The sequence below is a fragment of the Protopterus annectens genome, chromosome 5.part0 (genome assembly GCF_019279795.1).
Source record: "Protopterus annectens isolate FY-2018-M chromosome 5.part0, PAN1.0, whole genome shotgun sequence".
NCBI lineage: Eukaryota > Metazoa > Chordata > Ceratodontiformes > Protopteridae > Protopterus > Protopterus annectens.
In genome coordinates, this window is record NC_056735.1 from 129722357 (window position 1) to 129794445 (window position 72089).

Sequence of the window (72089 nt, forward strand, 5' to 3'; positions counted from 1 at the left end):
AGGGTATTACAGTCCTAAAAATAAGAAACATTTTCAAATAGTCATCTTATAAACTTAAAAAATTGCTATAATAAAAGGTTGTGTTACTATATATTTATTGCTAGAATAAAAAGTTGTTTTACTATGTATTTTCTGAAGACTATGAAGTCTGAAATTCAAATGCCTGTCAATTTTACTTCTGATGGAACAAAAACAATTTTCAGCAGAGGCCCAGGGAGAAATACTGTAGACACGTCTTTGTAAGATGGCAGGACACCACAGCAAATCCACACAAACACAGAGATAAGATGCAGACTCCACAAAGAAGGCACCCCAGCCAAGAATCAAACCACAAATCCTGTAGCTATGAGGTAACAATACTGCCACTGCACCATCAAATATGTAAGAAATTAAACATTCAGAAACCTGAAGTCTGAAATTCAAATGCCTGTCAATTTTATTTAACATTTCTTAATCAGGACAGTCTGACTTGGAACAAAAAAACAATTTTCAGCAGAGGCCCAGGAAGAAATAATGCAGACATGTCTTTGTAACATGGGAGGACACAAAAGCAAACCTACACAAATACAGGGAGAAGATAGAGACCCCACAAAGAAGGAACCCCAGCCAAGAATCAAACCTGAGAACCTGCAGCTGTGAGGCAACAATGCTACCAGTGCACCATCAAATAAAAGCAAACCCACACAAACACAGGGAGAAGATAACAGACCCCACAAAGAAGGAATCCCAGCCAAGAATCAAACCTGAGAACCTGCAGCTGTGAGGCAACAATGCTACTACTACACCATCAAATATCAAGCATTGCAATATTTACAAACCGCAGATATTATGAGGAACAGATCAGATCAAATATGAGGCAAAAATCTGCAATTTTTTTACAAATGGTGGTGGGTAGGGAACTCAAGTCTTTAACACCTACATACAGGGTTCAAGCCTGAGGTATTCCCTACCACACCACGAGCACCTGGGGCATTTTCACACACACACACACACACACACACACACACACACACACACACACACACACACACACACACACACACATAAAATGTAGATTCACCAACTGCATGCCCTTTCGGAGGAAACCAATTGCCTCTAGATGCCCAGATACAGGTTGTTTCTGTCAACCATATCAACAACTCTGGCAAATTAATTTGTTAAAACAAAATTTGATCATTCTTAATTCTTTCCCTAGCTTCAGGTATAACAATAGCCTTAGCAACTCTGATGTCTTCTCTCCTGGAAGGAAACTGCTCTGGGCTGGATGCACTATCTTAAGTAACTCTGACAAGCATTTCAGCAAGTATGGGTATTGCTATGGCTGCAAATAATGTCCATCTGCAGCCATCAAGGAAAAGGGCCTGTGGTTTATATGTCATCTTGTTCTTGTTTCTGACAAAACTACTAACTACTGGCGTATTCAAAGTTGCAGCAAACAAGCCTCTTTTCTAGACTTAAGTATTTCTTTCAATACACTTGGAATAACTAGGAACACTGGTTTTCAATTTGGACTGTGTGAGAAATTAAAAAATAATAAATATATGTCTGCTTACATTAATAACATTTTTAGCTTGCATCATTAAAACATGTTCTATGCACAGAAGACTCAATTTTCAATATACACTGGTGCAGAAGAAACTTAAAATGAAATCATCAGTTCCTGGATTTCTTTTCATGAAAACATAACTTCATTTTTCGGAAACAAAAAATCAGCTGCCTCTGGTACTGCCTTTCTATCACCACAGCAGACTTGTTATCATGTGTGAACACTGTTATCTTTGTCTCTAACTCCAGGGAGATATCCTGCACAAATACTTTAAACAGGAGTAATTCCAACACTGAACCTACTGGCACCCTACTAGTTTACAACTTTTTCTACAGAATTATAACTCGCGACCTCTTAGTGCAAGAAATCTGGACAAAGCCTGACAAAACAGGGAGACAAAGGCCCAAAAATAGGGACATATTTTAAATATTGCTCTTATAAAACTTAGAAAGTTGCTAGAAAAATAGGATTTGTTTTAACATACGTTTTCTGAAGGATTTGAAGCCAGAAACTCAAATGTATGTCATTGCGTAGTGACTTAAAGCCTCAAACCATCAGTGATTTGCCAGAAAATCACAAATTTTATGAGAAACAGACCAAAAGTATGAGCCAAAAATCTGGACATTCTGCAAAAATCTGAACAATTGAGATGTACGTGCAGACTGATCTTCCTTCGCATTTGCAATCCCTACTTCTGTATACTCAATCACTTCCTGGCCATCTGTATATGCATTATGGGAATCTCCCCACCATTTAAATGTCCCCACAACCTACTTCTAAGTTACAGCATTGACAGCTTTACCAAGAACCTTACTAAAATCTAAATAAGCCACAAGATCAGGATTTTTCCTGTGTAGTTAATTTAGCATTTCACTGTACAATACTATGTGCAGCTCTTCACCCTGCCTGGCGTAAGACACTGGCAAAATCATGGGTTCATGTTACAAGGAAAAAGGCAAATATAAGGTGGACTTCTTTTCAGTAAAGTTATCTGAAACTCTTCTGCACCAAACCTTCTCATCTATTCAAAGCTTACATATACTGGCTGAAGGCCTGACAAGGAAAAAATATTGCATGAAAATTAAACCCCACAGAAATTTAAATACCTAAAAGGATCAAAGACTTACAGCCCATATGACAATATACTTACCGCTAATGTGTTTGTGTCAAGCACCACAGTGTTATCTAACAATTAGCTTAGCTATTGGGTGAGTTATCCTACAGTATAGGGCAGAAAATAGTTCAAATAAGTGGTAAGACACGGCTCAAATAGCCAAAACTTTTTTTAATATGATACAAAAAAGAATTATAGCACACTGAACTGTTGTAATTATTCAGAACAAACTTATCGTCAATACGGTCATTAGAAAAATATAGAACTATACGCAGCAACACTTTTACTGCTTTAATTTGCATCTGCATGCTGTGGTCTGGAAAAAAAAGGACATTCACCAAGATGAGACCAGTGTCCTGTCATATTTTCCTGCTCTGCACAAACTAGAAATATTCAGAGGCATTGCACCCCTCCTCCTCTTAAGGCGCAGAGTGCCGTTTGGCTAGCAAAGAGTACAGTCACTTGTTAACATTGCTATACTTCACCTAGTATTGCCTACCGACCAGTGCACTTTAATGTAAGCATGTCTACTAAACACTGATGACCCCTGATGTTTTGCATCAACACCATATCACTCACCAAAACAGAGGCAGAAGAGGATGCGACGAACACCCGGATTCCCATTCTTACAGCATTAAACGGAGTCTGTAAACATCAACGTCCCCTGTCACTCTCACACAGTTAATGAACTGGAGAAATGTAATGCAGACTCCTGGACTCTGTAGATGCTTAAGCACTTCCAAACCTTGCACCAGGTGCAGAGTTGTCTTATGTAACTGGACAGCACCTGGATTAATAGTCCACCAAGAATCCTTTATCGGGTAGATTGCTTTTTATCTTTCCCATATTGATATATGCCTTCTCTGTTCATCTCTTTCCCTGCTCTCCTTTCTGTCTCTTTTTTTCTTTCACATTATTGTACACCGCTGACTACCATGCTATATCGCTGCCACACCGTTACTATACTAGCTTTCTAAATTAAACTTTTACTGAATAAAAACACACACACACACCACTATCTATTCAAATAAAAAAACACACACACACCACTATCTATTCAAATAAAAATACACACACCACTATCTATTCAAATAAAAACACACACACACACACCACTATCTATTCAAATAAAAACACACACACACACACCACTATCTATTCAAATAAAAACACACACCACTATCTATTCAAATAAAAACATACACCACTATCTATTCAAATAAAAAAGCATACATTCATATAGTAAAAAGCACCATACTTTCAAACACACTTACCTGTCTCAGCTGTCCATTCTCCAACGTACATCCAAACGCCCGCGCAATAATCCAAGACCTGCGAGATTCCCAAGATCCAAACCCCTTCCCGACGAGACTGCAGCAATTCCTGACTGCTAGTGTTGCAGTCCGGCCCCGACGCATCTTCCCAGCGAGTCTGTGCACTTTAAAAGTGCACAGACGTCTCCCTCATGTTTCCCTATCGGGACTGCCAGACTGCCTGGAGCATGCGCATAGACGTGCAGTAGTCTGGTCTACTGCTCATGCGCGAAGTCCGCGAATTTTAAAAAAACTTTTTTTTCTTTTTTCTTTTTTTTTTTTTAATTTGTTTTTAGTTCTTTTTGTTGAGGGGGCTGCAGTCCGGCAGTCCAATAGCACGGGCCGCCCCTGCTTATTTTAAAAAATGTATTTAACTCTCTTGTCCTGCACAGCTGATTTGTCTGATGAAGTCTACCAACTGGCAAGGTAGACGAAAAGCACTTCACCTTCATTTGGAATAAAGCTTTGTGGTTTATTCATTTGTGCACTGGAGCCGTGGGAAAAGGAGTTGTGGATGGATGGATTATAGATGTACATATCATGTTGCTCAAAAATTTTCTATGCAATATTTTTACCATATAATATAAGCACTAGACACTGAGTTTATGACTCTTCTCAGGCAATGCCACAGTGCAATAAATTAGTGCCACAAACACCTGCAATCTTTTGTGTCACTATTATAATAATGAGCTACTCCTAAACCTTATGTTTTGGGGTTAGCTTAATTTATTTTAAAGACTGGAGTTTATAAAAAAATAGAAATTTAATTTTAAATGAACATTTCACCTCTAAAATACTTGCACAACAGAAATTCAATAAGGGAGAATTAACTATTTGCAGAGCAAGCATTCTATTTATTTGCAACAAAAACAATGGAAGAACACTTATTATCTGCTTGCAGACCTCTAATGCCCTTATCCACAAAGTATTAGCAGTGGAAGGTGAAATCCTGAGGTGTTTAAGAAATGCAAGAAGCAAATTACCCAAATAACAAATATCTGCCAAAGTCATCAAATGATCGCATACTGCTCAGATATCACTAAAACAGGGGATAGTGAGTGAGTAAACACAAACAGAAAACTTAGAAAACACAAAGGATCCGGAGCAGCCAGCTTCCGCAAAAAAGCAAGCATAGCCACAGAACAGCAGGAGTCTTTTATTATGTTAAGCGCTTTTCATCTGCTTAAGAAGCAGACTTCTTCAGACATAAGAGAAAATGCACCAACAAGCTTTATATATTCAAAAAAAAGTCACTAATTCATTAATTAATCAATCAATTAATTAAAACATTAAAAATTCAAACATTTAAAATTAAAGAGAACTTACTTCAGTGAATTTACCATAGCTTAACCCCACTAAGTTCACCTATTAATACATTTACACTATCATATTAAAATCCAAAGCCAGTACTATCAATTGGTTATTATTACAAGATTTTAAATAATTAAAATAACAAGTCTTACACCAAGTTATTTCATCTTAATAAAAATGAATAGCTTTAAATATGTATAGTTATAAAATAATATATTATGACCGTTGAAGTATAAATGTAAATATAAATATAGTGAATGCCACTGAAATGTCTGTAGTAGTTAATGTCTGAAAGACAACAATACATAAAGGTAAAAATATACAAGTTAAATGTGGAATTAGAATGTGAAGTATAAACTGAATACATTCATACCCCTGAAGGAATTATGAATATATAAATATATACACATAAAAAAATTAATATGTGAAGTATACAGTAAACAAGAGTAAATATAACTTCACCAATTAAACTTGTCACTTCACAAATATAAGTTAAACATATTAACTGTGTTTATTATTTAATTCCCTACCTCATAAGGCTCCTTAATTTTAATATACAACTAATAGAACAACTATCGTTCAGTCCTGGGTATGAGTAAGCGTTTAATAAATATTGTAATAATAACCAATTGATAGTACTGGCTTCGGATTTTAATATGATAGTGTAAATGTATTAATAGGTAAGCTTAGTGGGGTTAAGCTATGGTAAATTCATTGAAGTAAGTTCTCTTTAATTTTAAATGTTTGAATTTTTAATGTTTTAATTAATTGATTGATTAATTAATGAATTAGTGATGTTTTTTTTGAATATATAATGCTTGTTGGTGCATTTTCTGTTATGTCTGAAGAAGTCTGCTTCTTAAGCAGATGAAAAGCGCTTAACATAATAAAAGACTCCTGCTGTTCTGTGGCTATACTTGCTTTTTTGCAGAAGCTGGCTGCTCCGGATTCTTTGTGTTTTCTAAGTTTGCTGTTTGTGTTTACCAATAGTTTATGGCGTCGGGATCAGTGAGCAGTGCTAGCGGTTTTTCACCTAACACTACGCCAGTTTTACTGAGGAGCTGCGATAGTGCTGTGGTTACAGCACCAGCTGTTAATACTATGCCAGAGCAGGACTCTTTTTTTGATTCTTTTTTCCAAAGAATGGACTCGCTTTGTGCGAGACTTGATCGTTTGGACTCTCAACAACAGGATATGAGGAATCTGTTATTACCGCTGTCAGGCAACACAGGACGGAGTGTAGCCAACCCCACGGCAGCGACTTTATTACAAGGATCTGAGATAAATGAACCAGCGTTCCAGTCTGATGTTCCTATTGTGCGAGAATTACCGACAAATACAAACTTTTCTCCAAATGACTGTCCGACGCCAGTGTTAAATCCTAATCAAAACGACCATTCAGAACCAGGTTTGAGCAATTACCTTACTAACAACGTTCAACTGACAAGAGCCCCTAACACGGATACTCAAGGCGGACAAACATGTCGGAATACAGACATTCGAGAAGGTGTTTCCAATGGGTTTCCTACACTTGGTAATTGGATTTCTGAAGGGTTTTCATTTTCAAGGCATGGTAATTTAGCAAGCCGCGAGCGGATGCCTCATCATACAGATGGACTAGAGGTAAACAGTGCCACTGATATTGTCTCCAAACTTAAATTATTTGATAAACTATTGGTTAAAATTAAAAAGCTGCAACTGGAGATTTCTTATTTTAAAGAATGCCTTTCATGTAAAGTGATACCTAAGGGATTAAGGCATTCCCAGTACCCTACTGGGTTGGTCCCTAACTCAGACTTTCATAAAGAATTAATAGTGTTATTTGACAAGCAAGGCTCGGACCTATTAGAACTTATGATTAAACACTATAACATATGGGTGAACGAGTTAACAAAGGAAGTAACTGTGTAGGATTCTGACATTAAACAACATGATGAATTTGCCAGATATAAATTCGAGTATAGTCATAGCTTTAATAGTATCAATCAATATCTGAATAAACTAACATGTAATAAAATTAAGAAGTTAGATAGTGATTGCAAAGCTTATGAGCAAGGGATAGCCTACCCACCCCCTGCAACATCCCAAATATGGCAACCTTTTAATCCTGCACATGGTCGCACTATTGATAACAATGGTGTTACTACTAATCATACTAATAACACTAACAATTTACCTGTTGCCACTGGTTCAACTGAGTTGGACTTGACTGACGTCAAGTCACAACCCAAACCAGTAATTAGAAGAAGTGAGAGACTGCAGAATCGTAGAGCACAGTACGTTAATGGAGGCCAGTCTACTACTACAGGTCACCAACAGGTTTTTCAGGATGATAATCGTTTGGGAGCGATCCCCAAACAACGGAACAAATCTTATCAGAACCAAGGGAATTTTCCAAGATTCAAACAACGCAGACCCTGATTGAAGCCTCTGTCAGCATTGCCAATATTTCTCCTACAAGTTATAAAGAGTGTAATGCTGACTTTGTTAATGGTGACACGACGGACATTGAGTTTATGCACACGAACTACTATTTTAATAGCAGTGATGTTATTAATGATTCTAATCTTGATTTTGGAAACAGTAGTGGGGTTACTGGTTTAGATTGTTCTTTTGTATCTTCAAAACCGGTAATAACAATGAACAGCACTGGTGATTTTAATATTTATAACTTCTCTGCAGTACCAATATCTAGTGAGTTAGCTGATTTTTTGTCTAAAGGGTATACTTATGTACCTCAGCACAAATTTGACCTAGTAGGTACTATATTGGACATTAAATTATATACCCGTAAACTCAACTTTAATTTGATGTTAGGAAGCAACTCTAATAATCTCAATAACAACACACTTAGGGTACCTAGTACGTTTAATCCCCCACTACATCCTACAATTCAGTTTTTTGAGAATATGTGTGAATTAGACTTAAGACAGAGGTGTACACCATTATATAATACTAACCAGGTTAATACTTCCAATCAAGAACTGGAATTAATCGACTTTGTCAAGTCTCACAATTTACGTATTTGTAAACCTGATAAGGGGGGTGGGGTTGTGGTGTTTGATAAAGTAGATTATTTTGACCGAATGCTAAGGTTGTTAGATAGCGATTCCTATGAACTAAGTTCAAGATCAGAGATAAAGAAGGCTTATTCTATCATAAAAAATAGTCTTGATGATATGTATATTGAAGGCCGACTTCAACAAGATCAGTATAACTATCTAACTACAGTATATCCAAATTACCCATGCATATTTGGGATCCCTAAAATACATAAGGGATTGGAAAATCCACCTATGCGTCCCTTAGTGGATGGACGTGGATCCCCTACGTATACATGTGTGAAGTTAGTAGACTCTATTTTACAAAAATATTTAGAACAAGAGGACCAAATATGCAAGGATTCGTGGTCATTTTTGGCTAAAATAGGAGAGTTGAACTTTGATAATAAATGTAATTTCCTAACAGTCGATGTCAAAGACCTATACACTTGTATCCCCATAAATTTAGCTATTGATTGGGTGGGTATAACCTTGAAGAGGAACAACGCGACTGTAACCGAAATTTCAATGGTCATCGAATTGTTGGAATTGATATTATACAACAACTACTTCATGTTAGGTGATAATTTTTACCTTCAAAAAGTCGGGGTGGCCATGGGCTCGCCCTGTGGAGCTAGTATAGCTAATATGGTTATGGCCCACTGGGAAAGAGAGCATGTCTTTAACAACGGTATATTGACGGAAAAGATAAAGTATTACACCCGTTATTTGGACGACATTTTCATATTGCTTGAAGGCGAAGAACCTGAAAGCACGATGATTTTGGACTCCTTTAACACCTCTACAGACTTTTTAATTTTCACTTTGTCCTTTAGTAGTACTGCTATTACCTACTTGGACATTTGGTTGGTTAAAAACTACGATCTAAAAGCATATATGGCGAGTATACATAGGAAAGCTACACACTCTAATTCTTTCTTACACTATAGTAGTTGTCATCCGAACTACCAGAAAAGATCAGTAGTTAAGGAACAACTCGTAAGAGCAGCCCGAATTGTCAGCTTAGATGTTGATTTTCACAGTGAGTGTAAACTATTAACCAATATGTTTTTACATAGAGGTTACCCACCTCAATTACTTGACAACTTGGTTAAAGAAGTGAGTAACAAAAGACTTAGAGGTTTTTACCAACCTATACTGAAGACAGTTGCCTATGGAGAGATTAGTAGCAGTTTTGCCTCTGACTTAGGATCAACTAGTCAAGGTTCCACATTGAGTACCAATCCCAGACTGATTTTAACATATCATATTAATAGTTATTACCTTATTGATATTATCAAGAAAAATGGGGAGATATTCAAAAATAATTCTATAGTGTATAGTAAGGTAGGTTGCTGACCAGAAATAACCTTTAGGAGAGGTAAAAACATGAAAACACTACTTGAATGCTCAGTTAGTAATTCCACATGGACACCAGGCATGTATAAATGCCAAAATTGCAACTATTGCAAGTACATTCATGAGTCTAACAGATTTTCTATAAATAATATGTGTTTTGAAATGCGATGTAGGGCTAACTGTAACACCCGTATGGTTGTATACCTAGCTCAATGTCAGAAATGTCGAGGGTTCTATGTTGGTAAGACCGAGCGTAAGCTACGTGAACGCGTATATGAACACCAATATGCAATAAAAAAGAAAAAACAAGAAAATGCATTAGCCAAACACATTATTACTTTCAGTGACCATTTTTTCAAATTTATAGTTATTGATCAGGTACTAGAAAATAAGAGAGGTGCTCCTTCACATTTATTACTCGAAGAATTAGAACTCAAATGGCAGATCAGATTAAACGCTTACTCATACCCAGGACTGAACAATAGTTGTTCTATTAGTTGTATATTAAAATTAAGGAGCCTTATGAGGTAGGGCATTAAATAATAAACACAGTTAATATGTTTAACTTATATTTGTGAAGTGACAAGTTTAATTGGTGAAGTTATATTTACTCTTGTTTACTGCATACTTCACATATTAATTTTTATATGTGTATATATTTATATATTCGTAATCCCTTCAGGGGTATGAATGCATTCAGTTTACACTTCACATTCTAATTCCACATTTAACTGGTATATTTTTACCTTTATGTATTGCTGTCTTTCAGACATCAACTACTACAGACATTTCAGTGGCATTCACTATATTTATATTTACATTTATACTTCAACGGTCATAATATATTATTTTATAACTATACATATTTAAAGCTATTCATTTTTATTAAGATGAAATAACTTGGCATAAGACTTGCTATTTTAATTATTTAAAATCTTGTAATAATAACCAATTGATAGTACTGGCTTCGGATTTTAATATGATAGTGTAAATGTATTAATAGGTGAGCTTAGTGGGGTTAAGCTATGGTAAATTCATTGAAGTAAGTTCTCTTTAATTTTAAATGTTTGAATTTTTAATGTTTTAATTAATTGATTGATTAATTAATGAATTAGTGACGTTTTTTTTGAATATATAAAGCTTGCTGGTGCATTTTCTGTTATGTCTGAAGAAGTCTGCTTCTTAAGCAGACGAAAAGCGTTTAACATAATAAAAGACTCCTGCTGTTCTGTGGCTATACTTGCTTTTTTGCGGAAGATAGTGAGTGAGTGTTACCAGAGAAAAAAAAGAAGAAGGAAGAAAAATTATCCTGTGGTCAGGAATCTAGCTGATGCTGTAATGTTTAAACTGCCATTCCACTGTTTAAATATTTTAACTTTGTGACCCTGTGTCTGTGATCAAGTCATTATCAGCAAGTCACAAAAGGATACGTACAAAAATATCTGATAGGTTAACACCACAGCATTGTAAATTTCCCTATGTGTTATACTTCCTAATAACAGAAGAAGATATGTAGAAAAAGATAACTGATCTGTATTAATAAAAAGGAAAGTGAAATACATTTATTGAATCTGACACCAAACATATCAATGATCATGGCAAACTGCCACTCTGAAGACAATTAACAGATTAATGACTATGTTATTAAAGATGAGTGACAATAATGTTTAATCTGTTTGGCTGGGATGGAAACTGCTCACATTAACAGGCATCGATGCTAAGCTATTCAAATCCTATAAAACCACAGACTCATTAAAGTTCTCAGAGAATGCAAATAATGTTCATAAGATAGAACTTCAATCATAGGAAAAATGATGAAGAGGAAAACGCTGACAGAATAATGACAACCTAAAGCAAATTTACAGACTTTTGGAATATATTAAAATGTATAGTCGAAGTTCATATCAGAAATAAATCTAAACGATGAAATGCATTATTCACCTCATATTAATAAATGACCTAAATGAAACTATGTTAGTTCTGTATCAAAGCAACAATTGTATAATGTAGTTAATGAGAGTGTGCGTGACTGTGTGTGTGTGTGTGTGTGTGTGTGTGTGTGTGTGTGTGTGTGTGTGTGTGTGTGTGTGTGTGTGTGGAGGGGGTATCTATACGTTCTGTATGTAAGTAAATAACATGCATGTGCATGCAAATACACATATATGCATACACATATGAATAAACAAACAAATTAAGACTTGGAGGAGCAGTATAACTTTTGCTTCCTCTAGTACATTTTTTGTAACATGATACAAATATAGCAAGGATGTACATGATTGTATAAAATAGATATAGACTGCAGTGATGCCAGTGTGCTGGGAAGGTGGGAAGGCACAGGCACATTTTACTTAGAAATAGCTATATTCCACTTGGTATTATTCTTACCATTTGCCCCTCTGATTGTGATGGAACCAGATGCTCCTACTACTCCTATCATGTGCCATGTGTTTCAATGGTATGTGAATCAATATTTGTGTGACTACAAATTTGTTATTTTTTTGTGTTATGGAGTAGGTTGTAGATAGAGTTGTAGTTGGTGTGTGTGCACTCTTTTTTCTGTGTGTGTGTGTGTGTGTGTGTGTGTGTGTGTGTGTGTGTGTGTGTGTGTGTGTGTGTGTGTATGCATGTGTGTATGCGTGTGTGTGTGTGTGTGTGTGTGTGTGTGTGTGTGTGTGTGTGTGTGTGTGTGTGTGTGTGTGTGTGTAGAAGGATTTTGGGAGCATTTGAATTATTACTAGTGTTTATTTATCACTGTCATTACTCTTCAATGTTGGTAAAGTTAGTAGTGAGAGAGGTATGTGAAGGTGTGAGGAGAGGATCATGTGTATCACAGGGTATGTGAAGGTGTGACAGAGAGAACCATGTTTATGACAGGTATGTGAAGGTGCGATGGAGAGGATTATGTGTATGGCAGGTATGTGAAGGTGTGAAGGACAGGATCATGTGTATGACAGGTAGGTGAAGGAGAGGATCATGTTTATGACAGGTATGTGAAGGGAGGATAAATGAATGCAGTGTGCTGTTCATGTGTAATACCACACAATTCTTTTTTTTTCCAAATATATTTATATTGAATTTTTCAAACTTTTCAAACATACAAAGGAAAAACTGTAAGTCATTACAGGAAGCAGTAAAGTATAGGTATATATGTAACAGTACAAAAACTACGTATTTATAAAACAGCAGTTATCTTACAGAGAAACTTACATCTTAGAGACCTATATAAGCAGTAAAGACCCCCAATAACCTATTACAGTCAAAGTCTAGAGATACAAATGGAAAGTGGCTTGGAAGGAAGAATATATGACTGTCTTAAGAAGAAAGAAAAGCGGTAAGGAGGGTATAACCATAAAAACAACTATTTACATCATGTACTTCTATTTATACCATATTTACACCATGGATGCCAGAGGATAACAAAATAATATAACAAAATATTTTGTAAAATCAAAAGTTACCGTGTGATGGTAACAATGTCTAATGGTTATAGGGCCAGATATGATACTGATGGAGGATTTCCTGGAATGTAATGTTAGTGACCCACATTTTGGAAGATTATTTAGTTTGGATTAGGTCAAAAAGTCTACACCAGTAATTCTGAAAATATTCTTTTTTCTTTTTGTTACTATTGCATAACTTATGTGCAGATATATATTTGATTGCCATTAATATAAAGTTTTCCCAAGTTATTGTTGAGGGATTGACCCAATTCTTGGCTATAAAATATTTGAGAAGGGCGCAGGCTATAACACAGATGTGGTGATGGATACCCTTAAGAGATTTAGGAATTATATTTAAAATCATGGTTTGCCAAGAGAATGTGTTTTTTTCATAACCCATTTCTTCCATCTGAGTTCTCAGAGAACACCATAGTTTGTAAATATTCTTACAGCTCCAAAAGATGTGAAGTATATCTACATGTGGGAGGGAACATAACGGACAGGTTAGGTTTTTATTGCATCCAAATTTCAGTAAGACTGCTGGGGTATAGTAGGAATTGTTGTTTATCATAAACTGGGAGTAAATTAGGTTTTTAAAGGGGGTTAGATTCAGGGTATTATTGATTGCTTTGCACTTAGACTCCGTAGAAATTTCTCCTTGTATACCGTCCCGATATTTGGAAAATAGTAGTGAATAATCGTACTTAATGCTTGACACAACCTTATAGGTATTCGAAATAATTTTGTTCCATAGGGAAAGTGATTTAATGATAGATTGTGATACTGTAATGTCTTGATCCTACACTCTATAGTTAGATAATTTTTGTTTTATAAGTGGGCTAATTTGTCTTAAGATAGGATCATATTTGTTAGGAGCACCAAATAAAGTTTTAACCTCGGCAACATTTTTAGAGTTATAAAAGTGCCAAACTATGGCTTTCTTAACAATAGGGAAGTTTGTTAGATCGATCATTTTATTATTGATTTTTAAGTTAGGGTTTAGGTGAATAGGCTGGAGAAAAGGAATAGTATTGTTCAATTTTAAGGAGGTCATCAGAGTTTGAAAGATGCAAATTATGTACTTTAGTGTAGGCAAGATCTTGAACTTGTAGTCACCATCAGGTGCTAAAAAAGGGACAGCATATGGATTGAGTTTTAATGAATATATATAGTTGCACCAGATTTTGATCCAGGTTGGGTACCAAGATTCAGCAGAGGGATCATAACAGGCTATTTGAATTAGACGGCTAGCATTAATGATGTGGTAATATAAATTAAATTCCAGGAGACTTAAACCACCTTTGTTCTTTGGGGTAATTAGATTCCTGTATGATATTCTGGTTGATTTAGGGAACCATAAAAACTTTGAGATTGTGGTTTCGATTTTTTTGAAAAAAATATTTGGAACATTTAAGAAGATGGAGTTAAGATGAAAAAGGATTCTAGGCAAAATATTAATTTTAATGATAGCAGATTTTAATAGCAAAGAAAGATTGATGTTTTTCCATCTAGTTAGATCATTATTTATCTGATACCGGACTCTATATAGGTTTGCTTTTATTAGTTCTTGGTGAGGGTGTGTGAAATTTATTCCTAGGTATTTAAGTATATATTTGAGAGGAATGTCAGACAGGGGGAAGTAATTTTCTAAATGGTTTGCAGGGTTTAATGGAAAAATAGATGATTTTGCAGGGTTTAATTTATAATTAGCAGCCTCAGCAAAAATATTAATAGAATTTCGAATTTTATGAAGATCGGTGCTGGGAAGCTCAAAACAGATGTTTAGGTCATCTGCAAATGCAGAATAATTTATATCAATGTTGAAGACTTTTAGGATATGGTGATAAGTCTTTTGTTTAACCCATAGAAGGAAAGGTTCCAGATATAAACTGAAAAGATAAGGTGAGAGTGGGCAGCCCTGCCTAGTGCCATTGGTAATTTTAATGGGGCGTGATAGAGTTTTATTTATATACAGGGAAGTAGAGGCATTGTTATAAAGCATCTTAATAGTGTTGATAATAAGATCAGGAAAGTTAAAAAATTTCATGGTTAGTTAAAGGAAGTTTAGATCAATGTTATCAAAGGATTTGGTAGCATCTAGGGTGGGTGCATAACATGGGTGGTTATCACTTTTTAGAAACATTAATGTGTTCAAGGTAAGAGTATTGTCACACAGCTGCCTCTGTTTCATAAATCCCAGCTGTTCAGAAGAAATGACTGTAGCTATAACTTTCGGAATTCTATTAGTAACAATGGTAGATAAGATTTTGATGTCAACATTAATAAGAGCGATGGGCCTATAGCAGAGAGGGTTGGACTTGTCAGAGTTTGGTTTTGGGATGAATATTGTTTTCGAATTGTTCAGATACTTATCAGTCATCCCTTTTGAGATGATATAATTATACATGGCAAGGAGAGTTTTAGAAAGGTGACGACTAAAAGTTTTATAAAATTCTCCTGTAAAACCATCAGGACCTGGCGTCTTATTTGGTTTAAGTTTTTTAATAGCTAGCATTATTTATTTCAGTGTTATGGGGCTGTTTAGAAGGGTGTTTTGTGCGAAGGATAATTTTGGAACAGATAATTCATTTAGGAATTTTTTGTGCATTTCTTTTGGGGTCTGGTTTTGGGGATTATAGATTTCAGTGAAGATATTTACAAAAGAGTTAACAATATCTTCATTACTGTATAAGTTTTTCCCTTTGTATTTTATTTCATTAATATAGTTTGGTCCCTCATTGATGTTTCTGAGTCCAGCTAATGTTCTGGAGGGGGTTTGGGCCCATTCCGAATATCTGTGAAGGTGTTTGAGTTCTACCAAGGATTGATGTTGTAAGTGAAATGAGTAATTTTTTTTTTGTATCTCATGTCATTTCTTTTCCAGTTCAGGAGAAAATTCCTTTTGTAGTTGTGCATCAGTCATCTTTTGCTCATTGTTGAGGTTATTGATGTACAATTTCTCTTTTTTTATATAATAAGATGATTTTTGTATGAGTATTCCTCTGATGACCGCTTTGGCCATAGCCCAATGGATATCTAAGGGGATGGTGGATAAACAGGATTCTGCATCAAATTGTTTCATATAATCATTAATTTCCTGCAGAACATCTTCTTTTTTAAGAATGTTACTGTTTAGTGACCAAGTGGGACTACTACCATTGCAATTCAGGTGGTGAGTGGGATTAATACAAAGGGAGACATTGGAGTGGTCGTATATACATCTAGCCTCAAGGGCAAAGTTTGTAATTTTGTTTGAAAAGATATCAGAGACCAAAAAATAATCAATTCTGGACCAGACTTTGTGTGAAGCTGAATAAAATGTGAACTTATTTAGCTCTCTGTCATGGTCAAATATTAAAAAAGGGTCAACTAAGTTGAAGCTCTTTATCAAATCCTGAATAGATGTAGTTACTTGCGAGGGCTGTTTCCTGTTTTTATTTGCACTGTCATTCAAGGGGTCCATGAGTGCATTCCAATCACCACCAATAATGAAAAGATGATTGGAAATTGAAGTAGTAGATTATGTATTTCATAGAAGAATAAGTGCTGGTTTGTACAAGGGCTATATCGGTTTAAGAAAAGTAAAGGGGATTTTACCTGAGGGTATGAGCAGGAAAATAAACACCATCTACCATTTGGGTCAAATTTAGTATTTAGCACTTCACCAGGAAAGGATTTTTTAATTATTATTACAGTGCCTTTTGATGCAAGACTATTCCCTGCTGATATCACAAGTTTAATACAATTTCTTTTTTTAATATTAGCCCATTGAACATTTGTCATATGGGTCTCCTGTAAAAAGACGATGTTAGATTTATCCTGAAAAATCAGGTGCATAACTAGTTTCTTTTTTTGGTTTCTTGAAGGCCATTTACATTCCAGGAAGTCACACTAATCACCATAATTAGATTCAAAACATAGATATATGTTAGGATAAACTAAGAATAAAGCCCTACTAGGGATGGTGCAATTAGTAAACACATTTGTTATATATGGCAGAAAGTGTAATGTGGTAATAAATCGTATTCTGGCATCCATGCTCCTTACCATAACCCCCATGCCTAACCACCTGTCTCCCTGAGTCATTTCTGAGAAAGTTCTAGATAGATACAAGTGATCTGTTTTTAAATATTTTCCCTTATGAAGAATAATACAAGAACAGAGCAGGGAGACATATAAACTAACATCAATAGTCCAAGTGCCAACAAACATTGGACAACGACACCACCATACCACTCCCAAAAATGTTAAGGAATATTGAAAAACATATGTACATAGAATGGACAGTTAAAGGCAAAGTGACGTTCAAGTCAGGAGTTAAAAGAGATAATAAAACAATACCATCATAAGAACATAATACATACAGCATTTTTTAAAATTATTGACTTCAAAAATTTCCATGTAAATAGGCAAGTGAGGTTGGAGTAATATAGACAATAAAAGTTACTAAGTAATTGAAACTGACACACTTTATAACCAAAGCTAGTAATAACCATTACAGCAGATAGTAACACAGGTTCTATTTATAACTGGCATAGCAGTAACTACCATAATATCCTAATAAATACATTTTTACCTATCTAGATATCTAACTGGGTTTGCTACATATGCATTACACACAGAATTACATAACAATAGGATTAAAGAAGGAAAGACAAAAACAAAAGCATTGGTTGATGCCTAAGCAGTTAATTGGATTTTCACTAAATGCTGTTCACAATAAACTACATAACTTACATATCATCACTAACCAACAAAAAACACAGTTTAGCCAGCCTTTTTTGTAAGAAAGCAAGTTTTAGCAAGCCGGCTAATTAAACCAAGCATAAGCATACAACATATCGAGCTCACTATCTCTGTAGATCTACCTTCATTAAGAGAGAGAACAAGACACCCATATCCTGCACTTCCAGTAACGAATTGGAACATCATGATTCATGAATTATGATTGAATCATGGTGAAAGTAGTCAAAATGCTAATTTGCATTACCATGCAACAACAGATACTAAACAGGCAATTGTCTTTAGCTGTCTTTAAATAGATAAGCTCTAACTGAGCATACTGCTCTAAAGGGAGGTTAATGAAGGTGGTAATCATAACAGGAAAAAATTACAGGTTAAATATATACGTACCTTTTGACAATTGCATAGGCTTTTCATTTTACTCACAGAGTGTGAGTTTATATCACTCAAACACACAACTAAATACTAAATAGAAAACTAAATGTCAACACATAAAATATTGTTTTTGAAAAACTGAAAGGCACAGAAAAGCATGTATGAAGTATGGCATTGTAATTTTGAAACATGACCAGCAGATGGCAGCTACTATACAGTTTGTTATGAAAGACTTTTGACAAACTGATGTACTTGAATTGCTAGAAAAAAATCTATATTGTAATATATTCATTACTTAAACAAAAGATATGACTGCTAAATTACCCTGACCAGCGTCCTTTATTGTTACCCCCATCCTGAAGTGTCCAGCTAGTGTTGTTTTAGATCTATTTCTTCTTCCCTAGGCTCTAATTCATGATATTAGCATTCCCAGGAATGCACTGCTTCTTCTTCTATTGCGACCTTCGACCTCGTGATGTCATCGGCCGGTCTTCCTATTGCATTCTGGGTGATGGAATGTTGTAACGGCCCTGGGGCTTAGGGAACCCTCGTGGAGCTCTAAATAAGGCCTCAACAGGCCACAGGAAGCCTTGTGCACTGATACAAATGGGCCATCATATTACTGAAGACCTAGAAAGGAAAATAAAAACAAAAAAAAAATGCCAGGACATCCAGATGATGGTAAAAATAAGCTGGGAAGATGACAGGGTAAGTTAGAATCAGTTAACAGTGTTAGAAAGCCAGCAGAGATAGGTTTTTGTAGGTGTATTCATCTTGGTTATACTATTTGTTAGTCTTAACAGTAATTCATAGATTTTTAAGCATATACTGTATTATCTTGATTATATTATTTTACTAGCTTTAACAGTATAGCTAGTTAAGCCAGTAGTTCCTTGAAAGCTTGCATAAATACTTTTTTTTTGCTTCATCTGCAGAGTGTATTAGGAACTTCTGATCCCCATAGCTGAAGGAGAGGATGGCTGGGTATCTCATCTGAAAGCGTAATTTTTTTTTTATTAACAAAGCACAAAAAGGAGCTAGAGCTTGTCTTTGAGCCTTAATGGGTTGGGGTAAATCCTGTGCTATTGTAATCCTGTAACCTGTCCATGAAATGTTACTTTTCTTTTTTGCAGCCATGAGGAGTGTGGTAACATGTGCAGCATTTAGTAGCCTTGCATAAATTTGCCTAGGAACACCTTCATCTTGTGATATTCGTAATGCTCTATGAGCTCTTTCAATAATAATTTCTTTAGCTAAGATTTTATTTTCAATAATGTGTTCAGAAATCTCAGTTAGTATGACTGGTACTTGGACTTGGTCAAACTTTTCAGGAATGCCACGTATTAGAATGTTGTTTGTTCTACTGCGTGCTTCTAAGTCTATTATTTTTTGCTGTAAGTCACTAATAATTTTGTCATTTGTATTTACTTTGGTTTGTAAATCTTGTATTTGCTTTGAATTCTCCTCAGTCTTCTTGTCAATAAGATTAATTCTGGATATAATTTGGTCTAGATTAAAACCAAATGAATTTAATTTGTCTGAGAATAATTTGAAATCGTCATGCAAGGGCTGTAATGCTGTTTTAAGGTAATCTATTGAAAGAACGGTCTCACCTTTAGATTTAGCAGCTCCTTTATTTGAATCCTGTGTTGATTTATTTATTCTCTGCCTCTTAGCTGTTACATCCTTTTCAGGTGATATTAGAGAAGAAAGTTTGGTTTTAGAAGTTATAGCATCCATGGATTCTTGTTGGTTAGCCATCACTGGGTGGATTAAAGTGTAGGTTTAGACCACAAGGGAGTGACTTAAAGAATTATCCTTTAACTTTTCTTGTTTAGAACTCAGAGCTCAGTCCTTCAGAGAATAGGATGCCACCATGCGGCTGCGGCCTTCAGCCAGTCACTAGAGGTAAGCCCTTGCAGAAAAAATTATAACATTTTACTTTTTAGAGCAAAATATTGCTATAGCTCTTTTCCATGAAGTGTAGTTTAGAAGAAATACTCCTTTCCTGTTCAATTCGGTGGCAGATGCAGGTTTTTTTTTGAGCGGATAGATTTGGTTGATACAGGAGCAGCAGAAAGTGTGTGTTCAGTGCTTGGTGGCCATCTTGAACCAATACCACACAATTCTATCTATTAAGTTTGATGTTTATGAACATGAATGCACGCATTAAAAAATAAACAAAGATATTAATACATTTTAAATCCCACAATCACAAACCTACACTAATTGTAAAAGTAAAGCAAATGCTTTTCTTTTATATGATTATTAAGAAAGTACTTCTGGATATTGGAGACACGCAGTCACTGGCATAATATACAATTTAGAGAAACCTTTTTTTCTCATAAGTAATACCATCCATCTAAATGAAGTCTATGAAGTTACTTGAAGTTTTTTTTTAATTTTCAGAAGAAGTTTTGTTTGGAATTTTCACTTTTGAAATATAAATGATTTGCGTTGTTCTCACTGAGGCAACACTTTAGTAATGCTAGAGTTTTGGGGTATGGATGGTACAATAGCTGGCCAATCACTGTGTGTCCACACTAGTTTGCTGCAGAGCATTTTCTTTAATTAGACCTTTAAACAAGAAGGTTATCCAGTTCTCAGTGGATCTCTCCATAAAAAGAAAGAAGGGAAAGTGGATATGTACAAATGATTTCAGACATGACAACAAAAATGGCAGCATGAATTTATCTCAGCAGAAGATCGTGGGCAGCATAGGGAAATCTTGCTAAGCAAGCATTAGTATTTCATGAATCTTTCTATGAGTTCTTCCTGTCAAGAAGTCATGCAACTACAGTTATCTACAATATCTGGAATGCTCCAGAACATTAGGCATCTGTCAATCTGACTTATATTGTGCAGCAACTTTGATCAAAACTCATGTTGCCCTGTTTTATCTACTAGGTCTTTCAACCACTGCCTGAATGCATTATATCACTTGCTATCACAACCCTCCTGTGGGGCATAGACTGAGATTACAAATACTGCCCTATCCTTACAGTGGAGTCTGATTGCCATGAGTCTATCACTAATTCTGATTTCATCCCTCATTGTCTTCTGAAGCCTCTCCCTCAAGACAATTCCCACATGATTTCTAGTCTGTCCTTCTTCTGAGTATTGACTCTACATTTCAAGGCAAGTGACTTTGCTGCACTGCCCTTCCATCTCATTTACTGGACACAGAGAATTCCCAGCCTCTTTCTTACTATCATGTCATCTACTTCAAAGCTCAATCATATACTGAGTGCAGCAATCCTTAAACTGATTGGTCTTATAACCAGCATTCCCTCAACAGAGCTATCCCTGGCAACCCAAGATGGGAATGAGGTTCTTTCCAACCAGTGATTTATTCACCCAGGGCTGCTGGGCTTTATAATTTGCACACATGGGCTATTAGAGGCATATAGACCCCTTTCACCATGAGCCTGGCTTCCTAAAACACATCAGGTTTACAACCCACTTATCACAGGCATATACCCATTTTGGTGTCATCAGTCAAAACAACCACTTACAACCAATTTTTGCACCACTGAATGTCTATCCCTAACATGGTGCACAGTGTGTGATTCATGTACACTCCAATTAATGCATAAAACAATTGGTCCCAACAATGGCTCTTCCCCCAAAAGGCATCATTAAGACAGAGTCTAAGCTGCTGCTCCATTCTTTGGTGAGTTTTATGAGGAAACACTCAGCATGTTTTTGGGAGATAGGAGTAACCCCACATGGACACAGAGAACATGCAAATTTCATGCATGCATTGATCAGAAGTTAAGACTGAACCCTGTACTTATGCTGGGAGGAAAAAGCCTTAACCATTATGCCAAGTCTGCTTTTGGATTACATGCACATTGATCATCTTAAACAGTTTCATGCAATATCTGTGGACCTTTAAGGCTATTAATGTATAGCTTTATTTGTTACAGTAACCCTGATTTCAGCAGTGTTGCATTGCTGAAATCCTGTATGTTTACTATGACTTTTGGAATGGTTTGACTGACTTACTTAACTATCTCTCATGTTCATCTGTAAACACTCTGACATAGTAAGATAATAACACAGCTAAAGAGAAAACAACAACAAAAAAAAACCAAATGCACTTGTATGTTATTATTATAATGTAGAGAAATGTGTTTTTTGTCATCTTTTATCATAAACCTATATTCTTGGAACATGTGTGCAAACACATAGCACATGTAGATTATAAACATTCTTTCCACAGAATTGCCCAACTGCTCAAGTATGCCTCTGAGGAACAAAAAAAGTGCAGGCTTTTCTTGCTATATTTAATAAGGTCCTTACAGAATGGTTTTCAGAGTCATTGTAGTTATTAATGACACAGATAATAAACTATATAGAAGGAAGTGTATTTGAGAAGTGTCAGAAGATGACATTAATACAAATTGTTTCTTCAGCCATTGTAACTAATGAAACTAATTTACACTATGAAAAACATATGAAACTAGTTTATAGAATGAAAAAGATTTCCATTTTTAATACACATCCATTATTGCATATACTTAAAAAAGCTTTTAGGACCATCAGCACTAGGAATACACTTTTACCACTTTATCAGTGTTGAACTACTTTCATTAAAATACAAGTTACCCTCAGCATATTCACAAAACACAATGCAGTTTATACAAAATTCAAACTGATGACCAGGTTTTAATTACAAACTGTCTGTTGCTGAAATCAACATTATTTGACAACCTAAAAAACAATCACAAATGGAAAGACACAACTCCTCCATGACAGAAATAGCTAAAAAGAAAGATTAGAAAATCTGAAAGACATGTCAACATATGTGCAAATTATTCCATCGCTGCCAAAATAGATCACTGCCATGTAAAATTTGCATGATGCTGAACAACATAACTTGTCACTAAATTTATTACCAGTGCTTGTTGTAGCTCCAGCCCTGACACACTTGTCAAATCGGCCTCATCAACTCTTCTCTGAAATTTTAGTGCCTTTAATGTTCACATTTTAGATGGGGATATCCTCAGGCTTGTTATGTTTGTTAGAATAAAACAATGTAATGTAATGCAATGCAATGTACTGAACAATTGCTATTCAGGCGTAAGGGAACCACTTCATATTTAATTAAATACAACAGCTTTCAAAGCAAGTATAGGTGCAAAATTTCCTAAATATCTAGTCCTGCAAAAACTGAAAGAAAGTGCAGTGAACATCTTCGTCCTAATAATAATGATCTGTGGAAACTTAAGAGAATTGATAATAAACTACAGTAAAAAAGAAGTTAAATAAAAATTATAAATGGTCAAAATTAACACATGACCCCAATCCAAATAAATGACTATTTACACTGAAAGGTTGAAAGTAGTCACCAAACTAAATCGGTAAATGTGGATACAGCATTTTAAGATGCTCACAAATGTTGGGTTGGGAAGTTCATGTGTATAGGTGTGATAGTGCTGGCAAGTTATAGCAAGATTCTAGACTTCAGTATTACAAATTGCTGGATGAATGCTTAAAATATATGTTAATGGACAAATACACTTATTTTACTTAAATAAACTAAACTTTTATTTACATTTATTGTTACAGTATGAAGTAAGACAACATGATTTAAACAGTAGATCAAAAGCTTGACAAAACATCCAAAGATGAATTATGTTGTCTGGAAACAAGGGCTGTTGAAAAAAAAAAGAATAAGCCACAAAATGACAAAGGACTTCCTCAAAGCATATTGAGTACCCAAATCCCTGAATATCCAAATTGTAGTATCCACAGATACAACAAAAGGAAGACACTCAATATTCCCAATAGTTGGGAAATTGGTGGTTTATTGCACACCTGAGTGATAGTAAGGTTGATATAAGGTGGGGTGGGGGACAGTGGATAATCTTTCCCAGGGGTGGATCATGCTATCGGACTGCAGGACTGCAACCCCCTAGCTGTAAAAAGAAAGAAAAAAGAATTTTACAAAATAGCATAGCTGCGAGTCTGACCGACTCACTGTTAAAGTCCCAGAACTGCATATACATGCTCAGTGACTAAATTCTGTAAATCCAGACTGCTGTTAAACCAGTCCAGATTAAGAAGAGAAGACATCAGTGTACAGATGCCCAGAGGTCTATATGGTTTGTAACCACAGAAAGTGGAAGGGGATCAGACTGCCACATCTGCAGTCACATACATTACATGGATGTCTGCTGACTGGTTCTCTCTTGGCAAAGTTCATTATTTTGAATAAACAAAGCTGATGGTGTGTGTGTGTGTGTGTGTGTGTGTGTGTGTGTGTGTGTGTGTGTGTGTGTGTGTGTGTGTGTGTGTGTGTGTGTGTGTGTGTATGTGTGTGTGTGTGTGTGTGTGTGTGTGTGTGTGAGCATGTGTAATTCCCCAGTCAAATATACCTGGTGGCTAGAGTTACTTAAACCCTGTACCTTGGGTACAGGTAGCAAGAGTCAGAATTCCCTACCCACCACCACTTGTGAAAACTGTCCAGATTTTTGCTTCATATTTTTGTTCTGTTCTGTTGCTCATAAAATCTGTGGTTTTCTGGATTTTTGTAATCAGTGAAGGATTGAATTATCTAAATAATGACAGACATTTGAATTTCAGACTTCATGTTCTTCAGAAAATACATGGTAACACAAAACCTTTTATTCTAGCAATTTTCTAAGTTTATAAGATCAATATGTGAAATGTGACCCTATTTTTGGAGCTGTATTCCCTCTTTACTGGCTTTGTCCAGGTTTTTTGTGCTAAGAGGTTGAAAGCTATGATGAGAACTGAATTCACTGAATATGTTTGGGGGTTGTACTCCCCCATTATTGGCTTTGTCCAGGTGTTTTGTGCTAAGAGGATGAGAGCTATGGTGAGAACTGGATTCACAAAATGATAGCCATTTAAGTTTCAGTCTTCCTGTCTTTAAAGAAACAGCTGATTTGGCATAGTGGTATGTTGCTTTGACTGTAGTGCACAGGGTCCTGGATTCAAGACATGGCAGTGAAACTCATGGTGGTAACACATTTTATTCTAGCAACTTTCCAAGATTATACAAGCAATGTTTAAAATGTGTCCCTGGTTTTTGGGCTTTTGTCCTCTCCCCAATAAATTTTGGCTTTTTCCAGATTTCTTGTGCTGCAAAGTCGAGAGATACAGTTGAGTGTCGAGTGGATTTTACATGGAGCTGAGAGCTTCAGGGGAAGAGAGGTTTAGTGTTGCTTATGCAGAGTCTGCTTTCATTGTTAATAGCATAACAGGTTGAATACTTGCTTTTGATGCAGAAGGCTGTGGGTTCTACTCCCACAGTATGTAGCTGCATTGCTGATACTGTACTGTGTTATACTTTTAAAGGGGGTGGATGCTGCAGTCCTTAGAATGTCCGCTTTGCTGGAGATACCTAGTAACAATGAACCTGTTATCAATTTGCCATCCATTCCCTATTGCAATATTACTAGCTTATCATTTTGTTAATGTAACATAGGCAATTTATTCCTCAAGAGCAACAGGCACTTTATTTGTAGATGAAACAATGAAATATAAAGTTGTTTGCTAGCAGCAACCTCTTCATTAGTTACAGATCTCTTCAATGTGGAATTATTTAGATGACTTTTACTTCTGCAGAGATTGTGCTTATTTACTGATACTGGTGGATTGTAGACGTTTGAGTAGACTTTTATGATGGAAATGTTCTGAATTGGGCAGTTATGTCATTATTGGTGCATAAGTTTTGTTTCATTGTTTACTGGAAAAAATGTTCAAAGCAATAAATTTAAAATGCTGTCTAACAACTGTACTGTATTACACAAGGACTATAATTTAATACAATCAGGAAGGTGTATCAAAGAACGCATGTATGTTTTATGTGCAGGGGGCCTATGATTTGAAAACAGCCCAAAGTTAATCTTTACCTGCCACTGGCCAGATATATTTTCTTTGAATGTGGGTTTCAATGCTGTTTCAATAAATGTTAATTTCAAGGGCAGAGAAGTTTTAATGCTAAGTCTATTTTCATTGTGAGACTGCATTGCTTTGTTTAGCAGATATCTGTTAGTGTTTGTGCTGTAAAATGTAAAATAAAACCTTTAAATGAAATCCAAATCATCGTAGAAGTAAAGCAGTATGCACATTACAATGTTTAAGGCAAATTGGGTGAAATAGCCAAGTAATGGGACATTGGAATGGTTGCAGGGGGGAAGCCCCATTCGACCATGATTTTGTGAGGGGGGAAGGGTAGCAAACTTAAAGTCAGCCCCGACTGAACTATACCTCTCAACTGTCCAGATTTTTGCAGAATGAATAGATTTTTGCTTTTTATTTTTGCTTTGTTCCTCATAAAATGTGTAGTTTTCTGGCAAATCATTTAGGAATGAAGTCACAAAATAATGACAGACATTGAGTTTCAGACTTCATACCCAAGCAAGACCTGTTATTCTTTCAACTGTCTACATTTATACAAGAGCAATTTTAGTACTGTTTGTTTGTTCCTGCAATATATTTGGCCTTGTCCAGATTTCCTGCATTACGAGGTTGAGAGGTACGTGCAAATAAATCATTTTATAGAATTAGGTATATCCAAACCTCTCAACTGTCCCCAGTTTTGGCTCAAAATGTTGCTCTCCCCAAATAATCCCTCTGCAAAATGGTAATTTTGGAAGAAAATGTGGAGGGTTTACAATTAATAAATAACTGTAATGATCAGTTATAGATTACTTTTATTTCAGAAATGCATGTAGATTCTCTTATTTTATCAGTTGCTCAACTTAACAGTACTAATATTAAAAAAGTGCCCCTTTTTTGACAGGTTCCCAGCTTTATTGTTTGGCTATTTTATATTTTTGCATCGCATTTTTGGTCCGTTTTTTATTAAATTGTGGTTTTTCTGGAAAATTAGTGGCAAATCATTAAAGATTGAAGTTAGAAAATAATGACAGACATTTGAGTTTCAGATTTCATACCCTTCAGAAAATTCATACTAATGCAAGGCCTGCTATTCTATTACCTTTCTAAGTTTATAATAGCAGTATTTAACAAATTGTCCTTATTTTTGGGCTTTTGTCCCACTTCTATTTATGACTTTGTCCAGATTTCTTGCTCTGAAGTTGAGAGGTATGGCAAATGTGTCAGGGCCATCACCATCAGCCATTTCAGATTGTGACATACTTATTGTACCCCACCCCCCATGTAGTGACTCTGGATGTGTCCAAGCAAGACAAGGAGCAGTTATGCAGTGTAAGTATGCAGAGTATCCCCCCATCCAAGGTAGACACAAGTACTACAGTGGCTTTTCATCTGTCCTTGATTTTGCAGAATGTTCTGGTTTTCTGTCATATTTTTATACTGTTGATTTATGCTTCTTATTATTCAGAAAATGCATGTTGCTGCAGTGCTTGTTGCTCTGTGTTTAAGTAGCAATGCTTTAATGGCCATCGGGTAAGCTTGTCTGAGACTGTAAGATGCAAGTAAGCTTTAATAAGCATACTGGTAAAGAATTATTAACATTGAAGGCCTTTTTGTTGTTGCCATGCAGAGAATATTTACATAACTAGATAACGTATAAGCCTAAGGTATTATAGGTTCACAGGTTCATTGATAGGTACTAGGCTATCTTCTCAAATCATTTATAAGCCTAGCCGGAATGTGTTGGCTTTTGCAGCCCACTTAGATTAGTTCCCTGTGCCTCTGTCCAGCAGAGCCACTGACGTGATCCTGGGGTAAACTTTCTGCTTCCCATCCACTCCTCAAGGTTTCTCTTGAAGAGTGTTAGTGAGGAGCTCTGCCTAATGTAGATTGGAATCTTGTTCCAGAGCATGGGAAGTCTCTGGGACAGGAATCTATCCCTGTAGCGCGTCCTATTTATTGTTGTGGTGAGGTTTAGATCCCTAGAGTGTGTGGCTCGAGGGGATATGGTTTTCTTTAGGTGGAGCATGTCCATCAATTCTGGGTTGGACATGGCCTTGTATGTCCGGCAGAGATCACCTCTGAGTAGGCGGTATGCAACCGAGTACAACTGGAGTTTCTGCAGTCGAGTTGCATAGGGCATCTGTTTGAGGCCAGTGATCCTCTTGGTGAGGTACTTCTGTGGTCTTTCCAGCTGTTGCAGGTGTCTTCTAAGGTACATCCTAAATGGGGCATTGTACTCTATGATGGGTCTGATGATTGATGCATAGAGGGGCACAATGACCTCTTTTGATCTGGATGCAAACCCTTTTGTGATTAGGTGGGCCACATAGAAGGGTTTTCTAACCACGTTGGCAATGTGATTATCAAAGGAGAGATTACTATCTACATGGGTCCCCAGATCCCTTATTACCTCTTCTGTATTTAGAGGGCTACCACCTATGTGGTAGTTTGTGGCTACTTTGTTTTTTCCAAAGGGGATGACTATGCACTTTTTGACATTTAGCTTGAGGCCACGGTATTGACACCAGGCATCTGTCTCAGTGAAACCCTTTTGGTGGAAGTCTGTGTCAACCGGAGAGTCAATTATAGCCCCTAGTTTGCAGTTGTCTGTGAACTTGGTCAGCCATAGTCCTCCTGTGCTTGCCTGTACCTCTGAGAAGTATATGCCGAACAGGAAGGGTCCTAGGACTTAGCCCTGGGGAACATCACTTGTAACCAGTTTAGAGTCAGACCTAGCTCCCACAACTCTTACCATGTGGGTTCTGTCTGTGAGCCAGTTGGCAACCCATCTCGTGACATAGGGGTTTCTGTTCAGGCTGGTGAGCTTGTCTATAATACCAGAATGGGGAATGGTTTCAAAGACCTTTGCGAGTTCTAGGTAGGCTGTGTGGACCACCTTTCCCTTGTCAATAGCCTTGGTAACTGTCTCAAAGAATTCCACCAGGATTAGGAGGCATGATCTGCCCTTAACAAATCTGAATTGGCTAGGGTCCAGTGTTTGGAGGTTCCCAATGTCTCTGTTAATGAGATCCATAATGATACACTCAATAGCCTTGCAGACCAAGCTAGTCAGGTTTATAGGGTGATAGTTCACATGTTTTTTTGTGGCTCCACCTTTGTGGAGCAGAATAATCATTGCTGTATGCCACTCTACAGGCATGTAGCCTGTAGAGAGGCTGAGTTTGAATAGTGTGTTTAGGTGAGGGGTTAGTTCATCTTTGAGCTCATGTAGGACACAGCCTAGGACACTGTCCAGTCCCATTAATGCTGTGTTTTTGGCTTTTGAGAGGGCTGTTTTAACCTGAGTGTCTGTGATTTCAGGGGCAGTATATTCTTCTGATATGGTTATGGGCCCTTTTGTAGGTGAGAGGGGGGTGAAGTTTGCACTGAACCTGTCTGCCAGGATGTTGGTGATATCAGTCGGTTCAGTGTATTTTATGCCATTCTGCACTAACTCTGAGCAGATCTGAGAATTACCACTTAGATTCATGACATAGCTAAAGAATGCCTTGTGGTTATCTTTGGAGTCCTTGGCAATTTTTCTTTCAAAGCTAGCCTTGGATGATTTTATGAGGGATCATAGTTTCTTGCTGATACTGTTCAGGGATGTCTTCCCTTCTTGGGGTTTTACTCATTTCTGTACTAGTTTCCTCCTTCTATTGTATAGCTTGTTTATGGCAGAGGTCCACCAGACTGATTTCCTTTTCTTGGAGGAGTGAGTTTTGGTTTTGCTTGGGATAGCACGATCCATGCATTCTTGTAGGTGCCCATAGAATGTATTAGTAAAGGATTTTGCAGCTTGGGCAGCATTATCCTTTAGCATGGGGGATTTGAAACTTTCCACCTCGGTCTTAAGTAACATGAAGTTTGCTTTTGAAAAGTTTTTCACAGTGACTTCTTTGACCGGGGGTGGGGGCAGAATGTGGATATCCAGAGTGATATGGTCAGATCTAATCAGCAAGGGGATGACCTCTGGTGTGGAACACCGGTCGCCCATGTTGGTGATGACCAGGTCCAATATGTTGTCACCTCTGGTGGGGGTGTTGACCAGTTGATTCAGGGCATTTGAGTTTATAAATTCTAGGATATGTTGGGCAAGAGAGTTAGTACTTGAGTAGTTCTCCCAGTTAATGCTTGGGTAATTGAAATCTCCCAATATCTGGGTATTTGGTAGGACCTTTATGTTTCCCAGTGTTTCCAGAAATGTGGAATGGTGGTCCTGGGACATGGTGGATGATATGTAGCAAGCTACAATTTGAATTGCAGTTCTGTCCATTGTTAGTTGCACATGAATGATCTCTGAAGCATCATGCTAAACTAAACTGGAGGTGAGGGCATCCTTGATGAATATGGATACACCCATGCCTTTTATATTTCGGTCCGGGTTTTGTGTCCAAAATGTATGGTATGAGTTGTAGCCTGGTAGTGCTGGGGTGCTCTCTGGAGCCTTGAACCAGGTATTGAAATGCATATGACAGTATTTGTAATAAAGCACAGGATTGCAGTATTTTCAGAAGCTCATTATATTTGTTGGAGACTTGCAGCCATCTTTGCAGGCTTTATCTGAAGTCTAAACAGAATGCCAATCTATCATGTGTGGTCCATAACCTGTGCAGTAATCCTTTAAGCAATTTATCTTGAGCTTGTTTCTTGTTTGCTGTTCATTTTTTACTTTGATCATGTTTTCCCCATGAAACAAGTAGATAGTTGTTGTGAGGCAGCAGGTCTTTTTTGGATAAGAAACATTTTTACAAGTGGGTGTATCACAGAGATTGCTACCTTCAGCTTGTTACTTGGTACTTTTATAAAGCTGAATATAAATTATAATTAGAACTGCAGTGCAAGGAGAAGTGGTTTGAGTTGAGTGCTACTTGTTTTTTATACTTGATTTTGAGTGGCATTTCAGTTATGCATTTAAATAGTAATTTATTTTTTTTATGCCTCTCAACCTTTTTGTTTTCATCTAGATATTAAGTAAGCTGTCATTTAGCTAATGTATTGAAATGTTTTTTTTTTCTACTCCACTTCATTTTGTCTTGATTGGACTCTCATAATGATGGCTTGGCACCCAGGGCAGCATATTTAATTCAAGTCCCAGTTTTTATGGTTTTGAGCATATTTTTGCCCCTTTCTAATTGGCCACACCCCTTCCTGTTGGCCCGCCCATTCAGCTGTCTCCTGCAGCCCCCCTTTGATTTGATAATGCAGCGGTGCAAAGGTAGTGTTGTTGCCTCACAGCAAGAGGTTCTCCAGTTCAATTCTCAGCTGGGGTGCCTTCTGTGTGGAGTCTGCATGTCCTCCCTGCGTTTATGTGGGTTTCCTCTGGGTGCTCCTGTTTCCTCCCACATTTCAAAGACATGCATATGGAGTACTTCTCCCTGGGCCTCTGCTGAAAACTGACTTTGTTCCAAGTTGGACTTTCCAGGTAAACAAATGTTAGATAAATTATTTAAAAAAGCTGATATAATGTAGTCGTTAGAGTTGTAGCTTTGCAGGCAGGTGCTCATGATTCCAGTCCCACGACAGGCAACTTTTGCCTAACAGACAAAGCTATGTCAAACCCAGAGCTGTTGGACATGCTACACTTAAAGAAATCCCAATCTCTCCGAACCACATGCTCCAAGGATCTAAACCTTGTCACCACAATAAACAGAACATCCTGGAGGGATAGATTCCTGTCCCAGAGACTTCCCATACTCTGGGACAAACTACCCATTCATGTCAAGCAAAGCTCCTCATTGGCCCTCTTTAAGAAAAATCTTGATGACTGGATGGGAAATAGAAAATTCACCCTGGGATCACTTCTGCAGCACTGCTTGACAGGGGCACAAGAAAATAATTTTCTTGGGAGGGGAAAGCCTTTTTGGCTAGGCTTATATAGGCCCCAGGGCCAATAGCCTAGTACCTATCTATCAACCTATGAACCTATAAGTCACCAGCCACCACTGATCTTTCCCAAAGGTACAGTGACCTCAAAGTTGAAAAGCATGCAGTGAGAAATACTCACTGTATCAGATTTAGTGGGCACCAAATCCTCCTTAAAAAAATAAGTGAAATGAAGCAAATGCCAGTCACCAGAGATGACAGTGGCATTACTGTCTATACAGAATGTTTTAACTACTAGAGCCTCTACTTTGCTCAAAGCTGAGCGTTGCACATCAAATTCCCTGTCTTATGGACTTGATCAATATTTAAATTTTCTTCACTCCTTCCTAGTAGATCAGTAGCCATGGATATTCACTTCCTGACTCTCTCTCTGGCCAGTCTGGATGAGATGGGCATTCTGAGGCATTGTAACAATTCCCTCATGTACCCTGACAACCCACTTATTCTTAATAAAACAGATAGTGTATTGGAGAGGTACTGGAAGTAACATACATACAAACAAAATGAATCCTATAGAGGTTGTCAGTGACACCAGCACCACATCTACTGCACAGGGTAAATGCCGTACACATGAAGCTACTTATACCAAGGCACGTAGATGAAACCTTGCTAAATCACTAAGACCACCTGCACAGCACAATCAAAATAAGTGTCCTCAGCCATCATGTAAGCATGTTAAAACATCACCCACAACTGCACAAAGTAACACTTTATCCTATGCTTCTACTGCTAAGCCCAGCAAGCAGCCAAATTTACTGGTGAATGGTGATTCTATAGTGAGGCACACTGATGTCCCCCTTGCTAAACTGGTAAGGAGATAGTCAAAATTAGCTGCCTTTCTAGGAATAGTATCCATCAAGTTACACAGGCACTAAGGTCATTGATCCACAGGTATCAGTATGACTCTGTCATAGTCCATGGCCTGACACGTACCTCCCTTGACTATATGAAGCCAGACATGATTGAGCTCCCTGATTATGTGTCTCAGGCAGGTATGTGCCTAGCACTGAGCCGCATACTACCTTCTCTAAGGATGATGCAACTTAACAAACAGAAAATGTCTGATTTTTAACAAATGGCTTAGCTTCTGGTGTCATTCCATAGGGGTACAATATTTGATGGCCTGGGAGGACATGATTGACAGACCATGCTGCTTTGTCAGGGATGGTCTGCACTTCTGCCTTCTTGGCTTTTGGATATTGGTAAAGACCTTTTCCACTCCCATAGTGCCTTTTCTATTCAATGCCAGATGATAAACCTACCTTCTTAACTGAGGCTGTAAAAGAATATCTGAAGGTCATACTGCTCAATGCTAGTAGTCTTAATAGGAAACTCCACTCCCTGCAAGTCTTCCTCTGTCTGGAGAGAGTAGACATCTGTGTAGTAACAGAGACATGGTTTAAATTCACAGAGAGTACCCCAGCAGTGTAAGGTTATAATGCCTTTCACATCTTTAGACCAGCTACTGCACAGGGGAGAACTAAAAATGGAGGAGTTTCAGTCTGTATTAAAACCAGTCTCATATCCAGACTGTGCAACTCACCATAAACAAGGTATCATACCATATCCTTGCAACCTATAGGTCCTTCTTCATGTCCTAGGAAACCCATACTGCCTATCTCATTGTGCTACAGTCCCTCACTGTTCAACCCAATACGTTACTCATGAGGGATCTCAACTACTCTGCTATAGGTTGGGAATCCTATACTACTTCTGATGCATAAGTCCAGTGATTCATAAATTTTAATACACCATCTTTGAATAGTTTGTCCATTCTTCTACCAGGGGTACAAGATCCTTGACTTTGTACTTGTAAACATGGGGGCCAATGTTCCTCACCCAATATAATATATTTGCTCACCATATCTGACCATGAGCCAGTATTACTTGAAATAAAATTTAAATACAGTGATCCAGCAAAACCAAAACCTTTAGTAACTATTTCAAGGCTAACCTTTCTCTACTAAGCAACACCTTGGCTAAATTCCAAGCATGCCTAAACCCAGTAAACATCATAGCATGCACAGAGCTATTTACAAAATCTCTGTACAGCCATATTGATAGCTGCATAGAGTGAGCTGTGCCCACTTGTATTAAAAATAACACAAACTCAAAAGACAAGCCATGGAATCAGAATAGTAATCGGTTATACAACAAAATCAAAAAAAAAAAAATCTTGGCCAAACCGTGGAGGAACAAAGCCATACTTCCTACTAAAAGCCCTCAACCAATCTAAACAGGCAGCTAAGAGGGTTATTTAGTACTTCAAAGGCTAAATATGAAGAAAAAATAGCTAAATAGCTCCTCAGGCAAAGGACAGCCACAAAGCTTTCTACAGCTATGTCTGTAACCTCCGGGGAAATACATAAAGTGCAGAACTTATTTCTAAATAGCGTCACCCACACTGAGACCATTGCCAACCTTTTGGCTGACAAGCTCAGCTCAAATCCACCCCCCCCAACTTGCCCCCTGATATTCTAAAGGAAATACCACATAACACAATCCCCCCAACTGTTACTAGGGGACAGGTCATCAATGCACTTTCCAAAGCCAAAAACACTACATTGATGGGCCCCGATAACACCCTAAGATATTTAATAAATAGTATGAAACATGACCTATTTGGTCCACTTGAATCACTTTTCATCTGGAACCTTCAGTCAGATTTTGTGCCCAAGAAATGGAAGATAGTTACAGTCGCTCCCTGCACAAAGGAGATCCAACCACTAATCTGGGTAACTGCATGCAGATAGGTCTTACCAGCCTCATATGTAAAGCCATGGGAAGAACTATCATGGACATGTTAAATGAGGACATTGGTAACCTGCAAATGCTGGACCCATTACAGTTTGGCTTTGTTAGGGGAAGGTCATGCCTATTAAATCTGGCAAACTTCTCTGAGAGGGTCACCAAAGCATTCTATGAAGGTAAGATTGTCAACACAGCTTACCTCGACCTGGCCAAGGCTTTTGATACAATACCTCACTTAGGTATAACCCTTTTAAAACCCACTGGACAGCCAATGGGCTCACTCATAGGACCCATGATTTCAAAATAGGTGAGGATACCTCCAGCAAGAGACCAGTCACTAGTGGATTTCCCCATGGCTGGGCACTGGGCCTGCTCCTTTATGGCATCTATTTCTCTGAAACAGAAGCGAATCCTGTAGATTTATGGCAGACTAAGTTTGAAGAAGTTTACAAGCTGGGGGTTATCACTGACTACTCTGCAGACACTAGCATTCTTCATGAAGGTCTATTTCTAACAAATGGCACCAAAGCCATGGTCTTAAACTCAATGCAAAGACATGCATAATTGTACCCTTTGGGAAGTCAACCATCCCAGCTAATTACCATGTTGCTATTACACATCTACGAGTCAACCCAGTGGTCAGGGATCTAGGTATGCATGTAGACAAGAACCTTTCCTTCAACCACCATGTGGCCACAGTGAGGAGGAAATCCTTTTATGTTGCACAACTTATAAGTAAGGCATGGCATCTAGGTCCAAAGAGGTCATTATTCCACTGTACTCTGGCCTTATCAGACTAGTGATAAGAGTACAATGCTCCCTTTAGTATGTACCTGATGGGGCATATGCAGTAACTAGAGTAACCTCAGAGGTTCCTTACAAAAAGAATACATGGCATAACAAACCTGCTTTATGCAGAGCACCTTAAAGCCCATTCTAACTACTCAATTTCTTACAGATTGCTGAAGGGTGATCTAGGCCTGGCTTACAAGGCATCTGCAAACCCCAGATTTATGAATCTCCTATATATTCTTAAGTCAAACAGTACCAAAAATATTTGCCTATGACTTAAACAGAACATGCTGGAGAGACAGATGTGTCCCAGAGACTGCACCTCCAATGGAAAAGGCTTCACATCCATGTTTAGCTGAGTTTGTCTATTACCTAGTTTAAGTGCAACTAGACCAGTGGATGGGGACTGTGAAATTTACATCAGGCCTGGCACCCATGTTCCTTATAGACAGAGGTAGCTTATAAATGCCTGTATCTCAATGTCCTATTTGGATACAGGGAACCATAATTCTTTTGGGAAAACTTGGCTAGGCTTAGAAAGGCCCCCAGGTTGTTAGCCTAGTAACAATCTATGAACCGAATCTATAAATCTATTCAAAAGAAGTTGCTGCACATCCATAACAGTGAAGAAAAACATTGGGTCACACTCCATAAAGTTTGCAGAATTTGGTGCATTTCACCAATATAAAAAGTAAAGTTGCAGCTAGCAATGTAATGCATAAATATGCCACAGTAAACCCAAAATATCTTGGCACCCAACAGAGTATCTCGGTAGTACCGGCATACTGTAGTTCACTCGCAGGTACACCTTAAATAAAGAAAAATTGCTGTCAATGCATGATGTACATTAACAAAGTTATGGAAATAATTTTACAATCTAAGCAGTCTGACATTCATAATACATATTTATAACAGACTCTCTCCAGTAAGATTACAGACAGCAATGGAATATCTCTGTAAATCTACTATTATTAAATTTTCACTTACAGATTCTGACGTAATTTATAAATTTTCTAATAAAGAATAAATAAAGACAAAGGAAAATCACAGCCACATTGAAACTGCTAACATAGCTAACAATTGGTGCAGGACCTGTGTGAGGAACACAAGTAATGCACACTCCCAAGGAAATTGGGAGATAGAGAAGCAGACATGGGGTATGGGTGAAGAAGAGGGACACACAAGAGGTATGTTGAAATAGGAAAATCTGAGGGAAAGTTAGAGGGCCATGGGCATTTTTTTTTTTTTTTTTTTTTTTTTTTTGTGGACAAGGCCCCATTATTTAAGAATAGAAGAAAAGAAGGAAAGGTGAAGATAGGTAAACAGGAAGAGAAGGCCATCACAGCAAGTATGCCCATAGAACAAATATCACAACACATGACAGAGAAAGGCTGTAAAACACCAGTAAGGACAGTTAAGTTACACAGATGGCACAACGCACAACATGGGTAATAGAAAGTTGCCAAACAGGGTGCCAAGCATACTAGCCATGGTGAAATGCACAAAAACATATCTAAATATCACATTATGACATATTACAAACTGTGTGTCAGCCATACTGGGATGCATATGACCAACAGCAAATATGCGGCGTCTATATTACATAATAGAACTTTTAAAAGTTCGAACATGGGGTCGACACCATATGATTGAACTTTTAAAAGTTCGAAAATGTAATAAAAAATAAACCAAAGTAGAAACCTACCTGAACAGTTTAAACAGGGGGCATGCCCCCCTGCACCCACACATACCCCACTCTTTAAATATACCAACTAAGAGATCACACTTCTTCTTCTTTCAGCTTTTCCTGGTTAGGGGTCGCCACAGCAGATCACCTGTCCACTCATGATTGGCAGTAGAGTTTTACAGTGTTGAATTGCCAGCCCAGTTCACAACCTTCCACAGAAGGCACACACTCACACCTAGGGCCAATTTAGAGTGTCCAATCTACCTGCAGCATGTCTTTGAGATGTGGGAGGAAACTGGAGCACCTGGAGGAAACCCACACAACCACAGGGAGGACATGCAGACAACGCACAGAAAGCACCCCAGCTGAGGATTGAACCAGAGAACCTCTTGCTGTGAGGCAGCAATGCTAACCACTGCACCACCGTGGCCGCCCTAACTAAGAGATCGCACTACAGTGCAGAAAAGGGAAATCTTCCCATTCCACACTGTATAGAGATCTCCACTGAAACATTCAGACTTTTAAAAGTTCGATCATATGGTGTCAATCATATGACATTCAAAGTTTTAAAAGTTCGACAACATGATATAGACCCAATACGCATAGTAGGGTAATAAATAAGGATCACAGTACACACAGAACAGAACCACACAGAACAGAACCTCCAACCCTATAAGTGAAAGGCAAATATAATGCACAGTGCCAAACAGCAGTACTGAAGTATAGCAGAAAACTGGCTGCTACATAGACAACATGCCTTTGACTCCTTCACCCATATGCTGAACCTGTCCTCAGAAATTATGTCTTAACAAAACTGCTGTAAAAGTTACTTGCTGATTCTAAAAACTCCCATACACATCCATGTAAATAACATTGCCAAAATGACAAATTTATGAAAGTCAGCAGTTATTGATCAAACTCCTAATATTGTGATACTTAATAAATCTTTGCCTATGGTTTCCTGAGGTCTGATCTGGACCATTTGATATTGGCCCTTCCTTTAGCCATCTTGTCAACTAACTGATGAGAAGTAAAACCACACAAATCCAATAGTCTGTCCACTCATGTTAGAGTTGAAATGTGTGGCCTCGTGCTGGTGGCTGCTTCCCCAGTAAACTTTTTGGCTTCTAATACCAAGATGGGAATGCACACTATTACTAAGTCAAAGTATGATTAAAGTTTGTAAAATTAGCATTGTTTCAATCTTTCAAGTAAGCCAAAAGTGCTCTTCACAGCATCTGCAATGGACCAAAAATTGACTCTTTCTGTAATCAATATGAAGTTACATGTATCGGTAGCATATCTAAGCCCAACTATAAATTCATTTTTAAAAGACCCGTTACTCATACTACTATTGAAACTGTCTGTGTATTCTTCCACACTGCCCTCATTTCTGCCTTCAAATTCACAGATGACTGCAAACTGGGAGCCATTATTAACTCCCCAAGTGATGCAGACATCCTACAGAAAGGCCTCACTGAGACTAATGACTGGTGTTTAAACTATGGCCTTAAGCTTAATGCCAAAAAATGCATCATCATCCCCTTTGGGAAAAACTCAGTTCCCACAAATTACCACATCGATGGGAGCCCACTGAACACTGAAGGCATTATAAGATATCTGGGGACAAAGGTTGACAGTAACCTCTCCTTCCACCACCACATTGCCACTGTAGTCAGAGAGTCCTTCTATGTGGCACATCTTATTACCAAGGGTTTGCATCCAGGAAGAAAAAGGTCAGCATTTCTCTCTTCTCTTCCCTCAGACCAATCATAGAGTATAATGCCCCATTTGGCATGTACATCACTAGACACCTGCAACACCTGGAGAGGCCACAAAAGTACCTCACAAAGAGGACCCTAGGCCTTAAACACATGTCCTACATGGACAGGCTATTCTCTATCACATATCATCTACTAAGAGGTGATCTCTGCTTGACTTACAATGCCATGTCTGACCCAGTGCTGTTAGAAATGCTACATCTAAAGAAATCCCAATTCCTCTGCACCACACGCTCCAGAGACCTCAACCTCATTACCACAGTCAACAGCACATGTTGGAGGGACAGATTCATAACACAGAGACTGCCGATGGTCTGGAATAGACTTCCATACATGTCAAGCAGAGTACCTCACTAGCTCTCTTCAAGAGAAATCTTGATGAGTGGATGGGAAGTAGAAAGTTCATCCTGGGGAGCACTCCAATGGCTCTACTTGATAGAGGCACAGGCAACTAACAACGGGTGGCACAATGCCAGGGCACTCCTATGGGCTAGGTTTGTAAAGGCCACAGGGCCATTAGCCTAGTACACACCTATGAACCTATGGAAATCCTGGTATTTTATGACTTTGTGTATCTCTGTACATAAGACACTGTAGTCACTGGGTGCAGTATTTTCAATGATCAATGCTACATTTGTAATCTTTTCATGGATTACTATATCTGGTTTTATAACTTCTATTTTTTGGAACTGTTGGTAATGGATGATCCCATGTGATATAATCTTCAGCATTCTCTATACTGGTTTGTGGTTCAATGCGTCTCAACTACTTCAATATTGTAATCTTTACAAAATCCGCAATGCAACAGTCTTGCCTCATTATTATTACTTTCAGTATACAGGCTGTCTGCCACTGGAGTATCACATCCAGCAACAAAATCTGCAACTGTTTTCAATTCTGTTTAGCAGAACCTGCATTTGCCTGTTTCTCCCACATGTTCAATAGACTTTGTATACCAATATATATCGTACGCAGTCCCTCTCCTGGCCTGCCAATATTAACCTTTCATCTTTTAGTTTAAATTCACCTCTCCTTAACCATTCCTGGGTCAAATCCTGATTGACATGAGGTTGCTCCAAGGGTTTTCTGTACTTGCAACTGTATTTATGCCTTTTCCACATTTCTTACCTTTTCTTCTGATTCTTCTCCTTGTCTTATTTTGTATGTTTTTTTAGCACATTCAGTTGCTGCCTGATTTTTATCTGCTTCTGATTTGATTTCCATTCCTGCTTCACACTGGTATGCTTCTGCTAAATTAAGCAGGGTAGTCATCTTACACTTATTCTCATGTTTTAAAACATTTGCTATGTTTGGATCTGGTGAAGTCAGCAGATATGTATGCAGTCCTACAGTTGCAGATCTATGCATGTAATCAATTTCAGTGAGGCCCATATCACCTTCAAAACGTGGAATATATAGGGCAGAATTCAATAAAGCCTTCTTGGTGCAGTAAGACAGTGTGCATATCTTAGTGCAATGCACACACAACAGCATACCGTTTTCTATTCATTACACAGCTCTATATGCTGTGTAGAGCCATGCAAACACAGTAAACATTGTGGCATGCTAATTACAGCATAAGCAGCTGAGCTGCATGCTAATCAACCGATCCAACATGGAGGAGCTATTCAACAAGCTATAAAGCAATCTTACAGACTCAGTGTAGGTTCTCCCTGTGAATTCCAAAGCCCTTTGGAATACCACCATGGAAACTGGTACAGACAGAAACAATGCTAGGGGCGGCTATTGGTCTTATTCATGTGTATGTGCAGCAGGCCCAAGTCTATGCTGCTGCTGCTGCTAATAGGCCTCAGCCAAGAAGGACAAGAGTGTTTAGACCCTGTTTGGTCTATATGATATGAAAATTGTTGAGCTCTAGTAGCTAGAGAAATACTACATGAAATTAGCAACCTCTGTCATCCTCAACTGAGATCATGGACAAGCCGAGGGGAACCAATACCTGTGGAGACTAAGTTATGTGCAGCACTTAGAATATTAGCTGCAGGAACCTTCCAGAGACCAACAGGGGATATGCTGGGGGTGTCACAGGCATTGGCATCAAAGATCCTACATCAATTTCTGAATGCTATACCTTTCTGGCAGGAGAATGCAGTTAGAACTCATCTGATTGAAGGTTGCTGGCATAGGGCTCAGTTTTTGTGCTTTTTTAATGATTAAATTGTTTAATTCAGTTTCCTCACTGTTGCTACATAAGCCCTGCATTTGTGTGGGTTTGTGCTTGTTTTAACACAGCTCCACAGAGTTAGTTGAACAGCCACCACCTGCTGTAGTCATCTGTTTATGTGTAGTGCACCTCCATGTACTACAGTGCAGTGGGGGTAACTATTGGTAGTTATAAATGCAAAAACTTCCGTAGAAAATTTTTCCCTTTGTAGCTGCCTGTGTTCTGGCTGAGAAGTCCTTAAATTGTACTTAGCTGCACAGAGAGCTCCTCAGCTGCACTTTTGTCCCTTAAACAGTCCCAAAACCACCAAATCTACAATAATGTCATACCATTTAGAGACCTCTGCTAGTACAGACCCTTTATAGAGCACCCCATTAGTATATAACGGCTTAGAGCACCCAGTTATACCACACCTCTCCATTTTCTCTTCCTACTGTGAAAACAGGATTTAACCTAGCATTATGGATGGCCAGTTTCCCTCTATTTCTCCTACCAGCCTAATTGACATGGGTATCATGAGCAACTGCATTGTATACACTGACAACCCTTTATTCCTAAATCACCCAAATACAATTTGTGAGAGATGCATCTACACTAAGAATCTGGAAATCACCCAAATACAATTTGTGAGAGATGCATATACACTAAGAATCTGGAAATCACCCAAATACAATTTGTGAGAGATGCATCTACACTAAGAATCTGGAAATCAAACAAATACAATTTGTGAGAGATGCATATACACTAAGAATCTGGAATCCTTGCTCTCTTGCGCACAGAACAGCAACACTGAACAGGTTGTCAGCTCACATGTTACAACTCCTATACAAACCATGCACTTAACACATAAACCATAATACGTAGAGGTACTCACCAGATACCTACCCAAAAACTGGAGACCTTCCAAACACAAACATGCTACACCTAATACAGCACCTACAGCACTCAATATACATAAAAACACAAGCACCTGTGTCTCACCAAATAAGCCCCTAAGGCAAAGCACATCTGAACCATTTTTTTTCATCATAGATAACTCCATTGTGAGACACACAGATGTCCCACTCACCAGGTTGGACAAGGAGAAGGTTACAGTTAGCTCCTTATTGGATGCCAGGATACATCAGATCACACATGCACTCAAGTCTCTCAACAAGTATCTTTATATCTCCTTCACAGTTCATGTTGATGTGAATGACTTGAGACATACCTCACTACTGGACTATATGAAGAGAGATATGATTGAGCTCTATGAATGTGTGACCCAGGCAGACACATCCTTAGCCTTGAGCAGCAAGCATTCTACCCTCACCTAGGATGATATCACAATATAAACAAAAATTGATTGACTTCAACAACTGGCTTAGTTTATTCTGTCATTCTAAGGGGATCCAGTTCCTGTCAGCCTGGGATGGCATGGTTGATAGACCACACTGCTTTGCCAGAGATGGTCTTCACCTGTCACCTCTAGGCTTTTGGTTACTGGCTAAGGCACTTGCCTCCCCCATATTGCTTATTTAGGCAAGGTCTCAAGAACAAAATTTCCAATACGAAAACACCATTCACAAATACTTTAAAGGTTATGCTGCTAAATGCTAGGAGTTTAAATCAGAAACTGCACTCTCTGAAAGCACTCTTCTCCCTGGAGGATGTTGATGTCTGTGCAGTCACAGAAACTTGGTTCACAGCCACAGATAGTACCCTGGCCTTCCAAGGCTACAATGCCTTCCACACTTTCAGACCACAAAATGAACGTGTGAGAACCAAAGGAGGAGGAGCATCTATCTTCATCAATGTTAAATACACCTCTAGACTGGTTAGACAGGAAAACTCCATGGAGTTACTCCAAGTTCAACTAACTGTGGGTAAGACCCCTTTTCAAGTCATTATTCACCATCAATGAACCAAGATACCCATGCTGTTTATTTGGACCTACTTCAGTCAATCAAATCACAACCAAATACTCTAGTCATGTGCAATTATTACTATCCCTTCATTGGCTAGGAAACTTATACAAGTACCAACATGCTTACACAAAGGTTCCTGGACTTTGTTAACACTAATGCCCTGGAACAAATAGTATGCAGCCCCAAAAAGGGCTGAAATATTCTCAACCTGGTCCTCACCAGCGTGGGTGACCATTGCACCACCACAAGTATAAGACCCTTACTGGTTAAATCTGATCACAAATCAGTCACATTTGAAGTAGCTATAACACCTGAACTGCTCTTAGGTGAAATCAGTCTAAAAACGTCACCAAAGCTAATTATACCATTCTAAGGGTTGGCATAAATAATTTCCAAGCTTCTGTCCCTACAGATGGCATTGACAACTGTACTAAGCTATTACACAAAAACACTATACAAACACTTATGAAATGTATTGATATGGCTGTACCTGACAAGATCAAAACAAGATCCTTAAGAAAAAACAAGCCTCCCTGGTGGGCATTTAGCATTAATAAATTATACAACAAGAGGAAGAAGTTGCTGTATAAGAATAAAAAAGAGAAGTCCCATCACTGGAAGAACACCCTCCTCTGCTTGAATAAATAAATAAGATAACTTATAAAATCCAAGGGCAACTTCAAAAGAAATTTAGCAACCCTAACCAAGGATAACCATAAGGCATTCTTTAGCTATATCTGTAATCTAAAAGGTAGGACCCAGATGTGTGCTTAACTAACTGTGGATGGCATCATACACACTGGTCCTGTAAAAATAGCTAACCTATTAGCTGACAGGTTTGGCAAAAATGTCACCACCCTGTCCCCTCCAAACATTCCACGAAGCATTCCCTCTACATCTTCCCCACCTTGTATCTCCAAAGAGCAAGTCATTAATGCTCTCTCCAAGGCCAAAAACACAGCCTCTATGAGTCTGGATGGCATCCCAGGTTATGTTTTAAATTATCTAAAATATGAGTTAGCAACTCCTTTAGGTACCCTCTTCAACCACAGCCTGGTTTTCTCCATGCTGAATAGAAAGCAGCAACTCTCATCCTCTTCATAAAGGGGGTACAGCAACAGACCCTGGGAACTACAGACCCATAAGCTTAACCAGCCTTTTCTGAAAGGCCATTGAATGAATCAATAAATAAGTATATTGGTGATCTCCAGATCCTTGATCCAACACAGTTTGGTTTTGTTAAAGGCAGGTCATGCCTGTTAAACCTGGTGGACTTCTTCAAAAATGTCACCAGAGACATAGACAAAGGCAAATCTGTGCATACAGCCTACCTTGACTTAGCTAAGGACTTTGACACAATCTCACATTCAGGCATCATTGATAAACTCTCCAAGTTGTATATCAACCCTTATGCCATCCCTTATTTCTTCAGGTGGGTTGCTAACTGGCTTGCTGACAGATCACGCAGTCTAAGTTGGGGACTTTACCTCAACCAGCAGACCTGTCACCAGTGGGGTTCCACAGGGGGTCAGTGCTAGACTCCCTATTGTTTGGAATGTACTTCTCAGAAGTTCAGGCCAAAACAGAGGTGCTGTGGCTGACTAAGTTTGCTGACAACTGAAAATTAGGTGTAATCATTGAATCCCTAAATTATATCAATATACTTCAAGAGGGACTTACACAAACCAATAATTGGTGCCAACGCGATGGACTCAAACGCAATGCAAAAAAATGCATTATCATCCCCTTCAATAAAAACAATATCCCTGAAGACTATCATATAAATAATAATAACATAAGTAACAACTCAGTAGTGAGAGACTTGGGAATTCAAGTTGACTGTAGCCTAAACTTTGACTACCATCTGTCTACTGTGGTGAGGAAGACATTCTATGTCACACACCTCATTAGCAAAGGCATTACTTCAAGAGCGTAAAAGATCATAACATCCCTGTACTCAACCCTCATCAGGCCAGTAATTGAGTACAGTGCTCCCTTTGGTATGTACCTTACCAGGCACTTGAAGCAAGTTGAGAGACCTCAGAGATTTCTAATCAAGAAAATTCAGGGTCTCCAGGACATGTCATACATTGCAGACTGAAACACTGTCACTGTACTCAGTAGCATACAGACTACTTAGAGGAGACTTGCTCCTGGCCTACAGAGCAATCTTGGATCCAAACCTAATGGAAATGCTGCACATCTGCAAGTCAGATGGGACAAGGGTCATCCATTCCAGGGATCAGCACCTGGTCTGCAACATAAATAAGACCTGAATCCAAAAAAGGCCTCGGTTGTAAAGAGATGAAGTTAAATGAAAGTTTAAAACAAGCCATTTAATAGTGCTTAAAAAGAACTTTATTAAACAAAAAAATAAATCGAAAAAATCAAGTGCTTTCATCTCCAAGTATTGGAGACTTTATCAAGATAGAGCATGCTCAACCAGATAGTACATTTATAATCAAGGAGTTAACTGGGGAACTAAGCAGCATCAAAGCTCACAAATTATTCATAGATAATAACTATTCCTGCATTTTAAAATCATATAAATACCTACAATTCATTCAAAACTTTAATGTTATCTACTATAATTCATATAAAATACATATATAATATAATATATAAAATATAAGTATAAAAATATGCATAAATAAAATCTATATACAAGTTTTACATTTCCTATATATTGTGTACCTTTATAAATAAATAAATCACAGTATGTCATAATACAAATAAATAAAACAGATATACTATAAAATTCATATGTGTATATATATATATATATATATATATATATATATATATATATATATATATATATATATAAATGAATGCATATGTATCAAATATTATAAATACTATGACCTTTTAAAACCATCATCTATCCAAAGCTTTTAGTCTTAAAAAACAAGTAATGGAAACAGATTCATTTAAGCCTGGCCATTGAGTTGCGTTTGTTCTCAATTGCCATAAGGCTTCACTTTTTTCAAGGTATAAAGTCCATGGTCCACCTCTTGGATCTAACTCAATAACCTCAATAACAGTAAATTCAAAATTATGTCCAGGCCACTCCATACAATGTTTTGCAAGGCCACTGGTTTCTTTCTGTAATCTGATGTCCCTCAAATATTCACAAATATGGCTTTTAAGCTTTCTTTCTGTCTTTCCAATGTAAAAACAAGAACATTTGCAACAGAAAGAACAATAGACAACATTTTCAGTGTAACAGCTGCACTTTTTTGGTAAAGAAACCTTTATACCATTAATATTGAATTTTGACCCTTCCTTGATATATTGGCAACAATTACGTGACCCACACTTCTTCATATGGCCACCATTCCAAATCCGGTTACTCCCTTAAAAATATTTTTTAAGGTTTGCCCCTTTCTGTAGACCACAATAGGCTTCTCACTTATACATTGTCTAATATCATTGCTTGAAGTCAGAATTGTCCAATTTTTATCCAAAATCTTAAAAGTTTCTTTACTGTCTAGGTTATAAGAGGTAATAAAAGCTGAATGAAACTTTCCATTAGTTGGCACGATTTCAACAGGTGTCATAACATTCATATTATCCCTGCAATACATGTTAACAGTACTGACATTTAAATCAATATGCCTAGTCAATTAATTACAAGAATACACAATCTCAGAACTTAGTATAGCATGAAAGAAACCTCTTGCTCTCTTATTAATTACTTCTAACATTAAATTATTAATTAGATCCAATGGGTACTCTCTTTTCAGAAACATATCTTTTAAAAAAATCTGTGACACGAATTTCCTTGAACTCGTGTCTTTTGATAATTTTACATCCAGATAGGAGATTTCATTGGAATCAATATTATGGTTAAACCTCAAAAACGTTGTTGAATTGTTTATATAAGTTATAAATTCATTGATAATTTCACTTGGTCCATCCCACAATATAAAAATATCATCCAAAAATCTCACATACATTTTACAGTGTTCATAATATACTGAGTTGACCACAAACTTTTTCTCCCATTGTAACATCACCAGGTTAGAATACAAACCACCACAGGGAGAACCCATAGCAACACCAACTGCTTTGATGAAGAATTCATCATTAAAGAATATACAATTGTTCTTCAACACTAGTTCGAATAGTTGTTCATATACATTAATTTTCATTTGTGGTACTCCCTTTTCAAATAAAAAATCACATACTCACTCAATACCAATATCATGCTGTATTGAGGTATACAAATCCTTTACATCTATTGTAATAAATACGCCTGTCTCATTATAATCCAACTTATTAACCCTTTGTAAAAAATCCCATAAATCCTTACAAATGATAGTTTCTTCACTTACAAAACATTTCACATTAATATCCAAGTATTTTGCTGTGGGGTAAGTGATAGAACCACGCCCATTCACTATAAGGCACATAGGTTGATCAGCTATATTCTTGTGTAATTTTGGTAACCCAAATATACAGGGAGTTTTTGGATGGTGCACTGATAAATAATTATATTCATCTACAGATATTGAGCCTTCAATAAAGACGTCCATTAGTTCATTTTTTACCTTGTTGTAAGTGCCATTTAACTCATTAATACACATTTCTCTATAAGCATCACTCAATAAAATGTTGTTCATCCTTGTATTATAATCACTTATGTCCATGATGACAATTCCACCACCTTTATCTGGTTTTATAATCCGCACATCCCTGTTAGCCCAAAGTTTGTTTAAACCATCCATTTCACTTTTACTTAAATTAGATGAGTGTACGTTTTTTTGCAAATTTCTAACGTCTGTTTCACACATTTTATCAAACATCGGTAATGTGGGGTGGAAAGGTGGGTTAAAAGTACTTGAAATATGTAAAGGATTGTCTACATATTCTACAGATTTAAATAAAATATTTAGATTTAATTTCCTAACAAAATGTCTGATATCAACTAATGTTTATGCAATATTAAAATTCTTGGCTGGAGCAAATGCTAAGCCTCTAGAAAATAAATCACAGTCATTCACATCAAAATCACACGAAGAAAAATTATATACATTAAAATCTTTTCTAGAGTTGTTTAAAATAGCACAGTTTTTCAACATATGCTCATGAGAGTTTAATTTCATTCTCGATATCCCCCTCCCCCTTATAAAGGTACACAATATATAGGAAATGTAAAACTTGTATATAGATTTTATTTATGCATATTTTTATACATTATATTTTGTATATTATATTATATATGTATTGTATATGAATTATAGTAGATAACATTAAGGTTGTGAATGAATTTTAGGTGTTTATATGATTTTAAAATGCAGGAATAGTTATTATTTATGAATTATTCATGAGCTTTAATGCTGATTAGTTCACCAATTAGCTCCTTGATTATAAATGTACTATCTGGTTGGTCATGCTCTATCTTGATAAAGTCTCCAATACTTGGAGACGAAAGCACTTGATTTTTTCGATTTTTTTTTTTTGTTTAATAAAGTTCTTTTTAAGCACTATGAAGTTGCTTGTTTTAAACATTCATTTAACTTCATCTCTTTACATCCAAGGCCTTTTTTGGATTGTGGTCTGTTTTTGGATTTTACAAAATAAATAGGACCTGCTAGGTTGCCACTCCTTTGGAATAGGCTAGCAGTTCACATCAAACAAAGCCGCTCTATGACTCTGTTTAAGTATAGCCTGGATGACTGGATAGGAAACCATAAATTCTTGCCAGGGATTTCAACTATAACCCTCTTAGATATGAGCAGTCATTGCTGAGTAAGATCTCGATTTAAGGCAAGATCCTTTATATTGGGTTTCTCTAGTATTATATTGGGCACATATGGCTAGGCTTATAAAGACCTTCAGGTAAATAGCCTGGTAGCCACCTATGAACATAAGAAAATGCCAGTGTCTACATACATTTTCCTATACATCCAAGGACAGAACCACAACTATGCAGGAATTCTACCACAAAGCACACTACACTGAAGTTTTGGGTGCCATAGACTGCACACTCAATGAAATCAAAGCACCACCCTGGTAACAGGGAAGGGTCTACATAAGCAGAAAGAGCTTCCACTCCATTAACTGTCAGGTCATGTGTAATGCTAAGGGAATCATTCTGAATAAGTGTGCTGGCAGCCCAGGCAGTTACCACCATTCCCATATCTGACCCAACTCTCAACTCTATCAGAGGCTTTCTAGGGGGGTTATTCCACAGGGTCATTTACTGGGAGATTTGGGTTATGCACTCAAGCCGTGGTTAATGATGCCCATCAGAAATGCGCACACACACACACACACACACACACACACACACACACACACACACACACACACACACCAAATGAGGAATGCCTTAATGAACGTCATGCTCAAACAAGAAGTATCATAGAGTATGTGTTTGGGCTGATAACGTCATGGTTGCGGTGCCTAGATACATCAGGGGAGTCCTTAAGTACAAGCCCCATACGTGTGCTTAAATGTTCACCATTTGTGCCATGCTTTTCAATATTACTCTGAGAAAACAGCTTCAGCAGGAACACCAAGCGGAAGGGGCACACATCCCACCATTACTGGCAAGGTCTCCACAGTCTCACACAAGTGAGGAATCAGAAGGGGAGCCACCAGCCACTGTTGGTGTAGCCAGATGTAGGTGTGGACAATATACACTTGCCCTGGCCAATAGGCAATGGGTAGCACACATGCTCACCATCTAAAGAGGTAAAACCTTCATCCAAAGCACATGCATACAGTAACATTGTTGCCAGGCAATTCTCACAGCCTTTACTTACCATATAATTACTGTGTACTGCTAGCATGAAAATGACTCAGCCCCAAAGTAAAGCCCTTGTAACTGCTGAACTATCAAGGTAAGTGCTGAACATGGAATCAGAAAATAAATGCCTAAGGACACAAACAAATGGCAGATCCTTGCGTACTGTTAAGTGCTAATGTAACTAAGTAGAAGGCATGTGATTTAAGTTTGTTGTGCTTGTAACATAACAATCACACAATGTTTGGTCCAAAACAAGGAATATCAATGGAGTACTGTATTGTTTACTATGGAAATACCAGGATGACTACACAATTGCAGGGGCAAAACTCTTAAATCCAACATTTTCTGTGGCAACACACAAATAGCACTTGATTCCACCCCCACCCCCCCAAAACAACAGGAAAATGAAAGTTTGTACAATCCAAGGAATACTGCATAATTCACTTGTTATAAATGTTTGTAACACAATTCTCACAAAATGTGTACACATTTACAACACAAAAGTCCATTGCGTATTGTTGCTAGTCACCTGTCACTGTGCCCAGTATTCCCCTGTTGGTGTCTATGGGCCATCTTAGAAGAATAACAACCCTGTGTCATTGACAATATGGTACTTTGCATTTCAATTAAATAAGACAGAAGACTGTAAGATAACCAATTTTAACAATAGCACTTGTGATGACAGTTAATAAGGCTGGCTACCTGTGAAACTCAATGCCTGACAAAAATGCCTATGCCAAGAGTGAACTATAAGAAGTGCATACAGATAAAAGTTTCATTTTCTAATATACACATATATATATATATATATATATATATATATATATATATATATATATCTAATTTCACTTTCAAACCCTGAAATACTGAAATTGCTAAATTTCAGTATCTCAAGACGAAAATATCGAAAATGAAAAGCACGAACCACGGAAATTATCCTAGGGCAAGTAAACAATTGCCCATTGTGGGCTCTTTTCCCCACTGAAGTGTGATCCTGGAGGGGGTCTATGATGGTACAGTATATTGTTTATAGTTTTAAGCAAGTGTTCAATTGCCCTGGCATAATTTTCATGGTTCATGCTTCTATCTTGCAATATTTTATTTTTATCTTGAGATACTGAAATTTGACAATTTCAGTATTTCAAGGTTTGAAAGTGAATATCTATATATATATATATATATATATATATATATATATATATATATATATATATATATATATATATATATATATATATATATATATATATATATATATATATATATACACACACACACACTCACACACACACACACACACACACACATATATATATATATATATATACACATGCACACACACATATATATATATATATATATATATATATATATATATATATATAAGTTTTCTATGCAACATGTTAACAAATCTAGCATGCACTTGAAAAATGCAATAATATATCTTAGCAACATCAGAAGCCTTCTGTGCAGATAAATTAAAAGGAATAGCAATTGTCTGTATTCTCCAAATACACAAGTCCTCTCACCTTCAAATTCCCTAGCTACAAGGTTGCCTTCCTATTGTGTAGATTCAGGCCTCTGAGCACTGTGAAGGTGCAAGTGAGGTGTGAACTCATTTGAATTGCTGAATCCCAAACTTTTGACTTTGTGTAGCAGATGTAAACATAGTGTAAGCACTACCTCATTAATGCTAATGGATTGCAACTGTGAATGATTACTGGTAGGAAGAAGGAAGACACAACAACAGTTCAGATTCCCTTACCTGCAGTGGGTGTGTCACCCAAGATACACTTAAAGTGAAGATCTAATTGTAGCAAGCTTTGAAATGTTAATGAACAGCAAACATTTCTCAGTTTTTGTTCACTAATAGACAAACTCTCCTTCATTTAATGAAAACTGTATTTTGCTGTCATGTAATATTCTCATACATTTTAAGGGCAATGATACAAAATGCCCTATAAACTGCATGTCTGAAAGTACAGCACAGTTAAGAGAAGAATGAACACAAAAGAAAGAGAAGACAGAGCTGCACTGGTGCATACAAAACTCATAAATGTTTGTGTGATCATTCATTGCACTAAATATGTAAGCAGCACATGTACAAACCACTGAGAGTGTATAAGTGTTATATATCTTTATAATAGTGTGATGGACATGGGATTTGCTTGCATGCACAAAGATTTGCATTCTCACTGCAAAGCTGTTTTTGTGGCAAAGAGAAATAAGACACACTGTGTTTTGCAGGTTCATTAGTCTGTAACACACCTCCTGGATTGCAATGGTGCCGCATGGCAGTAAAACAATAAAGAAAGTGTCCCCGGAGACTTATTTCACAATTGAAGCATGATGTTTCACTTAAAATGAATGGATTATTTTTTATTTCTTTTTATGTAAAGTTTAAGTATAGCTGAGCAGGTTTGCGCGGCACGGCCCTTTGCTCAGCAGTGCTTAAATGTAATGAACAGCTATATAGAAATGTATAGGTGAACTCTCCACAGCTGAAGTAGCTGAGTGGTTAGAATCATGGCTAAGTGTGCAGTAGGTGCATGTTTTGACTACCAAGACAAGCCATTCAGCTTTTACATGGGAAAGATTTTTTATTTTATTTTTTATTTTATTTAATGATTTAGTAATTAGGATTTGTTATCCAGGGTAGTGTAGCTGGTCCAAAATCCCAGTGTCAGTGGCGATATGAGGTGAAAACCCCCATTTAAACATAAGTGTCCCATACAGTACAGTCACACCACAAGGTAATGTAATGAAAGCACATGGGAGAGGTCATGTAAAGTATAATATATACACTTAATAATAATGTATCAATAATGAGTAACTGATATTCAATTCTGACTTTTTTTTTAAATGAAAACTTTTGTTTGCCCTTAGCTCAGATTTGCTAAGCACTGCTAAATCAAGCTAAGCAATGCTTAAACAAGACCTGTCTGAGCAATATCTAGCAATGCTTAGCTCTGCTTAGCCGGTTTGAGCATTGCTAGGCAGTCCCATTCTAAGCAGTACTCAGATTAGCTAAGTGGATTTGTGCACCACTAAGCATTGCCAAGCATTTGCCACTTTAAGCACTGCTCAACTCAGCTTAGTGGGTTATTTTTGAAAATGGTCCAATGGCACCAAAGGATGGAAAATGGCCTTATTTAAGTTGCATAGGTTGGAATACAGCCAGAACCTGTTAGAGTTGTTCCCTGTAGAAACTATGGCAGGTGCAGGTGAAGGACCATGCTTTTGGGTACAGTGCTGGGGCATGCTTGAGTCCAGGGTCATGGCTGGACTCCTCATGAAGAATCATGATGACAGACTGCTGCAGGGCCAGTACCAGGGCACAGAATAGAAGTCTGAGCCCTAGTACCATCTGTCATGTGAGCTCACCAGTGCCACTGGCACCCCCGAACTGCTGAGCAGGTCCCTTATCATTATGATGACCAGAAATGGAGGAAGGGGGTGCTCTTGGCCCAATGGATCCAAGATGCTGGGGCCTGGAATGCCCCAGACGTTTATTAGTATTGCAGCTGTTCCTTTATCAAATTGTAGTAGGAATATCTGATAGACAGGTATGCATAACGGTGTGTCTTCCCCCACAGCTGCAGCGGTGAGGGCTTATAATATGTCAAGGCCCACGCTGGACATCTGGTGAGGCTGTGCCAACACTGTGGTGAGTACAGATCTAACTTGTAAGATATAGTACAATAAATAAGAAAGTGTAATTGATCACTGCCATTAGGTATAGTGTGTTCTGAGTGTACCGAATATCTGTGTTGTTAGACCAACATTCATATACCTGAGTAATGCCAGGTACTGTGCAATACAGATAAAGACAGCAAACAAGCTGCTATTGATGAAGGAAAGCCAATATTGAACTAATACTTTGTAGGAATGAACCAGGGAATAAAGTAGACTGTGAGTGGTACTGTAAAGGTAATAAATGACATTCATTCATCATTTACAGAATATGCAGTACTACTGAATTTAGAATCTTGACTGTAATAAACCACTGTGTCATGTTACTCATAATAAAAATTATTACCACAATCTGTTGTGTTTAATCTGGTCTGTTGTTGAAGAAATACAAGTGTACAGGTGTTTCACAGCAAATATGGCTATGACAGCATGAATTCACTGAGATTTATCTGATAACCAGCTGTTATGTAAAACTGTAGATTGTGGAGCTGTAATGCAAGATACAATGAAATTTGAAATATGTTCTGCACTAAGATCTGAACCTTGAATAGTAATGTATTATAGTGTGTTTCCAGCAGCATTGCTTTGTGTTAACCTTTGCATTTCAGTTATATGTAGTCCTGAATGTGGGTATGCTGGTGCAGGCAAGTATGAGACAGAAATAGGTAGAGACTGCAAATATATGATGTGCAAATGTATATGGGTCGGGTATTCAACCCAGCACCCTGATATGGTCTGTACACATCACACATATTCACATCTAGTAGGGGTTAAATGTGTACACCTGCTTTCAATGTATTAATACACACTACACTATCTGCTGTGTATGAATCTCAGGCTTGTATGTTCAACTGCCATTACAGTCTTCTGTGACACTCCACTTAGATTACAAGGTCAGATTGTGTAACTGAGTATTACACACAAATTAGTCAAACAGCAGATAGCAGTTCCCCAGTAGCTCAGTGTGATAAGAAATATATATGTTGTTCATTTTTGCACACACAGACCATGGTTTGAATCCAGGGACTGGTATTAAGATGTGTTTATAGTTATGCACAAGTACTCCTGAATATTTGTAGGAACAGTCAGGTAGTGTTAACAGATATTTTCTCCACTGGGCTTACAGGTGAAGTAGCTGTATGAAGGGTATACTAATATACTGCATACAAATGGTCCAGTGTTCACCACCATGCCTGCAAATGACAGCAGGATAGGTATATACACCATGCACTCTTACCGATACATGTCTCTCAAGTGTCACACTGTTACAGCTAGTGATCATTATTGCCGATAACCTTGGACACAGATATGAATCCAGTTGAAGTATGCCAGTAGCACACTCACACAACATCGGTGCAGGGTACACCTTGTAAGTCATATATGTAACCATGACATGTATGAGTCCCCTCTAGTCATGTACCCAGAGTTGTCACAGTTTGCCCCATACCATTCCACACTGACAGCTTAACAGATATGTATGTGCTACAGAAGCTATAGGCCATAGGTAGATGAAAAGTGAGGGCAGACCTGTAGAGTATTGAGCAGTACTGTTGTTGAAAATATAGCCTATGCACTTGTTAATAGACTGTTTTTCTCTCACCTCACTCCTTATCTGCTTACTACGGGTATGTTGTTCTCAAAACCTAATGTTGGGACTTGGGTTCTATTATCGTTGATATATTTCAATGGTTGCATAGTAACATACCTTGTTCAAATTCCACTGTTGTTGCCCTGTTGCCATAAATGCTACTGGCATGCTGTTACAATATTTAGCGTTATTCCATTTATGCATGTGTTCTGTTTGCTATGCAATTTTTTCAATTCTGTTGTTCTGAGTTAATTGGAACACCCACGCATGCTGTTATAACTAATGTTGAAATGTTTTGTTCATGACTAACCAATACATTTTGTCAAACCTCAACACCATAGCATGTTTGGGAAAGCAGATCCCATCCCCCAGCATGTCTGGGACCCAACCTTGGGCTGCCTCCTCTGCTGCTTCTGCACCACCATCGGGTGGAACCACCTCAGGGGACGGGGCTCATCTCCCCTTGGATGCGGGCATTGAGAGGACCCTGTCACCCAACACCAGTTCCGAGGTATGGTGGGCAGGGTCATCCAGTGTGATTGCCCATTGGTGGGGACCTCAGTCCCACTGTTACCATCTGGGGGCACATGGTCCTCTGATTCCTAGTCATCCTCCCCATTCAAGGTGTTTACCCCCCTCATCTGTCATACACCACCACTGTTTGCTGTCTTATCTTGTCTGTCTTGTCTGCTTGCAAAAGCAACCTCTCCTACCCAACTTACCTCCCCAATCGTACCTGGAATCTTTCCCCAACATCCCACGCTCACCTTAGTAAAAAAAAAAAAAAAAAAAAAAAAAGGGGGGGGGGGGACATCTGTTACCATAAAACAAAAATCTCTTCCCATACATAGCTGTCCGTTTCGCCCCCATGTACATTGATGTTAATCTATTTACCCTTGAATTACTCAGCAAATGTATGTTAACAGATATTTTCTCCACTGGGCTTACAGGTAAAGTAGCTGTATGAAGGGTATACTAATATACTGCGTATAAATGGTCCAGTGTTCATCCCCATGCCTGCAAATGACAGCAGGATAGGTATATACACCATGCACTCTTACCGATACATGTCTCTCAAGTGTCACACTGTTACAGCTAGTGATCATTATTGCCGATAACCTTGGACACAGATATGAATCCAGTTGAAGTATGCCAGTAGCACAATCACACAACATCGGTGCAGGGTACACCTTGTAAGTCATATATGTAATCATGACATGTATGAGTCCCCTCTAGTCATGTACTCAGAGTTGTCACAGTTTGCCCCATACCATTCCACATTGACAGCTTAACAGATATGTATGTGCTACAGAAGCTATAGGCCACAGGTAGATGAAAAGTGAAGGCAGACCTGTGGAGTATTGAGCAGTACTGTTGTTGAAAATATAGCCTATGCACTTGTTAATAGACTGTTTTTCTCTCACCTCACTCCTTATCTGCTTACTACGGGTATGTTGTTCTCAAAACCTAATGTTGGGACTTGGGTTCTATTATCGTTGATATATTTCAATGGTTGCATACTAACATACCTTGTTCAAATTCCACTGTTGTTGCCCTGTTGCCATAACTGCTACTGGCATGCTGTTACAATATTTAGTGTTATTCCATTTATGCATGTGTTCTGTTTGCTATGCAATTTTTTCAATTCTGTTGTTCTGAGTTAATTGGAACAACCACGCATGCTGTTATAACTAATGTTGAAATGTTTTGTTCATGACTAACCAATACATTTTGTCAAACCTCAACACCATAGCATGTTTGGGAAGGCAGATCCCATCCCCCAGCATGTCTGGGACCCAACCTCGGGCTGCCTCCTCTGCTGCTTCTGCACCACCATCGGGTGGAACCACCTCAGGGGACGGGGCTCATCTCCCCTTGGATGCGGGCATTGAGAGGACCCTGTCACCCAACACCAGTTCCGAGGTATGGTGGGCAGGGTCATCCAGTGTGATGCCCATTGGTGGGGACCTCAGTCCCACTGTTACCATCTGGGGGCACATGGTCCTCTGATTCCTAGTCATCCTCCCCATTCAAGGTGTTTACCCCCCTCATCTGTCATACACCACCACTGTTTGCTGTCTTATCTTGTCTGTCTTGTCTGCTTGCAAAAGCAACCTCTCCTACCCAACTTACCTCCCCAGTCATACCTGGAATCTTTCCCCAACATCCCACTCTCACCTTAGTAAAAAAAAAAAAAAAAAAAGGGGGTGGGGGGGGGGTGGGCATCTGTTACTACAAAACAAAAATCTCTTCCCATACATAGCTGTCCGTTTCGCCCCCATGTACATTGATGTTAATCTATTTACCCTTGAATAACTCAGCAAATGTATGTTAACAGATATTTTCTCCACTGGGCTTACAGGTAAAGTAGCTGTATGAAGGGTATACTAATATACTGCGTACAAATGGTTCAGTGTTCAACCCCATGCCTGTGGGATGTAAGGTTCTAAATTCCAAATTATCCACATCATTCACAGCTGTTGCTGCACAAGAAATGGAAAGCTATGGTCCTTTCCTACACCTGTCCTGCACATCCCTAGCTGCTTTTCATAATGTTTTTCCCCTGCTTGCCCACATTTCACCACTTTCCTATCACCCCTTTTTTCTTTTCTTTTCTTGGATTTAGCATGGGTTTAAGCGGGAATAAGCACCGCTAAGCAAACCTAAGCATCTGTTGGCAATGCTTAGCATCGTGCAAAACCACAAAAGCCTGCTTTAATCACTCTCTCTCATTCAGCCACTCTTCTGCCAAGCAACAAAATAACCAGCCCTGACAGGTCTCAAACACTGGAACCTGTGCACTACAGTCAGAGCAACATACCATTACACAAGATCAGCTGTGGGTACTAGTAATGGTTTTGTAAAGATATAATGCATTACAATCATTTTACATTAGGGAAAAAAAAATAACTTCATGGCCAAATTTCAAACCCAGGACCCTGTGCACTAGGGTCAGAACAATGTACCAGTATACCAAACCAGCTGTGGGAGTAAGTAATGCTTTTTCAAAAATATCATGTATTAGAGTCATTTAACATTAGGGAAAAAAAAAACATTGCAGCCAATTCTCAAAACCAGGGTCTTATGCATTAGAGTCAGAGGAATGCACCAGTAAGCCAAACAAGCTCAGATTAATTAGCAATACTTCTGTAAAGATATCATGCATTACAGTCATGTAACAGGAAAAACAGACAAACATGCAGTTTATTGAACCCAGAACATCCAAACTAGAGTGACAGCAACACACCACTACACCAAACAGCTCCGGGAAACTGCTGTTGCTTTTGTAAAGATATCAGGAACTACAGGGATGTGACTTTAGGGAAAAAAGGACATCACTGCTTACATTTGAAACCAGAACCCTCTGAACTACAGTCAGAGGAACATACCAGTAAGTCAACTGACCTCTGGAGTATAACAGCATTTCTTCCAAACATATCCTAATTGCCAGTGCACAGTACTCCTATATATTGTGGACCAAATCACACTGTACTTGGGTCTCTGATGCAGACACAGAATCAGTACACAGACAAATAAATGCTGCTGGATGTACAGGAGGCCTATAAAATCAGGTAGAGCTGACAACTGCACAGACTGTTGCTGAATATCCACAGTTGTGCCCACTATTTATAGCAGGCTTGTCATAAATCCTACCCTATGTGCCCACATACTGGCAAGGCAGTGCAGATTGGGGTTACAAAACCATGACAGAGCTCTGTGTCAATGTCATACCCATCAGAACACACATGTCTATGCAAATCCTGTGTTACACACTGTATGCAAGCACATATGTCTTACAAATACACATACCAGATTAATGCCTTGGTAGCTCTATCTGTAACATTTTTAGCATCTGTCACATCTAGACATCCAAAGTCCTGGCACACAGCCCAGTCTGTGGCACGATAACTACATGCATGTCAATACAACTTAGGAATAATTGAGCCCTGCAATGTCCTGCAAAACTGGTTTCTCCTACTGCAGTCACTGCCACCCACAGTAGCACTTTAAAGGCCTGCAGGGTGGGACACATCTCACAATTTTGAATATGTGTAGTAAATGTTGTCTATCACTCTCTGGATGGCCCTATTATGTAACATAATCATCACAAGCACATGCCTTACCTGGGCTGTTGTGGGCACCCTCAACCAGGCCATGCTGTGACACAACAGCTGACTCCACACCCTCACTGACAGTAACAGCTTGCTCTCCCACAATGTCTTCACAATCCCTAGTCTGACTCCTGGCCAGAATGCAGCAGCTGTGGCCTGCTACATATGCAGCAGTATGTCCAGCTACATGCTACAGACCTGACCTTGCTCTCAAACACCTAGATCAGGGCATCCACACAACAGCCAAACATAAAGGTATGGGAGGGTGTTGAGGTTTTAAGGGACATGTGTCACAGTCTCCCCCTACAAACATACCAAGATTGTAGACCAGCATTGACTGTAGCAACATGCACAGTCAGATAGATAAGGATGTATGACACCCACATGTGTCTGTCTCCTTAGTCACCCTAACACAAATTTACACAGTACACTGCTACAGAATATGAAAGTCTGTTAACAATGGCCAGATATAGCATGCAAAACTGTGGATATAACACATCCATCCAAACAGTGGACACTGTTTCCACCTATCCTCTGTGAAGCTATATCTCTCACACCTCAATAATGTCTTCCACACAGGCCAGGAAAAGGGCCAAGGCCCACATGAAGGACTTAATTATAGCACTGTGTTGCCATATCATTGGCTAATGGGAAGGAAATCCAGATGTTCTTAATGCAATTAGCAAATGGGAGCAACAGATTGGTGCATAGGCCATCACCTGTTCATGAGCATTACCTACAAAAGGCAAGCTGCTGCCTATGGTAAATAGGTCTGACACCTTCTTCATGAAGACAGATTGCAATTTTTTTACTATACTACCAGTGGATTTCTTCTGACAAAGGACTACAGCACTATACCAGGTATGTCATACAATTAAGCATGTAATGGAATGCAGATGGGGGGATGCAGTTAAGGGAAATAGGAATCTAAACAGTAGTGACACTGGCAGCACAGCTAACTGGTATTTTCTAAATAGTCATATGTCATTGGTGAAAATTAGTGTGACTCATATGCTTGTCTTACAAATCTAAGAGAATATATGTTATGTGGATATTAAACTACTGGTGCAGAAGTGTGTGTTGAACTCTATGTTATGTACTGAGCTCATACCTCTCAACTGTCCAGATTTTTGTAGAATGTGCACGTTTGCCTCCTATCTTTAGTCAGTTTCTCAGACATTTGTGTTTTTCCTGGAAAATCAATGGCAACCCCATTAAAGACTGAAGTTATAAAATAATAGCACACGTGTATGTCAGATGTCATATCCCTTAGGAAAGTCATGCAAATGCAAAGCCTGTTATTCTATCAGATTTCTAAGTTTGTAAGAGCAATATTTAAAAAGTGTCACTATTTCTGGGCCTTTGTCCCACCTTTATTTGTGCCTTTGTCCACATGTCTTGCTCTAAAAGGTTGAGAGGTATGACTGAGCTTCAAGAATGTAACCACAGTGTACCGGAATTGAGAATAACAGAAACGTATATAAAGTATTACCTGTGCAAATGTATGTATTAATAATACAAGGTGGAAGTCTTGAACATACAGAGATAACTTGCAAAATGTCAAGAAAATAAGCTGTAGTTGTTTTATAAATGTGTTCTCAGTTTCATTGCAACAAGCAGACATAAATGTCTACAGCTGCAGGTTCTTGTATTGCCTTGAAACATAAATAATTACTATTTTAAAAATGTGAGAGTGTTCAACTGTGTTATGAATTCCACTTCTACTCAGACTTATGAGAGATGTGTACTTTTGATGCAGAGATGTGTAAATTTATGTTACTTGCTGTTAGCCTAGGAACTGAAGGCAGGTGACAAAGAGTGATGTAATCTGAACTGACTCAGCAGTAATGTTGATTATTAACTTCAGACCTTTGCAGTTCATATGTGTCTTTGTATCTGACAACATCCACCCATCTGCATTTGCCTTAGTAAGGAAATAGGAAAAAGTGATTTAGTGTACATATATGGGAATATGGTAAAGATTACTTTCAATGGTTTCTGTATTTATTTGAGACTGCCATGCAGTGTTGTCTAAAATATTTCCTGTGATCATGAACTCTGTAGTTACTTTATTGATCGAGTATTGTCTTGCTACTTTATTAGTTATTATTAAATATAGTTAAACCTTGTAATTGTGTCTGGTCTGTTTAGAGATAAGTAAGCTGTTAGAATAGTTGCATATCTATTTGGTGACACTGTATAGCCCAGTGCAATAACCTTGCTCTTGGTCACACTAACCATTTGGATAATAGGCTCATCACACAGTAGGATTTGTCACTATTGGTAAGGGCCTTACAGTAGCTGATAAAGAGCTGGAATCTGGCAGGCATAATTACCTTTTTGGCTGGGCAGAAGGGGCCATAGCTAGTAAACCTGTGTCAGCCTTTACCAGGAGTGTGTGTGTGCTTGATTTATAAATCAAATCCAAAGTGTGTGTGTGTCAGCTACTTGAGCAGGGACATGAAGCCTTGGTCAGACAGAGAGGGTGATGGAGGTTTTGGCTTGACTGCTCTGCTGAGATGTTAACCATATAGCTGTGCCAATGGGCAGTCTTCCTGGGGATCTGGAGAGACAGGGAGAAACCAAGCCCAGATTGACTGTGATCTCTGTGTGCTCTGAAGGGTAAATGTACCTTACTATGTGTCTACTTGTCATCCTCCGATTGTATAAGTCCCTCAGTGGTGCTAGTGGTGAGGATTGAGGCTACTTGATTACTAGGTCAGTGTAGGGGAATCACAATGACAGCACATATTGGTGGATACAGCTGACAAATCACATCATGTACTGTCATTGAGCCCCTCCCAGTCTGCCAATGTCATGCAGGATTATTTCACAGATTGTCCAGGTCTCCCTGACCATTCCTGATGTACTCTGGCTAGGTCACTGTGTACTCCACACCTGTATCTGATTGCCTGACACCTATGGCTAGCATACCTGGTGGACCTCTGCAGCAGGACAGCAGGTTAAAGGTAGTAGTAGTGGGTGGATGCTGGCACTGGCTCAGCAGCAGTGTGTATATACTGAGCATGCAATGTAAGGGAATGGATACAGTACCAGATATTTATGTACCATTACTGTGTCCCCAGCAGTCTGGCATGTCACAGACACATTCCCCAAACTCTGTGGACAACCATCACCTATTGTCCAACTGATGTCCAGAAATACACATTTGTCTGCAGGGGGGACTATATCTATCAGGTGCATGTACCCATTCTGCAAACATCTGGGTACTGCAGATGTCAGACACCTATGAGGAGGTCACCCTACACCACATATGCACTGCTGTCTGTTATTGTGTAACTCAGATGTTCCTGGAATGTCCACAAACACCTATAGTAGCACGGGTCTATATTAGAACACCAAACTTTCAAAATTTCGAGTGTTCTAATATTGAACCCTAGTAATCGAAAATTTAAAACATTGAACATACAGAATGCAAATTTTTTCCTAGGGAAAAAAATTGCTGTTCCAAAACACATACACACAACACAAACACACCAAACAAACAGCAATCCACACACATACACCTAAACTCTTACACCTAACCCTACACTAAATTATACATATACCACTAGCTATCCACTTAACTTAACCCAAATCCTAACCCTAAGGTCCGTCACCCCACCCGCACCCTAACCCTAACGTACCTACCCCACCCTAACCCTCACATCCACACAATCACACACTTACCTGACCCACACCCTAACCCGCCCTAGCCCTCATGTCCACACAATCACACACTTACCTGAACCCGACCCGTAACTTTCCACCAGAGCACTGAAAATACCAAAGCAACAGAAACGGACAACCAAATTCTTTCCCTAGGAAAAAATTTGGTTTTCTGTTTCTTCGATATTTTCAGCATTCGCTGAAAACAAGTCGAGTTGATATTAGAACACTTCAAATTTTGAAAGTTCGGTGTTCTAATATAGACCCTAGTAGCACTCACCTATTTGTCAAATGTAGGCTGGGTGACATGGTACTGTTACATTGCCCATAGGGGACAGACAGCAGTCAAAGGCAGTGATGTGTGTGGACACATAACAATACAGTCTGTCACAGCATTCAGGCCATTTCTGATAGTCCTGCTACTATCTCAGTTTACTAAGCTATGGGTTCTGAGCAGACATATGCTTAGGTCACATGTTAGCTCGTGTGAATTCAAGGCAGCAGCTGATGTCCCAGTCCAACAAGGACACAGGTGGTATCCCAAGGGTGTATTTGCTGTTAATAATCCAGTTGACCAGGTTAGGCCTGCAAAGGTTTAAGTAGCTACCCTGCCTGATGTGGACAGGGTGTCCTTTCCACTGCAGGGTGCTTGTGTGTGACACACATGTGAGCTGCCAACAAGACCAGTCCAGGTCACTAACAAGGTTGAGGGTGCATGTGAGTTAACACAGTGGGCTTGCACTCATGCAGCAGTCCCAGCAATGTGGAGTCCATGATTGCCTTGTATGCCACAGTGAGGTCACTCCTGAGGAGTATGTATGATACTGGGTAGAGGGTTGGCCTTATAGCCTATAGGTGTACAGTAGATGTTTGATGGCCTGGTATTCCCTGGTGGGGAACCTCTGTGATGTCCCCAGCTGCTGCATGTGCTGTCTGATGTGAATGATGAATGGAGGATTATGCACATTAACTCATTCAGTCCAATAAAGTTCAGGAAGTTTGCACTGTAATTTCCAATAGGTGGAGCCTAAGCTTTTTGACAGAATCAAATTATGCCCTCACATTTCAAACAAATATTCATATCTCTGGAACCATAGGGATTATGAAACAAGTATAGATGACAAACTGACAAACTCTTCAGCATAAACTATTTTTATAGTGGTGGTATTCTTTAGGTTCTAGGTCTTAAACTGAATTTTATAAGTCACAGTAAACACAGTATTACATTTGTAATATTTTGTAAACAACTTACAATATCTCAGCAACAACTCAAGTTACACACATACTGTCAGCAGCATTTTATTCATCTAACTGACAGTTTTCATATGAGGCCAAGGAGTTCTGTCTCTGTTACTTGGCTATTGAGATATTTAGAAAAATGTGAACATTATATCTATATAAATTAATATCATATAAACAACAGTTAATATCTATTTACCTGCACTAGACAGAGGTCAAATATTAATGCAGTTGAGTTTGGTATTGTGTAAGCTTTAAGATGAAATCTTTTAAAACCCTGTACATAGCATGGTTTTGGAATTATTGATGCAAATATGAACAAGCAATATTTGACACATAAAGACATCAGTAGGAGGTAACTGTAGATGCACCTAGAAGCATCACTCAGATGTAATGAGTTAATGGTCCTCATTGGGGGGAACATGAAACATCAGGATCAGGAGGGCAACGAATAATGTAATACCAGTATGTTGACAATACCCACATACTGTGCTGATAGATGGCAGGGGTATGATGTGGGTGTTAGTGGTGGATAGGGCTAGCAAAAGTGGATGTGCAAGGTCTGTACATAATGGTGGCCAATGTATGCGGTCTTGTGATGTGTTCCCCTGTTCATGTCTTTTAGGTGGGATGTACCGCAGACGGCACCCGGCCTTCTCAGAAGCCGAGACTGTGGCAATCACTGATGCCCTCAGACTCCATCACAGGGTACTGCTGGGAACGAGCTGGCAAATCCTGTATGAATGCACTGCCCTGTGGGTGGAACTGGTAGTGACTGTCAACAATATCAGTCACTGGGACAGGAGCTACGAACAGGTCTGACACCATGCCACAGACCTGATGCACAATGCATGGCAAAGGGCTGCAGCTGTGGCCAGGGACTGTGCTGGCACAGGCTGAGGGTGTGCTATGCAAGCACCACTCACAGCCACAGAGGAGTTCCTCGTAAACCTTGGTGCAGCCATCACATCCCAGGAAACAATCACAACATATGTCGTGGAAATGGGTGGCTCAGAGTCAACAGCCGAGGAACATCCAGGTAAGGCCCCAGTGGATATCACTCCAATACTGTAGCATTTATAATGGCAGCCTTTGCATACCGGGATGCATATGTCAGGTCAAACTGCATTTGTGGGTGAAGTTTTGAAATGCACACAAGTGCACACCTATTTTGAATGTCAGAAAATTGGGTAGCATCACAACTTGTAGTGAACATGTTCAGAAATGCACATATTATCCTGTACATTATCTTGTACCAATGCCATATGTGTGTGTGTGCTAACAATACCTCTCCCTCACAACTACATAGGTGGACCTCTGGTATGGCTGGGCGCTACCTGAAGCTGGTGAGTATGGAACTGTCTTGTTGTGGCTCACCAATACCCTAGGCATGATAAGGGTAGCCAGTTTTTCATGCACACAACTGTTATGCTTAGCCATGTTGCAATATGTGCATGTTCACTTGTGGTGGGTTTAACTGTGGTGCATCACATTGGTCATGATAGGAGCCTATTTCCAGGAGCTGTAACATAATGACACATGCATTTGTATAGGTGTAGCCACTGTGCTATACAGGGGTTACATTAGTATTGTGTATATGGGTGCACTATGTGTTAGGTAAAGGTCCATCACATACTCCCACTCCTCACGTATCTCACAGGTGTATTGTAGTAGCAACATTAACTGGACATAGCTGCACTGCATGTTGTTCATGGCCTGTCCACAATATGTCTTTTGTAGTCTGGTTGTGTGTTGTGCATGTCATCATTTGGAATGTGTGGTCTGTATAATGCCTTTGTGCCACCTTACATGTGTGTGTGCGTGTGTGTATGTGTGTGTGTGTGCATGTGTGTGCGTGCGTGTGTGTGTGTGTGTGTGTGTGTGTGTGTGTGTGTGTGTGTGTGTGTGAATATACCAGCAAACATTATTGCACAGGTAGTCATTTACATTTGTTGTCTTCCCCTCACAAGTGAACATGGGGGTTGGGGTCTCACTCCCTCACAACCTGATGTCAGTGTCTCATCAGACTATGATGATGATGGTGGTCATATTGAGGCACAAGTGGGGTTGTTGGGGGCTGGATCTGTACCATTGATTGACATCCTACTTCCAGCTACAATGTCCTCACATACAGTCAGTATGCCCACACATACCCAGTCCCCAGCAGCCACAGATATTGGACAGTCGGAGGGTGGTGACATTGAACAGGCTACTTTGGTGACTATAGAATCTGTGACTGTCAACAGTAGCCATAGCAAGAGAGCTGGTGAGGTCCCACTCAGGCAGATTGACAAGGATGCTCGAAGGAGGACTGCTGCCCATCCAGCCCCGGTCATAGGTGTCACAGCAGGTGTCACCCGATGCATGTTTCAGTCCATCATGGAGGCACAGGCACATTGTGAACAGTACACCATATGGATTCACAGGGTCATGGATGCAACACTTCCTGCCATGCGGGACAACCATTGGTGATGCTGATGTTGTGGATAGAGGGTGGGGTGAGACATTGTCAGTGCACAACCATGCAATGTCTGTGCTTGAGCATGTGGTGGAAGTAGGGAGTTGGACACGTGGACATAGGTCAGCAAAAACATTAGCTGAGAGCCCAAGAGTCCATGCAAATTCACATTCACTTAGTGAGAGTACCACCAGCACTATTGAAGGGAGGGTGCTGTTCACACCACAACATAGCAGGCCATAGGCACATAGTCCTGGCCAGTTCAGTGAGGGCACAGATCCAGCAGACAGCAGTCACCATCACAGAATAGTACCACATCTGGCCTTGGGCCTGGTGGTGTCAGTGACACTCCTGGCAGAACCAGTTCACATGTCTGTGGCCAGAAATGGTGAACTTTACATCCTGTTATGTATGGTTCACGACTGTCCAACATACCCCTGTGTAGGGCTAGCACATGGCTTTACTGTGTGTATACACACAGTCACACATCACTATCACATGCAGGTCACCAATAGACACACACAGCTCCTCTCCATGGCCCAGCTGAACACCACCCCACCTGACACACACACAGATGATGTCAACTGTATAGCCCAGCCTTGGCCTTTGGCAACCCCACACCACACCGTGTGAATGTGATGATACCTGTGCCACATCCCTGTTATCCATACCATCAATGCAGGGACATGCTAATATGTGTCTGAGGCACAGGGTTAATATAGTATAGGTAATGCAAGTGTGTAGTGTAGTAATGTTATGCTGTGTCTGGGTACACATCAAAGTGTATGTACCTCTCTGCCATGATGCATTATTGCTGTTAGTACTGCTGACTGACTGTTGTCTCACATACCTTATTCTGTTTCTGTTCCAGGTGTCTATGTGTGTACAGCCTGGGGAGCTACTAACATTACCAAAGCTGAGTATGGCAGAGTAGAAACAGTGACTTTTTCATTGCCAAGGTAAGCCTGTATCTGTACATGTTTACCTAGGTGCTTATGCATGCAACAGTGTGTGTGAGGGACATTGGGGGAAGACAGTGTAACCATGCATGCGTACCCCTTGACACAGCCATCTAGCCTTCATATATGTCACCTGGGTGTTCCGTAGGACCACAGGTTCATAGATACAGTGGAGGTTACTAGAGTACTGGCACTGGGTCCCTCACAAGTCTAGCCATTACTTTATCCCCAACAGAATCATCAATCAGCATCAGTTGCCCCTTGCCATTGCTGAACACAGGTTGAACCCCAGGGACAGATGTATTTTTTCCCATCCACTCAACTTTGATGCAGTTGATGAGGAGATTCATGGTACTGTGTTTCTCATGTTTGGGGAGATTAGTCCTGACACAGAGCAGCCGCTGGTAGCCAAATATGACTCTCCAGCATGTGTTTCTGCTATCTCATATGTGAGTCAGGCCTCTCATGCTGGTAATGTGCACAGAGTTATACTCTCATACATGGGGCAGCTGTTGAAGAGCTGAGCACAACATTGCCATCTTAGCATGCCACAGACACCTGTGGACAATCTGACTGGTAACCAGTGGGGCAGTACTGATTACAGTCTGTCTGCATGGAACAGGTGTTAAGGGCTATGGCTTACCTTTGTGGGTGTTAACACAGCCTTTACAGTTTTTGCAGATGTCTGCATAGGTGCATAGCAGACCGGCCATGCTGCAAACGTATTTCTGTACTGACTGAGGACTATTCAGAGGTAATGTCCACCTTTTGTCAGGATAAGGTCCCTTTACCTATGTGATGAACCACATACAAGCAATTTCTGACCACTGCCACTACTTGTTGCCTGCATGCAGCATTGTTGCCATCCTGAGTAGCCAGGCCTGTCATCACAGTCTGTGTGTTTATGGGGTTGGTGCTGATGTGGGAAATACTGGGGACATGTCCTTGCAGTATGGCATGCTGACAGTGTTGTCCACATTCAGCTTGAGGCCAGGACCTTGACACCATTTCATACCAACTCTATGGCCCATTGCAATGTGTGCAGTTTGGGGCTCAATGACAGGCTGCATAATACTTCCAGTTAACGCAGCCTTAGGCTGTACCTATGTATGTAGGTGGTGGCCATTAGCATTCATGCCTATATACATGTGGGTTATTGGGGGCAGCAGGTAGTCACAGGGCCTTCACATGTTTATATATTGCACACACATAGGTGACACAGATTGTGGTTGCCACCTTATCAAATGTGGAATGTGAGATACGTCTTGTAGTAATGTGAAGCTGGCAGGACATACCGTACCCACAGCAAGTGCAACACACAGGACTTCCTTTGCTTTGCTACTATGTCACCTTATTTGTGTGACATTACCTTAGCTTATGCTATTTGTCATATCATTAAGGTGCTTCTGATGTGCAATAACTGAAAGAAATGTTTGTTGTCCTACACTCTCGGGACCTCTTTATTGTTTCAGTTGTTGTCACAGGTCACATCTTGCCAAACATGGACTTCAACCTGCAGGGTGATATAGATGGTGGCCATACCTGTGACCTCTGAATATGTCTGCAGATTGTTCTGATATTTGACACGTTTTCTTTCAGTCTGTCATAACATTGTGGTTTTCTGGCAAACTGTTGGAAAATCATGACAGACTAACATTACAGATTAATGACAGATATTGTCATGTAATAACACATACCCTTTGGAAAGTGCATTCAAATGCACAACCTGTTCTGGTATCTACTCTCCATGCATGTCACAGTGATATGTGATGGTTGTGCTCAATGTTTGGTCTTTGCCCCACTTTTACATATGTCTTTAACCAGATGTTGTTCTGTGAGGGGTTGAGAGGTATGCTGGTGGCAGTAACACAGTTAGACAGCTGCAAGGGGAAATACATACACACACACACACACACACACACACACACACACACACACACACACACACACACACACACACACACACACATACACATTCTCTCATGACCTGCCCTTGCTGATAGTAGAACCTCTACCTCCCTAGTTTTGCAATCGATACTGCTATATACATAACATAAGCACCACAGAGCTACTATAGTGTTGCAGTACCTGCCACAAAAATTCAAGTTGGTGACAATTGCAGGGGCTGTTAGGATTGCCAATGGGGGGTTCACAGGTCCTTAACATGGTAGAACCATCTGAAACACACACACACTGCTGCATGGGGACATGAATTGAAACACACATGCACCCAGAGTTGACACTTTTCTGATTATATGACCTACCTACCTAGTTATGTACAATACAGAATGACATGACTACTGCATGCACCACAGTGCCTTTGTGTTAGAAAATGTGTAACTGTGCTTGTAAGGTGGAAGACATCTGTAGGGACCATGACTAGGTTGGCAATGGGTGAGTTAACTATGTGGAAGAGGCACACAAAATGGTATAACCATCTCATACACACAGGCAAGATAGCCACATGGGATATGCATACAGAAACACATACACTCACACAGTTGGCAATTGTAAGATTGGAACCCCTACCTATCTACTTGTATATACTGTGGTGCTACATACATATTGCATGCGCCATGGACATTACATACCAGAGACATAACTCACAACCTCTTATACCAATTAGTCTTGGGAATGCCTTCATGGATGGTGGGATAAACCACCCATAATAGTGACTGTTTTCACATACTGCTCTTGCAAACCTGAACAAGTGATAGGGTAACAGACTTTGCATCAGCATGACATTTCAGATGGGTATGATGCCTGAAGCTTACACACATGTCAGCTTCAGACTAGTATGACATCTGAAGCTGACATGTGTGTAACTATGGCAACTGTCATGTATTTGCCAATAATTTGTCATAAAACCCCATTGTTAGAAGACAGGGACCACATATATGTTGCAAACATCTGGATATTCTGCATACATCTGTAGATATGACTGGTATTGCCTGTAGAGTTTAACATGGTGCATGTAAGGTGAATGACATCAACAGGCTCTTTAAAGTAATGCCATGGGGAGGAGGTCAACATGCTTTAAAATGGTATAACCGATAAACAACAGCCACAGGGGATATGCTGCACACACAAACATATAAAGTAGTATATATTTTCAATCCCCTACCTATTTGTAGGTACTATAGTGCAGTCCACTTATTGCATACACCACAGAGCTTATATGCTTATAAAGTGTCCAACAGTGGATCAAATGTTGATGACATGAACAGGCTCTGTAAAGTAATGCAATGGGGACAACAGGGTGGAACAGGCCTCAAAATGGTATAACCAACACACAGAAGATATGGTTCTCACAAACACACACATACAGTATCACAGTTGCTTGTATTGAGATTAGAACCCCTCCCTATCTAGTTATATGTACTATAGTGCTATGGAGTTATCGCACACGCCAGGGAGCTTATATGGCTGAAGAGTGTTCAAAGGTACTTCTAAGGTGAATGACAGCAGGCTTTGTAACATAGGGAAATGGGAAGTGTACTGGGTGGGAAAGGCCTCAAAATACTTTAACATACAAACACACACTCACACCACTACCAGTGTTGAGATTAGAACCTCTCTCTACCTAGTTATTTGTACTATAGTGCTATGTAGTTATCACAAGAGCCACAGAGTTTATAGGGGTGATAAATGTCCAAAGGTACTTCTAGGATGAATGACATCAGCACGCCTTATAAAGTAGGGCAATGGGAAGTTTACTGGGTGGGAAAGGCCTCAAAATACTTTAACCTGCAAGCAGACAAACACAATTGCCAGTGCTAAGATTAGAACCCCTACCTAATTAATTATCTGTACTATATGCTATGAGGGTCTATATTAGAACACCGAATTTTCAAAATTTAGAGTGTTCTAATATCGACCGGTTTTCAGCGAATGCTGAAAATATCGAAGAAACAGAAAACCAAATTTTTTCCTAGGGAAAGAATTCTGTTGTCCATTTCTGTTGCTTCGGTATTTTCAGCGCTCTGGTGGAAAGTTACGGGTCAGGTTCAGGTAAGTGTGCGATTGTGTGGACGTGAGGGTTAGGGCGGGGTAGGTGAGTTAGGGTTAGGGCACAGTTGAGGTGACTGTGTGATAGTGACGGACCTCAGGGTTAGGTTTTGGGTTAAGGTAAGTGGATAGTTAGTGGTGTATGTATAGTTTAGTGTAGGGTTAGGTGTAAGAGTTTAGGTGTATGTGTGTGGATTGCTGTTTGTTTGGTGTGCTTGTGTTGTGTGTATGTGTTTTGGAACAGCAAATTTTTTTCCCTAGGAAAAAAATTCACTGTTCTGAATATTCGATATTCTGAATATTCGATATGTGAGAAAAATCAGACTGAAGGGTATCTGCATACTTTATACTGGTGTGCTGCGGATGCAGCCTGTGTGATTGGCTGAGTATGATACATTCAACCTGCCAGCTACATTACTGAGGGGTTTGAATGGGCCAGTGTGAGTGCTAGAGGATCATTAGTCATTTATAGTTGATTGCTTTTTGTAAAGGTGTTT